The following is a 72,089-nucleotide window of genomic DNA, read 5'->3' as shown; positions in this document are numbered from 1 at the left end:
TGCTTTCTCTCTTTATGGATTGACATATTCTGGATATTTCATATAATTGGAATCATACAGTATACGACCTTTTGTTTCTGGCTTCTTTTATTTAGCATAATGTTATTTAGGTTATTCCATAATGTAGCATACATAAGTATTGCATTCTTTTTATGGCTGAATAATATTCCATTATATGCACATGTCACAATTTGTTTATACATTCATCCACTGATAGACACTTGGGTTGTTTTTACCTTTTGGCTATTATGAATAGTGCTTTTTATGAACATTCATGTATAAGTATTTATTTGAGCTTTCTGTGTTCAATGCTTTGGGGCCATTTTTTTCTTTCTTTCTTTTTTTTTATTTGAAAGAGACAGAGAGAGAGAAAGAGAGCAGAGGAGAGGGGCTGGGGGATAGAAAGAATTCCAAGCAGGCTCCACACTCAGTGTGGGACTCTATGCCATAACTCTGGGATCATAACTTAAGGTGAAGTCAGGAGTCAGACGCTCAACTGACTGAGCCACCTAGGAGCCACAGGTCATGTTTTTGTTGACACTTTTTAGTTTGGAAAAATTTTGATTTAAAGAATAGTTACAAAGGCAGTACAGAGAGTTCCCATTATCTACCTTCCCCAACAGTAACATCTTAAATACCCAAGGTACATTTGCTAAAACAAGCAAACCAACATTAGTACAGTATCATTTACAAACTGCAGACTTTGTTTGGATTTCACTAACTTTTCTGCTAATATCCCTTTTTCATTCTAGGATCCCTTCTGGATTCCACATTGTGAAACAGTTTCTCAGTCTTTCCTTGTTTTTCAATCTGGAGAGTTTTGAGGAGTACTGGTTAAGTATTTTGTAGAATGGCCTTGAATTTGGGTTTGTCTGATGATACTATCATGATTAAACAGGAGTTTGGAGACAGGATGTCATAGAGGAAAAATTTCCATCACATCACAGCAGAAGGTACATGACTTATCACTAGGGATGTTAACCTCAATCACTCGGTTGAGGTGGTATTGGCTAGGCCTCTCCACTGTAAAGTCTCTTCCTGACCCTTTCTACACTCTGTTCTTTGGAAAAAAGTCACTGAGTCCAGCTCACACTTGTAGGGAGGAATATCTACCTAAATTATTTGGAACTGTTCTGTAAGGAAATTTATCTCTCCCATGTACTTATATATTCAATCATTTATTTATGTTGATATGGACTCATAGGCATTTCTTTTATAGTTCATATCCTTTTGAGGTCTTGTCACCAATACCTATACAAAAAGTGGTAAATGCAAGATGAGTGCAGTTTAGAGTGCTTTGAAGGCAAGCAGATATTGGGCTTGATATGGAATATTGCATTCGTGGAACAAGATATACAATTCTCACAGCCTTGGAGGTTTGAAGATGATATTTACTGAGTAGAAATAGAGTACATTTTGCTGTTAGCTTTTTATTGGAGGCTATATTTTTAGAGGGCTTGTTTGATCAGGGCCTAGGTTTTCCGATTCCTTGTTCTGTGCTCTTATTTACTGCCATCAAATCTTTGCATGTGGTAATATTTATAGCTATTAATATACTTGTTGATAAATAAAGTGGTTCCACATAAAATATCCCCAGTCAACTTACACTGACATTCTTGAAAAAAAAAAAAAAAAGAAGAAGACTTGTATTTTTAATAGGATTTAGAACCATGGGGTTTAAATATGGAGATACATTGACCAGGTAGTACCACTTACTCCTACTGTTGATGATGACATGGAGCCCTGTAGCCTTAGAGGCTCTCCCTAGATCCCAGATAATTATTTGTAAAGCTACAAGTTACAGGTGAAGAGATGGCCATGAAAAAAAATGAAAACGTGTCTTGGGTTATGCAATAAGCTAATGGTGAAACTGAGGGAAATAACCGTATTGGCTAATTCTCTGCCCTATATCAAAACTGAAGTGTGTAATTAGTGTTTTTGTTTCTGATTCCTTTTTCTGTGCTACTTTCATTGAAGAATTAGACTACTGTTATAGTTTTCAAAACTTAAGATGCCTAGTATAACATGAAGTTACTCATTTCTAAGATATCAGTAACAACATAAGAGGAAAAGTCATTTTTGAAGTTTCATTTTCACTTACCAGAGAACATTTGCAAACAGTGTCTAAACAAAGATATATAATTGTTTAGCTTATAGACTCATCTCATTATTTATAACAGCCACACTTTGCATATGAACACTGTTAGCAAAACATTGTTATTCACATTTTCATATATTTTTTAAAGTTTATGTATTTATTTTGAGAGGCAGAGAGTGCATGAGCAGGGAGAGGCAGAGAGCGAATCTCAAACAGGCTCCGTGCTGTCAGCACAGAGCCTATTGAGGGGCTTTAACTCACAAATTGTGAGATCATGACCTAAGCTGAAATCAAGAGTTGGAAGCCTAACCAATTGAGCCACCCAGGCACCCCTTCACCTTTTAATATTGAGCATCATTAAGTATATTTGAAAGTCTGTGGTGAGGTAAATTGCTGTTTAGCCATTATATCTGTATAACACTGCATACAGATAACATTTAGGGTATTTTTATTTCCATCAATATTTCAGGCTAGATGAGCTGAAAGCCTTATTGCCACAAACTTAAAGAAATTCTGGATTAAATATATTTTAAAAATCCTTTTGAAATAATAGATGATATCACAAGAAAGAAAGGGAAATACCTAAGGACCCAAAACAAAATAATACAACAGAGTGGTGACCTTATGAGCTGATGCTAGAGCTGCCCTAGGATCCACTTGGCATTCTAGTTTCTTTAGTATTAACACCACAGAGACGGGGGAAAGGTCTCCTCTATGAGGCAGGTGTTAGAACTGAGATAGCTGCATAAATCAAGGATCCTCAGAAAACAAATGCATTAGAAAAAGAAAATCTGGGGCACCTGAGTGGCTCAGTAGGTTAAGTGTCCTATTTGGGTTCAGGTCATGACCTTACAGTTTGTGAGTTCAAGCCCTGAACTGGGCTTTCTGTCAGCGCAAAGCCTGCTTTGGATCTTCTGTACTCCCTCCAACCCCCCCACCCCCACCCCTGCTCTCCACCCCTTTCCTCATCACTCTCTCTCTCTCAAAAATAAACATTGAAAAAAGAAAAGAAAAAGGAGAACGTGTATGGCTCAGTCAGTTAAGTGTCTAACTTTGGCTCAGGTCATGATCTCAAGCCCAGCATCCGGCTCTATGCTGACAGCTCAGAACCTGGAGCCTGCTTTGGATTCTGTCTTCCTCTCTCTCTGCCCCTCCCCCACTTACCCTCTGTCTCTGTTTGTTTCTCTCAAAAATAAACATTTTTAAAAATGTAAAAAATTAAATTAAATTAAAAGAAGAAAAAGAAAATCTGTCCATCAACACAGATTGAAAACGTGTATATCTCTGCTTGTGCTCTAGATAAGAAAAAAAGTTCTTTTCCCCCTAGGATGAATCTGCTCCTTGTGCAGGCTTAGGGCTTAATTTACATGAATTGCAGTAAAGGGGCCCCTAAAGTCAGGAATTAACATAAAAGTATCCTGGACAAACGAAGAAACAGATTCTTAACTATAGAGAATAAACTTAGGGTTACCAGAGAGGAGGTGGGAGGGAGGAAGGGGGAAATAGTGGATGGGGATTAAGAAGGGCACTTGTTGTGATGAGTACTGGATGATTAAAAAAAAACTTTTAAAAAGTCTGGTGTTGGTAATATTGGTGGGCCAACTGGCGAAAGCAAAAGCTAAAATCTCTTTGGAAGGACCATTCCTCCACCATTCAAAACTTAGAGAAAGCCTACTGAAGATGACCTCACAATACAAAATTATAAAATACACATGTGAAAATCGACACACAAACACTGGGTGCTCTATGGAAACCAACATGACAAACTATTTAAGAAAAAAAAAAGGAAATCGACACACAGAACAACGGCAGGATTAGATGTTCAAGAGTTCAGGTGATAAAAAAAAAAAAAAAAACCTGTTAAAAACTATCAAATAAGTTTGTTTAAAATGTTGAAGACATAATAAAACCTTGATGAAAGGAATTGAAGATGACACAAACAAATGGAAAACTATTCCATGCTCATATATTGGGAGAACAAATATTATTAAAATGTCCATAGTATCCGAAGCAATCTACAGATTTAATGCAGTCTCTATCAAAATACCAATAGCATTTTCACAGAACTAGAACAAACAATCATAAAATTTATATGGAACTACAAAAGACACCAAATAGCCAAAGCAATCTTGAAAAAGAACAAAACTGGAGGATCACAATCCCAGATTTCAAGATATACTGCAAAGCTATAGTAATCAAAACAGTAGGGTACTAGCACAAAAATAGATACACACATAAATAGGACAGAATCAAGAGCCCAGAAATAAACCCACGACTATATGGTCAATTAATCTTCAACAAAGGAATCAAGATTATGCAATAGGAAGAAGACAGTATATTCAGCAAATGGTGTTGGGAAAACTGGACAGCTACATGCAAAAATAAAACTGAACCACTTTCTTACACCATATACAGAAATAAACCCAAAATAGATTAAGAGCCTAAATGTGAGACCTGAAACCATAAAAATCATAGAAGAGAAGAGAGGCAGTGATTTCCCTGCCCTCAGCCATAGCAACACTTTTCTATATATGTCTCCTGAGGTAAGGGAAACAAAGGGAAAATAAACTATTGGGATTACATCAAAATAAAAAGCTTCCTCATAGTAAAGGAAATAATCAACAAAACTAAAAGAAAACCTGCCAAATGGGAGAATATATTTGCAAAATGACATATCTGACAAGGGTTAGTGTCCACAATATGTAAAGAACTTATACAACTCAACACACACCCAAACAGTCCAATTTAAAAATGGGCAGAAGAGGGGCACCTGGGTGGCTCAGTTGTCAAGTGTGTGACTCTTGATTTTGGCTCAGGTCATGATCTCACAGTTCATGAGTTCGAGCCCCACATCAGGCTCTGCACTGACAGTTCAGAGCCTGCTTGAGATTCTCTCTCTCTCTCTCTCTCTCTGCCCCTTCCCTGCTCATTCCCTCCCTCTTTCTCTCTCTCTCTCTCTCAAAAATAAATAAATGAATATTAAAATGGATAGAAGACATGAACAGACATTTCTCCAAAGAAGACATCCAGATGGCCAACACACATGAAAAGATGTTCAACATCACTCATCATCAGGAAAATACACATCAAAACCACAAAGAGATATCAGCTCATATCTATCAGAGGGCTAAAATAAAAAAAAACACAAGAAACAACAAGTGTTGGCAAGTATGTGGGGAAAAAAGCAACCCTTGGTGCACTGTTGGTGGGAATGCACACTGGTGCAGCCAATGTGAAAAATAGTATGGAGGTTTCTCAAGAAATTAAAAATAGAACTACCATATCATCCACTAATTTCACTATGGGGTATTCACCAAAAAATACAAAAACACTAAATCGAAAATATATGCACCCCTATGATTACTGCAACATTATTTACAATAGCCAAGATATGGAAGCAACCCAGGTGTCCATTGATAAATGAGTGGATAAAGAAGAGAGAGTGTGTGTGTGCGTATGTGTGTGTGTCTCATATCTATATGTAATGGAATGTTACTCAGCCATAAAAAGAGAGAAATCTCACCATTTGCAACAACATGAATGGATCTAGAGAGTATAATGCTAAGTGAAATAATTCAGTCAGAGAAAGAAAAATACCATGTGATTTCACTCATATGTAGAATTTAAGAAACAAAACCAACAAAGAAGAAAGAGGCAAACCAAGAAAAAAAAAAACCAAAAATCACTCCTAACTATAGAGAACAAATTGATGGTTACCAGAGGAGGAGGTGGTTGGAGGGATGGGCGAAATAGGTGGGGATTAAGAGTACACCTATTGTGATGAACACTGAGTAATGTGTAGAATTGTTGAATCACTATATTATACGCCTGAAATTAATATAACACTATATGTTAAGTATACTGGAATTTTGAAAATATTGAAGACAAAAGGAAGCAATACAAATAAGAAAAGAGCAAGACAGCATGGAAATGAAAAAGAACATTTGAAAAAATTTGAACTCTTTAGTAATGAAAAATGTAACTTTCAAAATTATATATTCAATGAACAGGCTATATAGCAGATTAGTTAGGCTGAAAGGATATTATCTGGGATGCAGCATGAAGAGATAAAAAAGATGGATAATATTTTTAAAGACTTAAAGACATAGAGTTTAGAATAAGAAAGTAAAAAATATGTCTAATAGGATTTTCCTAAGGAGACAATAAAGCAACTGGGGAAGGGACAGTATTTGAAGGGATAATGGTAATCATTATACAGAATTAATAAAAGAAATCTCTATATTAAAGATGTACAATACATCTCAAACAGGAGGTGTAAAAAGAAAATTTACATCTAGGCACATTTTAATAAAACTGCAAAATACCAAGTCAAAAAGAAAAATCTTGAATGCATTCAAAGGAAAAAAGATAGGTAATCTAAAAAGGAACTACATTTTGACTGTCACTGACTTCTTTACAACAATAATAAAACCCATGAGACAATGAATAATCTTCAAAGTGTTAAGAGCAAACAACTATCAATAACGAGCTGTTTATACAGTTCAATTATCATAGAGGAGTGAAGGGAAAATGAAAATGTGTTCAAATGAACACAGAGAATTTTCCACTAGCAGATCTTCAGCGAAAAATGAAATTGAATTCAGAAAGAATTGAGAGGAAGGACAGAATGGGAAGTAAAATGAGTGAGTCTAAAAAACAGTTGACATAAAATAACAACAACAGTAATTTATTGGGTGTATAAAAATATGATGAATCTAAAATATTAGAAATAAGTATATGAAAGGCAGGAAGGGATTATTCAGAGTGAAAATGTTCTAAGTTCCTTGATTTGTCAAGAAGGCAGAATAGATGTTAATTATCTTTAGATTCTGTTAAGTATGCATGTCAGTTTTTTTTAACTTTTTAAAAAATTTATTCATCTAATGGAAACCAACTTGAAAATAAACTATTTGTAAAAAAAAAATTATCTATTTTGAGAGAGAGAGAGAGAGAGAGAGAATCCCAAGCAGTCTCCACAGAGCCTGACTTGGGGCTCTCACTCACAAATTGAGGGATCATGACCTGAGCTAAAACCAAGGGCCGGTTGCTTGGCCGACTGAGCTACCTAGGTAACCCTGCATGTCAGTTTTTCAAAAATAACAACTAAAGTGGATTGTTTATATTTTGTTAACTGAATACAAAACCTCTCAAGATTGACTGCTGAAGCTGGCACAACTTCCAGATCCAGGGATGTGTAGGAGTGGAGGCAAGAAGGAAGGAAGGTAATAAAGAATATTCAATCGGTCTAATAGAATTTAGGAAAGGAAAGAAAAATGAAAGGAAGGGGAAAAAAAACAAGATAAGAGAAAATCACAGAATAACACGGTAGAAATAATTCCAAGTGTCAGTAATTACAATAAATTCATGTAATTTGACTAAATTTGCCAGTTCAAATAATTATGAACTGAATTTTTAAAAAATTGACTTATGTGTTTCTTATAAGGGACAAATGTAATTATTATACATGAAAATTATTACAGGTCAAGTGATAAAATAAAGGAAAAAGGGAGTTGGTAGCTTCATTATCACTGGACAAAACAGACTTCAAGCCAAAAGTATGATTAGGAAGAAGACATGGATGGACACAATGATTGGAGATGGACATTTGAAGATCTGTTGCATGCTACGGAAGAGAGAGTCTACATCTGAAGCACACTCAGATTATTCTGTGGGTTCGGAAGGACAAAACCCATAGGTGTAAATTATGGGGAGGTAGGTATTGACTGGGTGCCTTGGAAGGGATTTTCTGACTGTTAGGTCTCTGAAATGAAATGTACTTATCCCTGAAGGTGTTTGGGCCAAGGTGATGGGGAAGCTGTGGAGGGGATGCAGGGGCTGAGCCCGACAGATTGTTTCCAAACCTGACTATGCCTTAGAATCACATGGAGAGCTTTTTAAAATACGTCTTCCATGGCTTCTTCCCAGATTTAATGGGCTGATTTTATACCCCAGGAATGTGCCTTTATGAAATGCTCCCCAGATGACTCTAATGTAGCCAACTCAGAACCAGTCCATGGAAGAGCATTTAGGAACCACTAGCCAGGTGACCTCTAAAGTTCCCACTGACTGTTGCATTTGATAATTTACTAATGTCTTCATAGACATTTACCTATGAACTGGGGAGATTACAAAAAAGGTAGAGAAGTAGAATTCCTATTTTCAATGTACAGAGGAATAATGGAGGCTAGAAATATCCGTGAAGTCAGGTATAATTGGGAAAGAAGATTAGGTATGATTCCATGAACAGCTCACATGCCTTCTCCACTGTTCACAAGCTTTTCAGTAAATGTTGATGAAGATGATGAAAATGAATATATTTTCTGTTCAGAACAAATGGCCCAACAGGCCCAACTTAACTAATTGTTCGCATCTCTAGCAGCTGCATATTTCAGGCACGTGGAGGCTCTGTTACAAGTCCGGAACCCCAGGGCAGTGGGTCTAAATGTTTCATAGGCTCACAAATTGCCTGGGAATCTTGGTGAAATGCAGATTCTGAAAAAGTTGCTCTGTGGTGGAGCCCAAGATAATACATTTCTAACAAAGCTCTCTATCTACTCAACGTACTACAAGGCGTTCAGGAACCTTCTCTTTCTTTAGACGATATAAATAGAGAAGCTCTTCTGGTTTTCCTAAGACCCCATTCTTTAGGCCAGATTATCATTTTTGTCTTAGGGTATCTGTGAACTAATGAGAAGAGGTGGCTGAAAGCAGCACTATGTGTTCTGGACGAGGCAACAGGGCATGGGAGTCATGCAAACGCTCAGAGTGGAGAATGGTTACCTCTCAAAAGCTTCACCTTCTCTTTCCACACCCATAGCATGATGGCAGTGATGGAAAAAGACCTCCCTGGCCCATCAGGAGACCAGAATTTTTTTTTTTGCAGAGTTGATTTCTTTGTTTTATTTTTTCTTTGTTTTATTTTGCCTCAATTTGCTTCTTTTTGGCTTTTAACTTTTTGGCCTTTTTAAGTTCCTTAATCTTCCTGAGACTGTTTTGTCTGTGGGATATATGAACTAAGGACTTTGGTATGCCTAAGAATTTGTTTTCTTAACGTAGGTAAAATTCATATGTATACAAGATTTTAAAGTGATCGATTCAGTGGTATTTGGTACATGAGCAATGTTGTGCAATCACCAACTTTATGGAGTTCCAAACCATTTTTATCACCCCAAAAGAAAACCCATCCCTGGGGCGCCTGGGTGGCTTAGTCGGTTAAGCGTCCGACTTTCGCTTGGGTCATGATCTCGCGGTTCGTGGGTTCGAGCCCCGCGTCGGGCTCTGTGCTGACTGCCAGCTCAGAGCTTGGAGTCTGTTTCAGAGTCTGTATCTCCCTCTCTCTCTGACCCTCCCCTGCTCATGCTCTCTCTCTCTCCTAGAAATAAATAAAAATAAAAAATAAAAGAAAACCCATCCCTATTAAACAGCCACTCTCTATTCCCACCTCCCCTTAGCTCCTTGCAGTCACAAATCTGTTTTTTGTTTAGATGGTTTGACCTACTCTGGATATTTCATACAAAAGGAATCATTGCCATATGTGACCTTTTATGTGTGGCTTCTTTTACTTAGCATAATGATTTCTAAGTTCATCCATGATGTGGCATGTATCAGCACTTCATCCCTTTTTATGGTGGAGTAATATTCCATTCTATGCATATATCACATTTTATCCTTTCATCTACTGATAGTCATTAGGATTGTTTCCACCTTTCAGCCATCATGAACAGCGCTACCATAAGCAAATATTTGAGAACTTGTTCTCATAATTCATTATTTTTAAATGTACCATCTCATTTGGTTTTCTTATTGGATTGCAAAAAGTTAAGTATTTTACTGAAAAGAAGCTCAGACTGGCTTGCTCAAGATTCACAGGTAGTAAGGTGCCCCAAAACTCAAAACTTCTGAGAGGAAGTCCAGGGCTCTTTCCAGTTTCACCACCACAGGTTCAGCTGTCTTGAATTAAAAAGAAGAATGTGTGTAAAAATTATTACAGGGCTGTAAAACACTCCACGTGTAAGTTGGTGCTGGTAGTTGGTATTCAATATGCCAACTGATGTTACAGGAACAGTTTCCCACTCACGAGGTCAGTGCATGCTGTCTCTATTATGACCAGAAGAGATATTTTAGAATTGCAAAAGGTATAACAGAGTGGTTGGACACCAGCAAAGGAGTTTGACAAGGCTGTCACATCTGTTCAATATTTCTCCCGAAATAATCATGGGTATTGCTGTTGATGGTTACCATAGTGGTATTAAGGTTGGCAGAAGGAGATGATGTAATCTTGAGCATGCTGATGACATCCTAGCTGCTGAGTCCGTGGTTTCTGCACTAAGAAAGCTTGTGCCTTAGATGAGGGATGATTTAGATGCTCATAATGGCAGCTGAAAAGCAGAATATTTTAGCAGCAGTGCAAACTGGGAGTGAATAAGAAAAGCAAGTGAAGGGTTATGCTACCAGTAGTTTATGATAGGTAGTGAGAGCCATGGCCCCCTGGCTTGTAAAGGAGAATGCCTTGTCAGCATTCATGAAGATGAGGTCCAGAGCATAAAATGTCTGCCCGGGAGGCAGTCAGCTTCACATTATCTCACCCCAGGTCCTTTCTTGGTTCTAATTTTGTCCTGGTGTCTGATTAGTATGAAATAGCTGTGAGCGAAGCCTCAATTTACAGACTTTTACCAAAAGAGGAGATGAAGATCAACACAGAAATGCGGCTACTGTCAAGCTGAGTTAAACCCAGAGTGATGACGACAATATCTTAGTGAAGGAGAAGAATGACAGCAGGCTGAAAGAAAGCATCATCTGTTTCCAGAATCCCGGAACATTTCCTTCTGAAATAACTCATTCTGTGTGTCTTGATTTCCTGACAAGTAAATCTTGAAGAACAGAACTGGCATTTATCAGGACAAACACTAGGATGTGGGTCTCTGGGAGGATTTGTGACAGGGTTTGTAAAAACTGTGTTTTTGAAGAATTCATTGCTATATGAGGGTCCTTAGAGTCTTCTTTGAAAATCCAAATCAAAATATATCTGTAGGCCATATATGTTTTCATGATTATGAAAATAACACATGTTCATTGTGGAAAACTGATTGAAATATGGAAAAGAGGAAAAAGTCATGCATATTTTCACAACTCATTTTGCCATTTCTGGAAGCAGAACTATCTATCTATATTTATTTTTTATATAATTGGGACCCTACTTTACGTTTAATTGGTTTCCTGTTTTTCGAAAATTACTTATCTGCACATATATTTTTGTCTGCTTCTCTGGATCTAAGGTTATACTAAGGGTTAGGTTTCCCATAGAATAGCTAAATATTTTCAGTTAGAGCAGAGGAAAATCAAGGCCTAGAATTATCTATACTTTCTAAACAGAAAATGATTGAGATTCGAGCTACCCACTCTCAGAGACATAGCTCAAACCTCCCAAATTTCTCTGAGTACTTAGCATGGAGGTGAGCCTGTGGCAAATTTCAGATTTCTCTGGAAACTCTAATCTGAAAAGCTGTTTCTGCTTTGCAAATTATACGCAAGGTTGCTGTGGGAAACAACAATATGGATATTATTCTAGGGTGTTGGAAACCTAAGGCCCAGGATAGGGTGAAGTGAGCCAAAACGCAAACTAGCTTTAGGCTATGGTAGATCTAGAAGTTTCTCTGGAATGCCCTTTCCCTTTCTCTCTGCTTATCCAGCCCCTACTCTCATCTCCTCCTATAAAGCCTTTTCTTGGTAATCTCCCTTTTTCTTTTTAAAATTTTAATTCCAATATAGTTAACATGTGATATTATGTTAGTTTTAGGTGTATAGTATGATGATTCAACAATTCTACACATCCATTACTCAGTACTCATCATGACAAGTGTACTCTTAATTCCCTTCACCTGTTTCACCCATCTCCCCAACCACCTCCCCTCTAGTAACCACCAGTTTGTTCTCTATAGTTAAGAGTCTGGTTTTTTTTCGTTTGTCCCTTTTTCTTCACTGGTTTTGTTTCTTGAATTGTGCATATAATTGAAATCATATGGTATTTTCTTTCTCTGACTATATTATTTCACTTAGCATTATACCTTCTAGATCCTTTCATGTTGTTGCAAATGGCAAGATTTCATTCTTTTTATGACTAAGTTATATATATAGTTATATATATAGTTATATATATAACTTAGTCATAAATATATATATATTTATATATATATAGTCATACACACACACACACACACACACACAGACACACACACACACATAGTGTTGTTGATTGTTTTCTTCACTGTGAGGAAGCTTTTCATTTTGATGTTATTCCAGTAGTTTATTTTTCTTTTGTTTCCTTTGCCTCAAGAGACATATTTAGAAAAATGTCACTATGGCTGAGGGCAGAGAAATTACTGCCTGTGTATTCTTCTAGGATTTTTGTGGTTTCAGGTCTCACACTTAGACCCTTATTCCATTTTGGGTTTATTTCTGTGTATGGTGTAAGAAAGTAGTCCAGTTTTATTCTTTTGCATGTAGTTGTCGCGTTTCCCCCACACCATTCACTGAAGACACTTTTTCCCTCCATTGCATCATCTTGTCTCCTTTTGTTAAAGATTAATTAGCCATATAATTGTGGGCTTATTTCTGGGTTTCTGATTCTGTTCTATTGGTCTGTGTATCTATTTTTGTGCCAGTATTCTACTGTCTTGATTACTAGAGCTTTGTAGTATATCTTGAAATCTGGGATTGTGATACCTCCAGTTTTGTTCTTTTTCGAGATTGCTCTGGGTATTGAAGGTCTTTTGTGGTTCCATACCCCATCTTCAGATGTTTAAGGCTCCCAGCTGTGGTTGCAGTCCTCATGGAACAGGACAAATCACCCAGGTGAGTCCTGACCTATAAAATCACCACATAGAATAATATTGTTTTTGTATATCATAGGATTTTGTGGTAGTTTATTATGCAGTAATAGATCGACCACAACAGGTTTCTCAGAGCCAGGAGCCTGCTCTTTTATCAATGCTTCTCAAATTTTGCTGTGCATTTCATATCAGCTAAGAATCTTGTTGAAACACAGGTTTTGACTTATTATTAGGTCTGGAGTAGTGCCTGAGATGGTGCTTTTCTAACAAGCTTCCAGGTGAGGACAATTCTGCTGCTCCACAGCAGTACTTTGAGTAGAAAAGTGAACTGAGGAACAAAGCGTTCCAGGTGGGGCAGTATATGAGATGCATTTGTACAACTCTTCAAAGGGCTTTTATTTCTGGATTGATTAGTTGAATAGCTTAATAGATTGAAAATCATCTGCCATAAGACACATGACTTATGGCAGAATTTTTCAGTGTGGTCTCTGGGCCCACTTGTATTCACATTACCTAATTTGTTAAATCCTGAAGAGCCAGAATGGGAGGAGCAGGAATCACCATATGAGCAAGATCTCTAGAAGATTCATAAACACTTCCAAATTTGAGAACAGATAAACTGGAAAACGGACTGAATTAAGAAAAGAACTGGGCTTTACTTCTGATATTGGGTCGTAACAAATGGCAAGCAAAAGCACTTCATGTCTCCGGGTTTTGATTTCTCCATCTATAACATGGGAGACATTGCTGAACTAGAATGTTTTCTGTGTCTGATGTAGTGTATCTCTGACAATTCCTATGCCAGGTGAACCTGACTTCTCCCTCCTTTTGTCCTCTCTGTACACTGAAGCCTGGAAAGCACACGCTCTTCCTCAAAGAGTATAGCTGTCTACAGTATTGTCATCTTTACTATTGTCTTCCGTGGGGTACAGAGCAATAAGAATGATTAGGAAACACAGAATGTGAGAAGTGCCATTTCCTTTTTAAATATTTTAAAACAAATATTAGTGTCAAGGCCAATGTCGACTCAGAATAAGGCATATCTACTTTGAATATTGTAATTAAACTGAAATCATTTCTTAAATTATGTGTTTTAAATGGCAATTGCGCAGCCTTTAAGCTTTCCTCTTGCCTTGAGCACCATTGGGTAAACGTGTTCATGATTGAATTAGCAGACCTTTGATTTTAAAAGGACTTTTCAGTGATCTTTTATGGTAGATTAAAAAGCAATTTACTAATTTACAGTTCATAGGAATTCCGTGCCCTCTTTGAGTTTTGTAAATCAATTCTGTGCTAATAAATGTGACTATAGCTCCAAATGTTTCATTTTGAGACAGCTGGTCTGCAAGACAACTCTAAACTCACAATTACATAATCAGTAAGAGTGTATTTTGTGAGCTTCTTCCTTGTGCCCAGCCTAAGTTTCTCCTAGGAATTCTTTAATTTATAGCTGTCAACTTAGAGTCTTTAGTTGAGGTGGGGGAGTTTTACCCAACAGGTATGGGTAAAACCTTAATTGTTTGCTCATCTTTTCTTCAATCTGTTCTCTTTATTATAGTGAGTAAACTCAGTTGCAAGACAATTGGAATATGGGGGTTATTTAACCCCAGGCTCTTTCTCCTGGGCATGGCTCTCTTGGCAACCAAGATCCTGCTACATGTTCCAAGAAGATATATCATCATCCTAATAGTTGAAATACATACACTGCTGTGTGCTTGCCGTTAGCTTACTTAATCAGCACACAACTCTATGAAATTCACACCGTTAATAACACTCAGATTTTACAGTTGAAGAAATGGAGACATAGATTAAATAACTTTCCTAAAGTTCCAGAAGTAGTAAATGGTGGAGGTGAGATCTGAACGCAAGAAGTCTGGCTCCATGCTTCGCGCTTTAACCAATATACCACACTGTTGTTATCCCATGTGGCAAATGGACTCTTTCTACATCTACTGTTTCAGCTGGTGACTAGTTTTTCAGAAGGAAGTATCTATTATTTGTGCAAGTATAAGAAATCAGCAGAGGGGCTGATATAAGAAATCTGGGTGGGGCGCCTGGGTGGCTTAGTCGGTTAAGCGTCCGACTTTCGCTTGGGTCATGATCTCGCGGTTCGTGGGTTCGAGCCCCGTTTCGGGCTCTGTGCTGACTGCCAGCTCTGAGCCTGGAGCTTTTTTCAGAGTCTGTGACTCCCTCTTTCTCTGACCCTCCCCTGCTCATGCTGTCTCTCTCTCTCTCTCTCTCTCTCCTAGAAATAAATAAAACATTTAAAAATATTTAAAAAAAAAAAAAAGAAATCTGGGTGGCTCATTCAGCTAAGCATCCCACTTTGATCTTGGCTCAGCTCATGATCTCACTTTGTGAGATTAAGCCCTGTGGCAGTCTCTGTGCTTACAGTGTGAATCCTGCTTAATCGTCTCTCTCTCACTCTCTCTCTACTCCTCCCCATCTTATCCACATGCACACATGCACTCTCTCTCTCTCAAAATAAACTAAAAAAATCAGCAGAAAAAGAAACTCAACACACATAAAGGAAATATCCAACAACTTGTATTTTCCCCTTTTTTCTTTTCAAATTCAACTGCCCACTCTGTCTCAGCCTTTGACAAGTCAACTCAAATCTGTCTCAAGTGGAACTGAAAGGTTCAAACCATTGATGGAGAGCTGAGCATTTTTCTTGGGAGGTTTCTGGGAATGAAAGTGGCTTGTTTTGAGCTGGTGAAGGGCACTTTGCTCTCTGACAGTCTTTCTGCTGGAGAGAGATAGCTAATGAAAAGGTGGTGCTGGATTTGCCTTCCTCTGGAGGAAGAGCTGGGGATTGGGCTAAAGACCAGGTTTTTTCCTGGCTTTCTTGGGGTTTTGCCAATGTGGAGGGGATTTGAGTCATGATAGGGAAGAAGGAGAAGGGGCTAGCCTGTAATAGTTCAAAGAAAAGGCATTGGGAGGGTGGAAGAATGCAGCCACACAGCCCAAATGTGGACACCCACCCAAAGGTGGACAAATAAACCTCACACTATCCAAAATATTCATTCAGAACCTTCTGCAAAAATTATGATTCTTTTAAGTTGGAAAGAATATGGAAATAGATGTGCTTACTTAAACTTTAATGTTTCCCTGTTCTAGTTCTTCTTGAACTGGAAATATTTATTGAAAGAAGAATTGTTTGTTCTGAAGTAATTTGCTTCTTATTTGCTGCGTCAGATCCAGTAGGAGAAGTATCTAGAAACTGAGGTTCAGATTTCATAGCTTGTTGTCATCTCTGGGTTTTCTAGTCCATTTTCCCCTCTAGGTTTGCATTTTTCTTTTATCCTTCTCCTACCATGGTATGGCACATTGGGAGGCAATGGCTGTCTCCTTCTTCTATGACAGTTGAACATCTCCTGGGTTAGAGGAGGCTGTTAGGGCTTTGGACACAGAGGTAGGAACTTCAGGCAGTGAGGGAGTCCAGCAGGCAGGAGGCCTTATTCTTAGAGATGTCAGGGCCCCACAGCATGAGAGTTCCACCAACATGTCACCTAAACCCCTAGTACTGCCCTTACTGTCACCCTCTCTACCTAGGTCCCTGCTGATCCCAAGTGCCCAAACCCTGTGACGAGGTTAGAATTTAGGGTTGGGGAGTTGGAGTCTGGCCTTCTTTGAACTGTTCCTAGACTAAAAGATGTTGGCAACCAGAAGTAGGACTGGGTGGGGTGGAGCTGGGCGCAAGGCAGGGAGATGACTGCCTGAAAACGGATACAAATAGTGTTGTTTTCAATTTCCCGGAATCCAAAATGGGAGTCAAGTCTCAAATTTGCCTCCTTCATTAGTTTTGAGGTTATTACTGTATTTCTCTGCCACCATCCATGTACCATTGCCAGAGAGAGAGAAAATGGAAATGACTCTTCTTTTTCATGTGTATAACTTCTTTTCTCCCCGTTTTCATTTAAAGGTCGGCTCTACTTCCACCCAAACTGTGCATTGCTCTGTCCTCTGCCCCTTCTTCCCTTCTTTCCCATTTTCTTATCCCCTTCTCTCTGGCTTCTCCTCCTCCCTGGCCAGTCTGGTCCTCCCCTGCCTGCCCTAGCGTTGCCCAAGCCCTCCTCTCCTTTTCCTCCGCTTAGTCCTTATTTCCACAAATTAACATATTATAAGCATTAACTGGCAACCACCCTGAAAGGAGATGAGGCAGTGAGAGGAAAGGAAGTATTACTGCCAAGTTTTAACTAATTCCTGCTGCCAATTCTGTGGCATTTGCCACAGCTGTGAAATTGCAATAAACAAGGGGCTGCGCTTATGTTTCTAACCTTTCCACTACTGGTGCCGAAGGCACGAACCGAATGTTGAACACCAAGCTGTCACCTTCTAAATGTACTACGTATTCTTTTGAAAGAGAATTGAGGGAGGCTCCGGATTGGGCTGAGGTTGGGGGCACGACTGGGAGGGGAGTCTCTAAAACTGTGGCTAAAAATAGTAATTCCTTTCATTAAAAGAAATGTGTCATCCTAGTAATCCAGTAATGAGCTGGCCTAAAATGAGGTATTAATTTTCTAAGAATTAACCTGAAGCATGTATATATATTATTTGTATATATATGTATATAATATATATATGTCACATCCCTCATAGTATAAAATTAAATGTTTTTTAAAGACATCCTTCATTGTTTTAAGAAAGATGAAGAGTGGGAATGATAAGAAAGATTGTCAAATGAAGACTACAACAGCCTGATACAACAGGCATCATTCCCACCTGCTCTAGCAGCTGCAAGTTCTCTGTTTCCATTCATAGGTCAACAGTATTCATTAAGCAGGTATTCTCTTCAGAGTCAGAGGGTACTCACCTGAAGGAAAAGACTGTCTATATGCATATATCCCATAGCATCTACCCAGGTGACACACAATAAATGTAGCCTGTGGGCTCTTGCTCTGTTCTGATGTTTATACATATTCTCTTACTCCATCCTCAGGCCAACACTACAAGGGACATAAAATAATCACCCCAGTCTAGAAATGGGGACATACAAGCTTAGAGAGGTTAGGTAAAATGCCAGAGTCACAGAGGTGGCCACGTTCTGTGGCCCACCCACAGGTACCCAGGTTTTCAATAAATTCCTTTAAATTTTTGAACCTTTCAGTTCTCTTTAAGTTCTTACAAAGCTATTCCATGCCTGGTTCAGCAGAGAGCCATCCGGAGCCATCTTTAAGGGCTGGTGCACAGGTTGGCTCTGCTGCCTTTCACATGTGGCTTCCAAGTCCAGGTCCACAGCACATGCGCATGTTTGCATTTTTCCAGCCCTCAGGAAGGAGAATAGAGGATCTAAGGCATGTGTGTTTTTCTTTAAAAACCAGAAGTTGAACTTGGGCCATGCTTATAGCACTCATATCCCATTTGCCCAAACTTGATTACATGCCCACACCTAGCTTCAAAGGGGGCTGGGGAATATAGTTTCTAGTTGAGAAGCTGTGAGCCTAGCTAGCTGTGAGCCTAGCACTGTGTGTTGTGCTGGGAGCTGTTGGGGTATTCTCTGGTGCTAAATGAAGGAGAATGTGGAGAGAGGGAGCGGGCAGGCAGGTAGCAGGCAATTAACAGACTATCAGAGTGTTAGCCTGAAATTTTGCCTTAAAATAATAAAACAGAGCTTTCAAATAGTATAAGGAAGCTCACAGAAGAACTCCTTAAGGGACTTAGTCAATTTTCAAGCTATATATAAATGTCCATGAAATAATATTCAAGCAGGTCAAGGACCTCTACTTGGGCCTGATTCTAGCACTAACTAGCTCTGTGACCTTGGACACATTGCCAGTAATTAGTTTCTCTCAGCCTATTTTCTCATCTGTAATTTTATCCTTATAATATCAGCCCAACTGTTGATAAGGTTAAGGATTAAATGTAATGTCCATAGACAGATCTTGGGACAGAGTAGTTGCTGAAAATGATAGCTCTTTATTACTGTTCAGTCAATAAGCTTTCAATACTCTTTGATACATAGGAGGAGAAAGGAGGCAGAGTAGCTTTTGGCAAGTTAAGAGTTTGTATACAGATGAGAGCTAGCCTAAGTAACTGGAGTAGCGGAATAGTTGGGATTTCCAAAAGAGCAGAATATATTTGTATCCTAAATTAACAGTGACTATTAATAAGTTCAATTAGAATTAGAAAGGTGTTATATCTTTTCTTGGTATTCTGTTTTTTATCCAAGAGCATCTTTATTTGGTCTTCATTCTTGAAGAATATTTTTGCTGGGTATAGAATTTGAGGTCAGCAGTGGTATTTTTCTTTCAGCACTTTAAAGATTTCTCTTTTCCTCCTTTGTTTCTGAGAGATCAGCCTTAATTCTTATTGTTGTTTCGCAGTGTGTAAGGTGTTATTTTTCTCTAGTGGCTTTTAACATTATCTTTTGTTCTCAGAAGTTTGTCTATGATGTACATAGTATAGATTGTTTTTTCATCTTGTGGTTTGTTGAGTTTCTTGAATCTGTAGATCTGTGTTTTCACACAATTTTTGGCAATTTTGGTAATTTGTTCAAATATTTTTCTCTGCCCCATGCCCTCTCTCCTCAACTTTTGGGAATCTAGTTTCACATGTGCTACACTTTCTGATATTGTCCCACAGATCCCTAAGTATCTGTCATGCTTTTCATTTTTTCTTCTCTGTTCTTCAGAATGTATAATTTCTATTGGTTGGTCTTCATGTTCACTGACTCTTTCCTTTTTTCATGTCTATTCTTCTACTAACCCCAACCAGTGAATTATTATTTTTGGTATTTTATTTTTCATTTCTAGAACTTCTGTTTGAATCATTTTTTTTATAGTTTCTTTTTCTCTAGTGAAATTTCTTATTTGGTGATGCATTAAAAGCTTTTTTCCCTTTATGTTCCTAGGTAGTTATGACAGCTGCTTTAAATTCTTTGCTAATTTCACAATGTGGGTCATCTTTGGTTTGATTTTCATTGCTTTCACCTTCTCCCTCTCTCTCTCTCTCTTTTTAATTTTAGAAAGAGAGAGCATGTGTGAGCAGGAGAGAGGAGCAGTGGGATAGAGACAATCTTAAGCAACCCTGGGATCATGACCTGAGCTGAAACCAAGTCGACACTCAACTGACTGAGCCACCCAGGTAACACATTTTCATCTTCTCTTGAGTCTCAGTCACATTTTCTAACATATTTAGACATTTGGATAGTGTCCTGGACATTGAATGATATATATAAATGCCCTAGATTGTTTTGTCTTTCTGAAAGTTACTGACTTTATTTTATTTTGTTTTTTTAATAAAACAGGCCACTAACTTGCTTGGACAGCAGCTGAAACCTCATTTAGCACTTTCAGCCTCACCTGGGCTGCTTGGAGTCTGCCCTAGATGCAAGTAGTTTAGTGGTCATCTGGAGACTTGGCAGAGTTTATACACAAAATTTGGAGCTCTTTCTCTGGCTCTCTCTTTTCTGGGGGCATCTCCCACTTTACTTTCAGGCTGCTATGGTAGCTCTGAACTCTTTCCTCTTTTTCTTCAAGCTGGAAGGACTTCAGACCTTCTATCCTAGTGTTAGCTCCTGTGCTCAGTATGGACTAGGTCCTGTCCTTAGGTGAAAAGCTAGGAAAAATGAAAAAGTCATCCAGTATCATTCCTTCCCCCATTTGTTGGCTTCCTTCTAATGTCTTCTTTTGATTGCTCTCCACTGTCTCACTTATTGTTTATTAACATTTTGTGCAGTATTTATAGTTGTTATCTGTGGTCCAAAGATCCAATAGGGGCCTCTCTTCCATTACCAGGAGCTAAAATGCTTGCTACATTGTAAAGCATAGTAGGATACAAATAAGTGTGGTGGATTAAAGATGGTTCAGATTCTTAAAAACCCTTCTTATTGAGACTTGAAATCTACGTTCCTTTCCCGGGAATCTGTGTGGACTCTTCTGTCACCAATGGAATAATACAGAAGCAGCATTGTGTCAGTTTGGGCTAACATTTTAAGAGAACTTGTATCTTCTTGCTTCTGTTCAACTTCCCTAGAGCCCTCAATTTCCATGTAAGAAATGTGACTGTCTTGAGGCTTCCATATTGTGAGCAAGCCCAGACTAACTATATAGAGAGGGTATGTGGAGAAACAAATTCAGTTATATATCTTAAAGGAGAGGAGATAAGGAGAAAGAGACAGAGACCCAGACAGCCACCAGCTTGCCAGCTCCTAGTCTCCTCAGTTATCTTGGCTGAGGTCTTAGGCATCATAAAGTAAAGGTGAGCCACCCTCATTGTCCTGTCTGAATTCTTTACAGCAAAATCATGACATATAATCCTAGTAATAAATTGTCATATTGAGCCACTAAGTTTTAGAGTAGTTTATTACACAGCACTAGTTAACCAGAATATTAGCAAGTCCATATTGGTCTCAATAATGAATAAACTTTTTGTATGGCAAAGACTCAACTACCTATATTATATCTAAGACATTAGTGTTTACAGTCAGAGTGAATCTACATGCTAAATCTGTACTACCCTAATTTTTCCCCTCTTAGCTGCTTTCTGGAATTATAAGCACAGAGTCTCAGGAGTAAATACCTAGGCATTAGGGGTTATATTTTGCAAATCAACTTATTTTTATTACAGCAAAAGCAGCAGTACCATATTGACAGATGAAGAAACTGAGAAGCAGTTTAACTAAGGATAAGTGGCTGGAGTGGGGTCACCATGGCAGTGCTAGGATTTGCACTGAGTGTTCCCGAATTCACTGCTTTGTTCAGAGAACATATTGATTGATTATTGATTGATTTCTGACAAGTTAGATCAATGAGTGTAGATGAATTCAAAATAGCTACTATTATTCAATTGTGAGTTTTAAAAGGAAAATCAAGTACAAGGCTTTCGGTCTCCTTTTTTGCACTGATCCTGTTAACATCAATTAGACTGTGTCCTACAGTGATATTCTAATTTTTAGCACAAGGAGAAAATGAATTGATTTCAGGGTTGATATCTCTTAACATTTAAAAGGAAATACTTCTATTGAAAATATGGGCACCTTAACCATACAATAAATGGCTTGACATTTGTGAGAGCAAAATAGTCAATATAAGCAGAATTTTCATATTGAAAAATAAATCATTAACCTAGATATTTCTAAGTTCAATTTCAAAAAACTTGAGTATGTCATTAATATGTTTTTCCTTCTACTTTCTCTTGATTAAGGCAGCCTCTACCACAGAGGAGTTGGCTACTTTCCCTAATACCACTGAGTCCTAGATAGACTAACAGTCTCCATTCTTCCCTCCTCACTGTCTTGGTACCAGGGTAGGAATGTTCCCCATAATGAGCAGGATAAATCTGGAGACAGAGATTCAGTCATGTATCTTGATGTGGTGAGTAAACTTTAGACCCTTAACAGAAGCATTCTGTGAAAGACTATGTTCTCTCTTTTGAGTATCTTGACAATAGAAATATACCAGGCTGGGAATTAATTGATAAGGCCCTCTCCCAAATTACCATGTTACTATGTCAAAACAGTTTTTAATTTATTTAAATTTATTTTTTAGAGAAAGAGCAAGTAGGGGAGATGCAGAGAGAGAGCGAGGGGAGACAGAGGATCTGAAGTGGGCTCTGCACTGACAGCAGCAAGCCTGATGTGGGGCTAGAACTCCCAAAACATGAGATCATGACCTGAGCTGAAGTCAGACGCTCAACCGATGGAGCCACCCACGTGCCCTTATGTCAATTTTTTTTGACACTTCTCCATTAACAGGTAAAATTTCATTTCCTTCCTTTTAAATATGAGCTGGAATTGTCCTTCATTTTAAATGAATAGAACATAACAGAAATGATGCTGTGTGACTTTTGAGGCCAGCTTGGAAAAGACAACACATATGATTCACACTGCCTTGAATGCTCAGCCCACCGGTACCTCCAAGCCAGTTAGATAACTCCTACCCAGATTGAAGATCTGGGATATAGAAGGTGAGCATATGTGTGTGTGTGTGTGTGTGTATACAGATGTGCATGTTTGAGATGAGACGAAAAACTATTTGAAGCACTGTATTCTTTAAGTCCTAGTGATCTTATCAAAGACTTGAATTTACCAAATTTTCTACTCAGAAATGTACATCCTTGAGTAGCCTCTGCTATTTCTTCTCCACTCAGCCTCATCTTCAGCTTTAAACCCAACTCTTCCTGTAAAGGAGGTACTAGGGAAGAGTAAGAGATCAGATCTGTGCAAAACAAACTCAATGTTAATCTTCCAAAGAATGAATCCCCTTTTAGTCATTGGCTTCCTGAAAAAAGAGTCTCTAGCCCCTGCTCTCTGAAATGAACCTGACTAAAGGACACATATACTTTCTTTATGCCCCTGAAGCACTGAAAAATAGTGCATATTTAATTGCCAAAGTGGTCCAAAATTCCCTGGTGTGTTTGGAAACTAGAAGTTTGGATGGATAAAAGGGAAATAGAAAAAAACCTCAAGGTTTCAAACTTTCAGAGTTTATTGACCATAAAAACAATGTAAGAGCTCTCATTTGGGGATGCTTAAGAAGAAGAATTGAATATAAATCCAGGGAATTATCCAGATTCTTTGGGAGGATTGGCATGGTCACATTTGGAATACCATGCACAATTCCAGTCACCTTATTATAAAAGGATATTACAGAAATAGAGAAGGTACAACAGAGGGCAAAGAGAACCACATGGGGATTTAAGGATCTTAGCTAATCAGAGTGGTATTCTTTGGTAAAGGAGAGATTAAGTGGGAACTCATTAAAGTATAGACAATTCTGAAGGGAATAGAGAGGATAATTGTTTCAAGGCTATTTGAGTTAGTGTCAAATACAAGAACAAGGGGTTAGTAACTTAAGCTAAGAAAGTGAATTTAGACAGGCATTTTCTGAATTGTGTGTAAATGATATACAACAAAGGACTGAGGAAGATAAAAATAAGAGACATAGATTTTTCAGAGGAGGAAACCTAATTTTTCCAATTTGGTTCATTTGCATTAAATAATGAAGAGTGATTTTTTTTTCTTTTCCACTTTGAACAATTATATCTTATCAGCAGTGTTAAAATTAAAAGGGTTGGAGTGGCAATTTATAATTTTAAAGAATCTAGAGGGGAAGTTGCTAACTCCAGAGAAACGACACATAAGGTTAAGAGCTTCTTGGCTTTTCTCTGCCTCAAAATGCCATAGGTTTCTGACCTGAGCCTGCCACATTACTGTTCAGAGTTTTGCACCACTGCCAGTCCTGGTGAAATTCTGCATTTATTCATGCTATCATATCCCCAAAACAATGATTTCCAGTATGATAGATATGATTTTACTTAGGCAAGAATTTGGGGGGAGGGAGGAAATTATTATATAGTGTATTTTAAAAATAATGACTTTAAGTATTGGTTTGTTTTGTCCTGATCTTACGAAGTGTGGTGTAGTTCAGATGACAGTTATGAAGCACCAGCTTTGTGCCAGGTGCCACAGAAGATTCAGTGCCTGCGTGTAAAGCGACCAGTAGGTATTTACTGAACCGACAGCACCCCTATTCTCAAGGAACTTGGGTGACACAATGACAGTGGTACCAAAAGTAAGGGAATAATCATTGTAGTGGGGAACCGGGGAGGGATCATTTGAGCTGTAGCTAACAGGGTAGTGATTAAGAGACAGGCTGTGGGGTTAGTTTGAAACCTGCTCCATTTTTGGCCGTGTCATCTTGGGCATTTTACTTCTCTGCCTTTCAGTTCCTTCATGTATAGAACGAGGGTGATAGGACTCCCTTCTTGGAGCTTGAGTGACAATTATAGTGAATTGATGCATGTAAATTACAGATTACTAGAACATAGTGGGTGCTCAAAAATGACAGCAGCAATTATGAGGCGGAAGGAACAGAATGTACAAAGGCCACACAGAGTAGGAAGCAGAATGATCTAATGTGATTAGTGGGTTCATGGGTGGAAGAGGGGTGTTACTTTAATTTTCTAAACCTCTATTTCTTCATCTGCAGAATGGAGAAAATAATACCTATCTCATAGCGTATGCAATATAAAATGCTTAGCACAGTGACTTGTAGTTAGGAAGTACTCAATAAGTATCAACTGTTCTTGTTCCAATCTGCTTCACTGAGAATTGTCAAGCAGGTGCTGTGTTAGCTTTGTCCCTCTTTTTTGCTGTTTTGCCAATCTTTTAAAAGGAAAAAGTGAGTGATTCAGCCAGCAAAATCGAGTTTATTCATGAATAGCAGAGACTGTAATTGGGACAAGCAAACTACGGAGAACCACAGGCAAGTCTGGAGAACTTGTAAAAAGCCTGTAAAAAGACACGCTGTCTTTTTACAGAGGAAAGGTGAATTGGGAATGGTTGTTTTGAACAAAAGTTCACAGGAAGAAAATGAAAGTTCGAAGTGATGGTGACTTCTTCTTGGCTGCAGGTGTAGTTTGCTTTTGCTGGACCAAGAGGAAATCTTCCTTCTTCCCGCTGGACTATGCAAGCTGCAATCAGTGGCACAGGCACATAAGAGCCCTCCTTTCATGGCTTTCTGACCCCAATTTTGAGTTAGATCTCCTTAACACATTTTCAAAATGTTTACAAAGTGACTGGAAAAGAAACTAGCTTTTTTGCCCTCCCCTTCCCTCCCTGCTATTCTTCTTTTATGTTACTAAATAAACAATGAAGTCTTCCTGCACAGAGTCTCAGAGTCTCTCAGTTGTGAGGTACTCTAAAATTAAGTAGCACAGACTAACATGTCACTATATACCCAGTAACAATTCATGAGAGGCAAGTTGTTTATTTTATTTGTTTTATTCCCATAGATTATAATCTATAGCACAGATATTCTGGCAGGAAAGCATAATACTGAAAACCTTAGGGCAGCAAGGGTTTTACTTTTATTATGGAAAATTCCAAATATACACCAAAGTGGAGAGACCAGTATAAACCACTATGTCTTTGCAGCTTGCAGCTTCAATAATTATCAGCACCTGACCAGTTGTGTTTATCTAAGCATCTCCCCCTCCCCTCTTCAACTGGTTTTTTTTTTTTTAAACAGAAATTAGATATTTTCTTTTGTGAGTACAGCAGAACCTTGGTTTGCAAGCATAATTTGTTCTGGAAACATGCTTACAATCCAAAGCACTTGTATATCAAAGCAAATTTCAAGAACCATTAGCTCAGTTGTGATCATGTCACATTTGGTGTCACGTACTACTCATATTGCAAGACATTGCTCATTTATCAAGTTAAAATTTATTAGAAATGTTTGCTCATCCTCATAGAACAAGTTACTCGCAATCCAAGGTCTTACTGTACTTCAATTTGTACCTCTAAAGACGAGAACTCTTTTTAAAAATATATTGTTCTGTTAATTTTTTTGAGAGTGTGCACTTGTATGCACACATGAGTGGGGATGGGGCAGAGAGAGAGGGAGAGAGAGAATCCTAAGCAGGATCTGCACCATCAGCTCAGAGCTGGACGAGGGGCTTGAACTCACAAACCGTGAGCCAAAATCAAGAGTCAGATGCTTAACCAACTGAGCCACCCAGGCACTCCTAAAAGGTAAGAACGCTTTAAAAAATAACCACAATTCTATTATCACACCTAAAAAAAAATTCATTAATATCATCAAATATCTAATTGGTATTTAGATTTTTTCCAATTGTCTTATAGCATCCTTTTTGAGTTCGTTTATTGTTTTCACAGTCCAAGCAAGTTGTATACTCTACATTCTGTTTATATGCCTCTAAAGCAGTTTTTAAATCTCTTGGTCCTCTCCTTTTCATTTTATTTATTCATTGAAGAAGCCAGATTATTTTTTCCCATAAAATGTATCATATTCTGGCTCTTGCTAAATGCATTCCCATAGTTTAACACATTCTTCTGTTCTCTGAATGCCCTATAGTAAAATCTATAGACTTAATCAGGTATAAGCTCTATTTTTTTTTTTTTTTTGGTCAAGACTACTTCATAGAACATAATGAATGTGTGCTTCATGTTGCATTACATCAAGAGACACATATTATCTTGTTGTCTCTCTTTTTGTGATTTTAAAATTGGTCTGTAGGTTGAGGGGTTGTTAGCCTGATGCATCATACAAAGTTACCCATTGGCCTTTCACCTAATGGTCTGAACAGCCATTAGGGATGGTTATTTAGATCCATTATTTCATCAAGAAGCTGCAAAACAGTGACATAATTCTATCATTCCTTCTGGATTTGTTACTGTAATTATTCTATGAAGAACTCAGGCTTAACAACTATTTGGTTACCTTGAGGTATTGTTGGAACAGAAAAGGCATGATAAATGTTGATTCTTTCCTTTTATATACCAATTGCCAAACTATGACTTGTTTTCAGGGCATCACCCAAAGTTATCAATTATTATTATTATTATTATTATTATTTGCACTAAGTCTTGGTAGAACAGGAGCCAGCAAAGGGTCCTACACAGAAAAGTGAACCCAGGAGAGGGCCCCAAAGGGAAAAGAAGGTTGGGGACAAATAACCACTTTGAATGTCTTCCTCCAAACCCCCCAGTTCAATTCTGCTTAAAAGCATTTATTGGTGTGCTCGCTTCGGCAGCACATATACTAAAAAGCATTTATTGGAAACCTAAGAGCCTGAGAAACCTAAGCACTAGGGATTCAAAATGAATGTGACACAGTTCCTGCCCCTGAGGAAGTCACATATCTGCAATAAGAGTCTATGATTAAGTCAGGGAATGCCAGCATGCTTAGGACAGGGCAGGACCTTCTTCCCCTCGGCCTACCTATCTGCAGCCCATTCCACACGCCTCTTCTCCCTTCCATCCACTCCACCAGCCCCACCCCAGAGAGAAAAGAGTTGTATTAATTTGGGCGTAAAACTTGTAAAACGACCAAACAAAACAAACACAGCTTTGCTATGTACCTTCCACGTTATCCTAGTGACTATATTCTTAGATGGGGGCCAATTAGGCACTGGGATTACATAGTTCTGGTCTGTATCCTTCTGGGGCTCACAGATTGCTGGTGGGATTGACACTGGAAAGACAAACACAAGACTCAAAAGGAGATGTGCCGCAGTATGAAATGGGATCAGGGCCAGATGAGTGGTAGAAGGGTGGGCGCCGAGTCAGTCAGCTTGGAACATGGAAATTTTGTCTCAGAGAAGCTCAGTCTCCCGCTGCGTAAAGTTTTCTTCACTCTCCTCGAGCCTTTGACCTTGCCACCTGCTCCACCTCAACAGAGAGCCCCACCCGGCCGGAAGTAGCGGCACCCACCCCCAGCACGAACCTCCCCACACCAACCTCCCACTTTACGGCCCTTCCCGGCATTCTCGCGGAGGCGCGGCTCCCGCCTTGCACATGCGCTCTGCGTGCTTACCGCCCAGCGTCTCAGCTTTGCGGACGCCCGCGCCTTTTCTGGAAAGAGCGGCCTCACCTACCACACCGGACACGCAGGTGCGTACTCACAGCCCTCAGACTTTTCAGTGTTTCCTGGTGTCTGGCAGCAGGTAGGGGCTGCTCCCCTTCTTCCCCCGCCCCACTCATTCCTTTGTGGGACAGGACAGTTCTGGGACAAGCGTTGGCATCACCTTGCAGAGGTCCAGAGGGATTCATCTCTGGTTGATACCCGGCACCTTTTATTGTTGCCTTCCCTTTTCCCGTATCTTTCCTCACGCCCCGGCCACCATACCCCCTCTATCCTCAAAGAAACACTTGCGCGTGAATCTTTATTTCAGGGGAATCCAAACTGAGATGACTCCCAGGATCGCATGTTTGTCTTGCCAAAGCCACTGAATGCCGCCCCCCCCCCCCCACTTTCTAGCTTCAGCGGCCACTTCTCAGTACTTGATTTTGATTTTGTTTTTGTTTTTTACTAGGTCATATGGTAATTCTTTTTTTTTCCATAAGTAGTTTATTGTCAAGTTGATTTCCATATGACACCCAGTGCTCATCCCAACAAGTGCCCTCCTCCATGCCCATCACCCCCCTTCCCCTCTCCTCCACCCCCATGAGCCCTCAGTTTGTTCTCAGCATTCGAGAGTCTCATGGTTTGCCTCCCTCCCTCTCTCCAACTGTTTTCCCCCTTCTGCTCCCCCATGGTCGTCCGTTAAGTTCCTCCTAATCCACCTATAAGTGAAAACCTATGGTATCTGTCCTTCTCTGCCTCTCAGTACTTGTTTTACCTGATCAGTGGCAGAAGTGGCCACTCATAACCATCTTCTTCGTGAAACACCCTGATACCCTGTGCTCCTGGTGTTGCTCATAATCCCTGTCATTCCTTTTCATTCTGTTTTATGGACTTTTTTTTTTTTTTTTGGAAAATCACTTTTGCTGAGCTGTAATCATACACCATACAATTCACCCATTTAAAATGGACTATACACGTGTTTTTAGTATATTCACTGAGTTGTTTAACTATTTACATAATCAATTTTATGACCTTCTCATCACTGAAGAAGTACAAAAACTTGGTATCCATTAACAGTCACTCCTTATTCTTTGCTTGTCCAAGCCCAAGGCAAGTACTAATATACTCTGTCTCTGTAGATTGGTCTATTCTGGATATTTCATATAAATGAAATGTACATAATGTGGTCTTTGTTGACTGGCTTTTTCCACTTAGCATCATGTTTTCAAGGTTTATTTATGTTGTAGTATGTGTCAGTACCTCATTCCTTTTTATGGCTGAATAATAGTCCATTATATGGACATACTACATTTTTTTTATCCATTCATCAGTTGATGGACTTGGAGCTGTTTCCACTTTATGGCTGTTATGAAAAATGCTGTTATGAACATTTGTGTACAGGTTTTTGCACAGACATATGATTTCATATCTCTAGGGTACATATTTCAGAGTGGAATTAGTGGGTCATATGGTAACTATGTTTAACATTTTGAGGATCTACCAATCTATTTTCCTCAGAGGCTGTACCGTTTTTCCATTCCCACCAGCCATGTATAGGAGTTCACTTTCTTCATATCCTTGCCAACATTTGTTGTTATCTGTCTTTTTGATTCTAACCATCCTAGTATGTATATAGAGATATCTCATTGTGATTTTGATTTGCATTTTTCTAATGGATAAGGATGAACATCTTTTTATGTGCTTATTGGCCATTTGAATATCTTCTTTCAGAATGCCCTTTGTCTGTGAGCTTATTTTATAAATGTTGATATGGCTCCGGGTTCATTCAGTGTTGATCCCTTTTTCTCTTATGCATATGCACATACATATTAATACCCACTTCTTATTTATTCCCTATTCATTTATTAAATCATGTTATCATTCAACAAACATTTGTTAAGTTCCTAAAATGTACCAGGCACTCTGCTTAGTGTTGAGGCCAAACAGTGATGAATAAACACATGAGGTCTTTGCTAATGAGAATCTTACATTCTTATAGGGAATGAAGGTATTATATAAAGAAGCAAATAAGTTAGATAATGTAAGATAGTGGAAGAACTATGACATCAATATGATAGAGTGGTGAAAAGAGTAAAAGTGGAGTAAAGTGATGGCAGGTGGCCATCACTTTAGACCAGGTGATTGAGGAAGTCCTCTCTTAGGAGATGATATTTGAGCTGAGGCCTACATGTTAAGAAAAAGTCATAAGAAAAACAAAAATGAGCATCCCAGGCAAAGGGAAGCAAGTAGAGGGATGAACTTTGTTAAGGAACAGTGAAAAGGCCATTGTGGTTGGAGTGCATTGAGCAAAGGAGAGAATGGTAGGAGGTGAGGTTGAAGGCAGGCAAGACCTTCTTTGCAAAGGACAGTCAAGAAAAAGCTGACTAGACCGGGGACTCTTGAGATTATCCCTAATATGATTTTGGAGGGAACAGTCAATAAACCACCAGCATATAGGTGGCCTTCAAACCAGCAATTAAGACTTCTCTTTGCCTCCTCCATTTCCTAATTATCACGCTTCTTGCATAGAAGTAAAAAAGATACTATACCTGAGAATAGCTAATAAATAAAAAACTGGCATGAACCATTACTTTGTTTAAAATAGAAAAATAAAACCCAAACCAGCACTACAGTGTGACAATTTATGGTGTTGGAAATGTCTTCAGAAGTCTTTTTAGAGTTTTGTGTTGAATGTTTATGGAAGGTGTAAAATTCTTATAATGGCAGCGTTTTATGAACATTGCAGTTGGCAACTCCTTTTAGCTTGATCCCCGCTTTCAGGAAATGTGGATTTTCCTTCATTTATTCATATTGTTTCCAGTCCATCAAAAATAGACAAGATATAACAGGACAGTCCATTTGTACCACTCTTTTTGGAAATAATTGCCAGAAGCACTTTATGCTTGTCAAACCCCTCCGATGTGACTCCTGAGCGGTCCTCTGTGTTAAAAAGCACACGCTTCCCACTCATCTTTGTATTCCTCTCCCATTTCCAGCACAGGGAGGATAATCAGAATGGGAGAAGCAGCCCTTTAAAATTCAGTGCTGTGCAAAGGGCAAGAAGAGGGGTGAAAAAGGATGTATGGAAGAAAAGGGAGGCATGGACTCCCTCTGTTTACAAATGAGCTTTATGAAAGAGGAAAAACTCGGGTTTACCAGATATGCAGAACCATATGCATACATTAATTAAAGGAATGTGAAAGAGGAGGAGGGGATCTGAGAAAATAACAAAGCTGCAGTGTATGCGTGCAATGATTTTTCATTCTGTTTCGCTTCAGCTCTGCCCCTGCAACAGAGGATCTAATCAATCTGCCGGCTATTAAGTTTGTTAATTGATAATGCATACTAATTAGGCTGTGCGCAGTTACTTAAGAGACTTTGCTAAGGTGATTGTAGGCACAAGTCCAAATGGAGTTTAAAGTATTCTGTGTGAGGTTAAAACCCATCAACCAGAATAGATGGATTTTATATTATAACAGAAGGCACAACATACCCATAAGTATTTAATGTATTGCACAGTTATCCATTATTACATGTTTTAACTCTACAAAATAATTAAAAATGTAAAAACAGCTACTAAAAACTATAACTAAATCACATTGGTGAGGGTGTGAGGAAGTGTCAGTGAGAGAGCGCTATTTTCTCATCAAGCTAAATGTTTCATTTTCTCATTTTTATTTGGGAACAGTTAGGGTTAGCAGGGAGGAGGCTTTGGGAGAGCAAGATTTATCGAACTGTGTGGACACCAGAGTTGCTAAAAAGCCTCAGATGTCTGATTGTGATACCCATGTTTCAAAGGTCAGCACTGCAGAGGCTGCCCAGTTGACCCATAGAAACACATCGTCTGGGAGCTCAGGGTAGAGACATGTTTATCAACCATAAAATCAACTGCTGGTTCCATGGTTTGTATTCTTCCTTTGGAATGCTATTACTTTGAGAATGGACTGACAAGGACCTCAAGCATTCTCCAAGTGTCCCTTGAGAAAGAAAATGTTCTCAAAGAGGATGGGTCATCCCTCCCTATGTTTTGGAGAATAAATCAGTTCCAGTTTAAGCCCAAGAGATATGTCTAAGTGGATCCAAAAAGATTTCTCCGGATCAGAGTGACATCTCACTCTATTCCAGTGAATTTCTCAGGTTCAGATGGATCAAGGACCAGCAAGAGCTCCAAAGTCAAATCACAAGGCTAACCTAGAGGAGATCAAAATTCCTTATGAGGGGGCACCTGGGTGGCTCAGTCAGTTAATCATCCAACCTCAGCTCAGGTCATGATCTCACAGTTCATGGGTTCGAGCCCCACGTCGGGCTCTGTGCTGACAGCTAGCTCAGAGTCTGGAGCCTGTCTTCAGATTCTGTATCTCCTTCACTGACCCTCCCCTGCTCATGCTGTCTCTCTCTCTCTCTCTCAAAAATAAATAAAATATTTTTAAAAAATTTTTAATTAAAAAAATCCTTATGAGGCCTTGTTTTTCTGAAGGATTCGGAGACTAACTTCATGGGCTTTTTATTCATTCATTCAGCAATTAAGTAGATCATATGTTCCAGGCACTGTGCTCTGTACTTGGATGGTCAAGTTACACAAAGTCCCTTTCCTTCACATAGCCTAGAGTCCAATGTATCCAGCATATCTTGCCAGAGAGAGCTTTCTAAAAATGAAGGTGTATTCATGTAACTCCCCTGCCTAAAATTACTGGTTCTTCCTGGATGAAGTCCAAATTACTTAGTATGGCATATGAAGTACTCCAGCCTTATCTCTTGAAACCTCCTCCTTTCAGTAAAATACTTTTTTGAGAAACATCTATGTTCTAAGCACTGTACCAGGTGCTGCATAGATTCAGAAAGCCAAACAGTTACAGTCCCTCCCTTCAGGGAGCTCAGTATTGAGCAGACTCAAGTCATATATGCAGGGCAAAATCTGTCTACAAGTTTGGGTCCAAATTAGTTTCGTCTCTGGGGCTTCTAGGCAGAACTGTAAAATAGCAGTTGGTTGTTTCCAAAAGTTGTGTTACTATCTAATTATTGGTATAATGTCCATAATTTGGAGGCAGTGGGCAGAAACAAGCAGCTGAGTTGATATAAAAATTCTAAGCTAATCTACAAACTAACATTTTAAAAATAGGAGAAGGAGAAAAACTTCCGAGGAAGACTATTTAGCAAAGCAGAGGGTGCTTCTGTTTTATTTTCATTCCTCAGGCAAATGGAGAATTCTCACAGAAATTTGAAGCTCAGGAGGCAGTAGTGTAGATAGTATGCATTTAATTAACAAATGAATTGTGTTCCTACAGTGTGACCATTGAACCTGGAGCTGATCTATACTGCTTTGTTTTAGCTATTTTGAGATGACGGAGTTCAATGACTCTGTGTAGGGAAAACTAATCTCTGAATAGTCGATTGAAAGCATCTAAGAGAAAAAATAACTGGAGGCTCATCATGCTTATGAGTCAGACATTAATTTGGTCAAATAGGATAATATAAGATTGGAGTGAGTAAAGACTTTGAGAGAATAAGCCATTTCCAAGAACAATTTGTGCAAGCTAGAGTTTATCTGAATATAATGAGCATATATTAAATATAAGATAACCTCTGGCAGTAGCATGAATGTACTAATTAGTGTTTAATAATCATAAAACTATTTCTTGTGAGCCTGTGCCACTGGCACAAGCATTTACTCTTATTGTACCAAAAGCTATGATTGGATAAAAAATGTTGAAACATTTAAAAACTATATATGCAATTATTTTTCTTCCCTGTTAAGAAGGGATGACAGAGTCTTGTATTCTGACTTGTTGATAGTATAGTTTGAGTAGTACTTAAAATGAATAATTTTCTGAAGACTGACTGGGTTTTAAAAATAGATTCTAGGTGAAGGAAACGGGAATGAAAGTCCTCAGTTTTGAGGTATCTGTTCACCAAAAATGAGGTCTGATGCTCATCAAGACTATAGAACTATATGCCAAATCTGTTAAAGTCATTTGGAACAGTCTTATTTCTTATTTAAACTTTTTCTTAAGTTTATTTATTTTGAGAGAGAGAGAGAGAGAGAGAAAGAGCAGGCAGGGGAGAGGCAGAGAGAGAGAAAGATAATCGCAACCGGGCTCTGCACTGATGCAGATGGTGCAGAGCCCGACGCACAGTTCAAACTCACCAACCAGGAGATCATGACCTGAGCCGAAACTAAGTCAGATGCTTAACCAACTGAGCCACCCAGGCGCCCTGGGAACAAATATTTTCTGAACTTTCACTGGAATAATCAGTAAGTCTCATATGTACTTATTTTTATTTATATATGAATTGAGAAGATAATAGTATTCTTTTCATACACAGATCTTGAGAATTAATAGTCGGGGTAGGTTAATCGCTATAACATATAGTCCTAAAATCTCAGTGGTGTAACATTAAAAGTGTTTTATTGTTGTTGTTTGTTTTTCCTATTTATGTCAATCCAGTAAGGTTGCCAGGAAGACTGCCCACACAGGCTTTCAGGGACCTACACTGCTTTCAGTTAATGGCTCTGTTGTTCTCTAAGGCCTTAACAGGATCCTATGCATTTAGCTGACATAAGGGAAAGAGAAAAGAGGCTTGTTACAGGCCACGCCTAAAGGTAGGTATATGTCACTTCTGTCCACATTCTGTTGGGAAGAGGGAGCCTGGGAAATATAGTCTACCAGGTTTCCCAGGAGTAAAAAAAAAGAACATCTAGCCCCTTTTTACTAGGTAAGATTAACCAAAGCACTATCTTTAACAAAAAGGGTGGTGGGCAAAAGTAATAAGCCTTTTTCATACTTGATTCTATTAAGGCAGACAACCAAAACTCCCTTGTTTGCTATGTATCCTCCAGAGATGTTTGATTAAGTGAAATCTGATCTGGGGTGCAAGGTTACACAAAATAATGCAGTACAAATTCCAAAGAAAAGTTTCATGTTCTTGAACCACAGTATGTTTAGTGAAGCTAGTTTATCCATGTCTGAGCCCAGGGGAAGTTGGTGTATATAGACATTCCATCCCTCTGCATCCCCTGTGGATGCTCTGGCATATAGAGATCCTGCCCTTGACCCACCACTCTAAGTTCTGTCACCAACCTCACTGATACAGCAGTTTTCTGAACGTCAGCATCCCACAGTTTGGGGTTTGAGGATGCACTTAGAATAGACCGCTGGTGACTGTGAGACTGAGGGATCTAACTGGTCTATTAAAAGGTATAAAATCTTTAACAGGCTACTGACTAAGAACTCAGATTGGTCGCAGATCATAGGTTTATCATATACAGTTTTGCCCCAATTCATAAGAGGCAAATTTCATAAAACAGTTACATTAGAATATAGTTATTTTCTTTACCATAAAATCCACTGGTTGAATTCCTTTAACTGTCAGACTTCTTTACTGTAGTCAGAATATTAATTGATGTTCAAACATTATAGATGCTACTAGAAAGTAGTATTCCTCTTTAATAATATCTAATGCATTTAATAATATCTGATGCATCACATGTAGCTATGTGGATAAGTAGATACAAGCTTAATCTTTTATCTTTTTTGTTTATTCAGCTATGACATGACTTTCATTTTATCTTTCTGAGAGAATTTACTTAAACATAAGAGTAATTATGGTATCATTCTATTTCTTGCTATATTTTCTTTTTTTTTTATTTCTTGCTATATTTTCATAATTATTTTCTAGGTAAAAAGTCTTCATACAATTTGGTGCACTAGAAATCAAATATTTTTTAACTTAAAAACTGGACATTTTAAGTAGAAGTGCTAAACAAGTTTTACAAATTTGATACCTTATTTGCTTCCAAACAGAGCTATCTTAAATGAGCTAAAAATAAATAAATAAAAAGTTTAGGCTATCTATTAATTAATATGCAGATAATAGAAAATTGCTGACTTCAGCTTATTTCTGCTGTCAATTAAAAATTGTTAATTTTTAATTTTAGAAAGGAAGATGAATGCTTTATGAAGTATCAAACATTAACTCCAGTCATTCCTAAATGATGCTTTGGTGTAGAACATTGAAGAGAACAGAAACTTAACCATTCAGCATATCTGATTGGAGACTTTAGCAAGGTATCTGAATTAGTCAGTATTGCATCTGACTGCATTTGGAAACCTGACATTAAGCAACAAAAAGATTCGTTTGGTTTTTATCATGTAGTGTCTCTGGGGATAGGTGTTTTAGGGAAGCTATGGAACCAGGCTCTCACCGATTTACCATTCTTAGCATGTGTTTGGATCTTCCTTGGCCAAAATATGATGAACCTCGTGATCATGAGCTGAGCCAAGGTTAGATGCTTAACCGATTGGACCACCCAGGCCCCCCAACATAACTTGTATTTCTAAGATCCATCCATGTTCTTGCATTATTACTGCTTTGTGATATTTCATTAGTTATTTATTCTTGTGTTGTGAGCATTTGAGTCTTTTCTAGGTTTTTTTTTTGCTATTTACAAGTAGTGCTATAATGAACTTTTTGCACACATCTTCTGATGCATGCATGTAGGAGTTTCTCTTGGCTGTATCACCAGGAATAGAACTGGTAAATCTTGAAGTGTATTAATGTTCATTTCTACAAAATAAAGTGATATTTTTATATATATGTTTATATATAAAAAATGTTTATAATAAACATTTTTTTAATGTTTATTTATTTACATTGAGAGAGAAAGAGAGCACATGTGCGTGTACAAGCAGTGGGGGAGGGGTAGAGAGAGAGAGGAGAGAGAGAATCCCAAGCAGGCCCTGCACTGTCAGCACAGAGCCTGATATGGGGCTTAATCTCACAAACTGTGCGATCAGGACCTGAGCTGAAATCAATAGTCAGACGCTTAACTGACTGAGCCACCCAGGTTCCCCCCCCGCCCCCCGCACACACACATTATTTTTCAATGTGGTTATATAGTCCTACTTCTAATACATAAGAAAACTTCCCAATCCATATACTTTCACACTTGATATTGTCAGACTTGTTGATTTTTGCAGATTAAATAAATGAGAAATGGCATCTCTTTGTGGTCTTGGTTTATGTTTTCTAATGACTAATTAGGTTAAACATCCTCTTGGATGCATATTGGCTATAAATACTTTCTAGGCTGTGTAACATCTATCCAGGTCTTTTGCCCATTTAAAAATTGAGTTGTTTTTACTTTTCTTTCTCAGATTTGGTAAGTTAGGTAGACATAAAATCGTTGAAGACTTAGAAGATTTGAACACAATAACTTTCATTTAATGGGCACATAAAGAATTCTCCTACCAGTAATTGGAGAGTGGACATTCTTCTCAAGCACAGGTGGAACATTTCCAAAAATGAGTCATTTGGTAGGTTATATATTTCGACACATTTTAAGGAACAGTCACCATAACATAGTTAGAAGTTAGTAACTGAAAGTAAGTTAAAAGAAATACTGAGGGGCTTGTGGGTGGCTCAATCAGTTAAGCATCTGATTTTTCGGCTCAAGTCGTGATCTCACAGTTCACGAATTCGAGCCCCACATCGCTCTCTGCTGTCAGCTCAGAGCCTGCTTTGGATCCTCTGTGCCTCTCTCTCTGCTCGCTCTCTCAAAAATAAACACTTAAAAAAAAAGAAATCTTGATATATTAGGAAATCTAAAAATATTTCCAGGTGACTCATAAAAAAAAAAAAAGTTATTTCTTCCTCACCAGGATCCATATACCTCCTCTTCCCTCCATCACATACGCCCTACCCAACTAAGGGACTTGGCCCTTTTGTCTTATCGCGGCCGACCCATAGCATCTTATGTACGATTTCCCTCAGACTGCTGCACCAGAACACGCATTCCCACCTAACTCTCAAAGCCTTCACCTCCCATAAACTTAGAAAGAGGGACAGATGTTATTTTCTTAGACCAAGTAAAAATAGACCTTCAGAAATAACATCACAACTAAACTTTCTGAGTGATAATGGTAATGATAATGTCAGTTCCATTCCCATCTTTGGCTTTGTGTGGCACAGTAAGGGGGTAAGCCATTAACTATACAATTAAAAGCCTGCTTCCCTTCCCATGCCATCTCAGAGTACACAAGGGTTTACAGTGTATAGTTGATTTGAAAGAGTTTTCTAGGTATAAATACCAGCTATCCCCATTTTTAAGCTTGATAAAAGAAGCACAAAGTCTACCCTTTTTACATATGGCCACACAGCTCAAATTTCAAGAGTTGCCCTTTATTATTTTTTTAAGTTTATTTATTTATTTTGAGAGAGAGAGTAGTGGGAGAGGGCAGAGAGAGAGATGGAAAGAGAGAATCCAAGCAGGCTCTGTGCTGTCAGCATGGAGCCCAACACAGGTTTCTATCCCATGAACTATGAGTTCATGACCTGAGCTGATTAGGAGTCAGGTGCTCAACAGGCTAAGCCATCCAAGTGCCCCAGGAGTGGCCCTTTAATCATATCTCTTATTAAGACAGAAAATCCCATTTTCTCTTGCTACATAAACCTCCTGTATTTTGCCTAACTTGCAAACCTTCCTTTAAGGTAGGTGCAACAGCACAGGAAGAAAACCTACAAGAAGGAGAACAGGTCCCAGCTTGGTGGCTGCTACACAAAGAGAGAGCACACACAGAGCTTCCCCGACCCCACTGAAGCTTCAGCTTCAGGCCCTTCACTCTCTGAAAGCCCTGGTGGGGACCCTAGCATTTTCAAATTTATGATTTTGTATTCTTTTTCTTAAAGAGAGACTGCATAAGCTTAAGGCCCCACAGAAGCTGGATCTGCCTCTGAACATGGACATTATCAAAATACATATAAAGCTCAAGTTCATTTCATAATAGGCAAACTCCTATTTGGTGCCGGCCAAGTTCTGGAAGATACCCTAGGCCATCCTCAGTCTGAGGTTGGAAGAGGCTGGGTGACTTGGGTTTGGAAATCAAAATAAGTGATTTCAACTGGGAAAATACCCCACCACGTTAGACTTCTTCCTTTCTTTCACTCTCACAAGCCTTTGCTGGTCAGTATAAAAAATATACAACATTGAAATAAAAACAATTACTTTTAATTGTTTGTTTACTTATTTAGGTTTTATATATTTTGAGAGAGAGAGCACATGCAAGCAGCAGAGGAGGAGTGAGACAGATAGAATCCCAGGCTTCACAATCCCAGTGTGGAGCCCAGTATGGGATGGGGCTCAGTCTCACGAAGCGTCAGATCATGAGCCGAAATCGAGAGATGGATGCTTAACTGACTGAACCACCCAGGTACCCCCACAATAACAAATTATTTTTGCAGACTTCTTGAAAAGTGCTAAACTAATAGCTTATAAAGATTAAATTCTAGGTTTATCTGCAAAATAGGTTAGTGCTGGGTACACTCATTATTCGGTTTTGTCTTAGAATCAGAGTGTGGTAGCTTTTCTGTATAGGTCTGTCTCAATCTCCGCTCCAATTCAGTTCTGAACTCTGAGCCAAAAAGCCCAAGAAGGACCTTAATCAGACCACACATCAGCTTAGAATAGTGATTTTAGTGATTTGGACATCTGGCCACTTGGAACTGGATAAAGGCCACCAACTCACTTGACAAAAGCCACTGAACATCTGTCAGTATGCAAATAGCTCTCCTAGCTGACCTGAATCAGATTTCAATAGCCAACCTCACAATGAAAGGGCATCTCTTCTCCTTCTATTATACAGATAAGTTGGTGCCATTTAGAAATACTCTACCAATAGTCTACCAGTAACGCTCTCTTAAATAGATATATTTTACATAAGTGTGAACGGTGTTAATCCATTGTCCCTTTCACCTGTACTTTCGCCTTGCTGTAAGACATGTTCAAAGGTGATGTTAGAAATATTGAGCAATGCATGTGGCTCAGGCAGTGAAGCAGGGTCCTGGAGAGATTCTGTTTGGAGATCTTGGGAAGAGGGTCCCAGGGAAGGGAGGAGGGGGATGTGAGGGTGGAGGCATATATGGGGTTCAAGGAAACTATTGTTTAACAAGTGATATGAGGACATTTCAATACTTTAACAAGCCAAATGGCAATCCTGAGGTGAACCAAGTAAACCAGCCTTGGATATAAAAAAAACTCTAATGATGGCCACTCCCCCAAAGCATACCATATATAGATGGGGTAAGATTTAAGCTATAGTCTGGCTCAAATAAGGAAGCACGTAGGGGAATATTTCAGAGTCTATGAGGCAGTGTTGTTAGTTGGTGTGAAAGCAACATTTATAAAAATTTTTTGGTGTGTGTGTACCACATGCTGTGCTGCACTTAGAGCAGGGCAAGAGAAGACCATGTTCAGTGACCCGCATTCTAGAGGAGCCTACAATCACACACAAACACACACACACACACACACAGAGTTTATTAAGGAACACCTATACCTTGGTCACCTAGGATCCTGTACTCATTGCTGACACAGGAATTCCAAATCCCTAAACATCAACTTATGTGCCTAACACCTTTCAGGCCCCAAGAAACACTTTTTCATGTGGCCTACCCTGTGTCCTCAAAACAAAAAACAGATGCATCTAAATGCTGGGAAATTATGGGTTGTGCCACTGCCAACTTCAGAGTTGGACACTGCTTTTGAGCGCAGGGGGATTTAAGTGGCTAAAGCGCTTAGGTAAGAGAAAAGACAAATTAATTAACCTGTCAAATCCTTCCTGTCAGCATGAATGCAATAGACCCTTATACTGTGAAGTATTGTTTCCCAGTAGTGCTAAGCACCCATTTTTTTTCACTTCTCTTCCACGTTCCAGTTGAGTTCCAATTCTTGGTTGACAAGTTAGTGCAGTATTTGCAATGGTTGTACTTGGTGGATTTGGAACATTTTACAATATTAAATAATTCATATTCCTCTTAAATATCTATATATATAAATATAGATAAAGAGATATATTCGTCTAGACATACATGTGAAAGTGTGGTGCTAGTTCTGTACATTGGCAACAAGATGAACATTGAATGCTGTAACTGCAAGTAGTTTTATCTTTACAAAATTCTTAGTAAGATTTCATTTAAAATGCAAAATATTGGGGTGCCTGGGTGGCTCCGTTGGTTAAGCATCTGACTCTTGATCTTGACTCAGGTCATGATCTCATGGTTTGTGAGATCAGACTCCACAGACCATGCCTAGGATTCTCTCTCTCTCTCTCTCTCTCTCTCTCTCTCTCTCACTCTCTCACTCTTTCTGCCTCTCTCTCACTCATGCACACTCTCTTTCAAAATAAATAAAATTTTAAAAATAATTAAATACAAAATATTAGAATTTTCAGCATTACTTAAATAAATGGATATGTTTTTATATTTATTAATTATAATTTTAATTCTGTTCTAATTTTGAATATTTAGAAGAGAAATTGTTGGAAAAATAATGTTAATTTTTAAAATTTAATATATAGGTTATGAAAATTATTAGAAGTTCTATCCTTAATACAGTTGTATTGTATTTTTAAATCATTTAGGTCACGACTGTCAATAGAACACAGCTTAGTGTTTAGCATCTTTAGTAATTTCACTGAGATAAAAGCAGGAAGAACACATTTTATGCAGTGAATTTTAATTTTTTATGAACTATGTGTGTTTTTATTTTATTATTCATCCAAGCCCAACAATGTAACAACAAAAACCATGCCTTTTTGCATATTTTTCCATTTTGGTAACATGACAGAATATGTGTCAATAGGAAAAATCATGTTTTATTTAATGGTTTGTTAGAACTTTCCAGTACGTAAACATATGGTACGTGAGCCTCTACTTGAATTCTTCCCTCAGGCCTCACAAGTGATAATAATGACCCCAATCCGAAGGTTTTGGAAGCTATCAAGTTACTTTAAAAATTCTTGAAATGTGATGAAATTTTGAGGGTTTGTCAATAAAGAGCATTTGGCTTCTGCTTCCCTGTATTTTTCAGCACTTGGGCTGGGACAAATCTTTTTTCTGTCTTGTTTCCCCGTCCTGGCATATCAAATGGCACCTCAGCCATGGAGGAGCAAGATGGCAAACATCTAACAATGTGAGGGCTTCAAGGAACAGTTGCAATCAATGTGAGACCATAAGGCAGTCAAAGTTTTGCACTTAAAAAAAAAAATGATAACTTGGAGAGTCATTTTGAAATACATCATAACCAAGCTGTTTTCAAAGATTAATTCAATATTTTATGTAGTATCACATATGTTTTTGAAATCATAGTAAAGACACCTGGAATCATAATATTCTTTCAGTGGCAAATGTCATATTACGTTTTTAGGGCATTACGTCAATTTAGTATTTCACATATTATTAATAATGCTTCATTACATAAAATTATTACTAAACTGGCAATTAAGTGGATGTGAAGGATCCATATGCTAAACTGCTCATAACATTTCAATTACGAATTTCACATCAGATGTCTTCTAGTGTACATTAACAACATTGACGAACAATCTCTTTGCCAGAACCACCCAAATGAACTCTGCTTTGTAGCCTGTATTATTGGCATAAAGTCATTTTGTATATTTTCCTGGATTTAAGGAAATTAGAAATGGAAGCAGCAGATGAAACTGCTAGTTTTCCCTCTTGATAGTAGTAAAGCATTTGTTAATGCTGTAATTAGCTCTCTCTTGAATGTGTAAAGCCTTGGAGGTGCCATTTATGCCTCTTGATTGACGAAAGTGTTGTTTTCTTGTTCTTTAATTTATATTTTCCCCATAAAGAAACAAGCAAACAAACAACAGCGATTCCATTGTTTCTAGCTAACTGTTTATGTTTTTGGTTATTTATAAATCTAGGTGGTATCACAGGGTATTTCTCCTTGGGAACTCACCTTGACTACAAAACCAACCCATGAAGGGGCTGGTACTTATCACCTCAAATTGAGACTGCATTCACCAAGGAAAGTATAGATGATTTTAAATATAACAGGGCAGAAGGTCATGTGAACTCCAAATACAGCTATTCATGGATTCAGGCCCTCCCTTTGTTCTCCTCTAATAGTGGATAGTAGAGAGTCATCAATCACATCTGAATTTTAGGGCCTCTTCCAAGAATTCAGAAGTGAATGATTCTAGCTATTAACATAGTGTAAAGGGATTTGCCCTCTTATTTCCTTCATACAGCCTCCTGATGTGCCTTTCCTGAGGCACATATACCTCAGGTCTCTTCCATCTTCAAATTGTACTGCATAGTAACATAACGAATAAGGTCAGATGGCTCTCAGGCCACACTTCCCTTGGGTATATGGCATCTTATTGGTGGTACCATGATTTCAAGGTTGAGAGCCCTGGTGCAGCTCTTTTGAAAATGATCAAGCTCTAAGCTAAATAAATGTTTTTCTAGGATATCAATGTATTAATTTGTAACTGGAGTTTCACTTCCCATGAAAACCAGATATATGTGGTATCCTTTGTCAGAGTATGTCTTACTTAGTTTCTAGGAACTAGGGAAGTTTAACCAATAACAAAAGATTGTATTCATTCAACAAACATTTATTGAGCCCCAGTAAAATGCTGAGCAATGAAGATGCAAATCCCTGTCCTCAAAAAATTCTTAGTCCGGTAACAGTAATCCTGGGTTTCCATATTATATGCTCAAGATAAGTGAAGATAGAGGGGGTGTGGGCCATTCTGCTGGGATGAAGGTAGGAAATGAAAATTGCTCTGCTTGGGAAAAGATTGGTCAAGAAGATGTGAGTTGAGGGGCACCTGGGTGACACAGTCAGTTAAGCATCTGACTTCAGCTCAGATCATGATCTCACAATTTGTGAGTTTGAGCCCTGAATTGGGCTCTCTGCTGTCAGCACAAAGCCCACTTTGGATCCTCTGTCCCCCTCTCTTTCTGCCCTTCCTCCACTGGTTGACTCTCCCTCTCGATAGATAAATAGATGATAGATAGATAGATAGATAGATAGATAGATAGATAGATAGATCGATCTGAGTTAAGGCAATGAAGAATAAGTGTGTATTTACCTAATGAAGATAAAAAGAGTAACATGCAAAAGCAAAGAGAGAAGAAATAGTAGGACCATCAAAGAATATGCATATAGTTCAGAATAGTCTAAACAAAGGGTAGAGCAACAGGTAATGAGGCTAGGAAGATGGCTTAGGATGCCCAATAGAGTACTTTCTCTGCCTCACTAAAGAAGTTATCCTTAAATGCTGGATTCTTTGAAGGATGCTGATTGGCCCCAAATCTTCACCCCTCTTTGTAGCTACATTCTTTGTTATTTGACTTTTCATTTCTTACCAAAAAATGAAAAGTATGTTTCTTTACCTCTTGACTTTGGGTGTGGCCAGGTGACTGGCTTTGGCCAGTAAAATCAGGTGTAGGTGATGGTGTACCTGCTTCAAGCTAAGGCCTGCTGTGTTTCCATTGCCCTACTTGTATCTCTGTTATCACCATGAGAAGGACATACCCAAGCTAGCAAGGTGAGAGCCATATGGACCAGAGCAAACTCATCCTAGCAAAGCCTAGCCTAGGCCATGTAACCCCTAAGCTGACCTCTATAATTCATACACCAAATAAAAGCTTGTTGTTGAATGCATCTGAGATTTTTGTGATCGTTATTAAGCATTTTATGGCATTTCTAACTGATATAAACCCATTAAAGGGCCATAGCAGAGGTATAACATGCACCAGTTTTTATTTTAGAATATTTGTTTTGTCTGAATGTGACTGATAATGTTAAAGAGGAGCAAAAATGGGGGCTGGGAGATCAGTGAGAACATTGTAATAATCTACAGAGAAATGCCAGGAGCTTGAACTAAGCTGTTTAGCCATGGGCAGGGGACGTAAGGAAAGGAATTAAAATTTTTTTACTTAAAAAGTTTTAAATTATGAAATATTTTAAACACAGAGAAAAATTCACATAGTAATAAACTGACAATCATGTGACCACTACCCAACTTTAGCAAAAGTCAACATTTTGCCACTTTTTAAAAAGAAATGTAGCCTTGTCTCTAATTCTTCCTCCTTCCTTCCACAGAGATAATCACTGTCCTGAGGTTGGGTATGTTATTTCTATGCATGACTTGTAGTTTTTAGGTGAATATATGTGTCTGTAAACAATATACACTATTTTATGGACTTAGAATTTTACATATTATACTATTTTTTTATAACTCGCTTTTCTTACATTTTTGAGATTTACCTACATTGGTATATGAAGGTCTAATACATGGAGGAGTTTAGACATAATGAAAAAGTAAAAGTTAACAATGTGAAATGCAAGAGAAAAGAAAAAAATCTCAGATGACCATCATATTTCTGGCTAGGGTGATCATGTGAATTACAGACAAGGATGAGGAATACAGTAAAAAGAGTAGGTTTAAAATGAGGAGGGCTGGAAAATATTGAGCTCAATTTGAGTGGGGCTGGTGTGCTTATATATTGGGGCCATATTGGACTAATGTTCTGTGGGCAGCTAAATTTGAAGATTGCTCAGGAGCATGTGGTTGGCCTAGAGTCTTACCATTTTACCATAGTGACAGCAGTTATAACTATGGGAGTTGATTTCTCACACAAGAAATGCATGCTAAGTGAGAAGAAAGGAAGACCAAAAGCAGAAATTTAGGCCACACATACCAACAGTTGAGGGCAAACAGAGGACCAACAAACAGGGCTCTTCTTACATCTTTCTGAGGAATATTCCTTCATACATTCCTATCGGGAACATTTTTGAGCTTGCATGTACATATTCACATTTACTTGAGTGTAAATGATATACTGGTACTATGAAACTAACTTATGCATTATAAAAGATTCTCCAAAATCGAAATTTTAGATGAATTATGTATGCAATAAATAGAAACAGGTGTTCTAATATTTTTCTCTTACTCCTCAATAGATCATGTTATGTACCCCCTAAAGTGTCTTCCTTACTTTTGAAGTCCCTAATTAATAAAGATCATCTGACTCCTCTTTCAAATGGGAAAACATACCTTGCATTATCATTATTCTGAAAGTGGCATTGACTACTCCTATTCAAAATATTTAGCACACACAAAAGCAGAGTTAGAAATATTTAAGAATTTAGGGGCACCTGAGTGGCTTAGTCAGTTCAATGTCCAACTCTTGGTTTCAGTGCAGGTCATGATGTCACAGTCATATGATTGAGCCCCAGGTCAGGCTCCACACTGACAGCACAGGGCATGCTTGGGGTCCTCCCTCTCCCTCTTTCTCTGTGCCTCCCCCTCTCATGCACACGTGCTCTCTGACTCTCTCAAAATAAACTTTTAAAAAAATATTTAAGAATTAAAAATTAATTTTGCCATGTGAAATAGAAATTAAGAAAAAACTTTTTTCACTAATGCCCCCATCCCCACTGCTGACAACCCCTAATTCCTGGCAACCATGAGTCTCTTCTTAATCTCTATAATTTTGTCATTTGGGGAATGCTATATAAATGGAATCCTATAGTGTATAACCTTTTGAGATTTTTTTTTTGCACTCAGCAGATGTCCTTGAGGTCCATCCAAGTTGTTGCATGTATCAATAGTTGGTTTCTTTCTTTCTTTCTTTCTTTTTTTTAAGTAGGCTTCATGTCCAGCATGGAGCCCAACATGGGGCTTGAACTCACAACCCTGAGATCAAAACTTGAGGGGAGATCAAGAGTTGGATACGTAATTGACTAAGCCTTAAAGGCATCAAAATAATTGGTTCCTTTTTTACCGAGTAATATTCCATGGTATAGATGTACTATTCTTTGTTTAATTATTCATCTATTACAGGACATTTTGGTTGTTTCTAGCTTTTGGCTCTTACAAATAAAGCTGATAATGCACAGTTGTGTATGGGTTTTTATGTGAGTGTGAGTTTTCATTTCTTTGGAATAAATGCCCCATGTGCCAATTAATGACTTATATGGTAAGTGTTTGATTTTTGTAGAAACTGCCAGATTTACATTCCCACCAGCAATGTAAGAGATAAGTAGAAACTCATTTTTAACTGGGCTACCTATCTGCTTATTTGCAGGAGTATACCTTGCTTTGTAACTTCTTATCAACAAACACAAAATGAATATCAATGAGTTTGAGTAAAGCAAAATTTTCTTCTTAATGATTTTTATGAGCAGATGATTTCCTTAGCTGAACCTTGTCTACATTGCCTGTTAACAAGTCTGATCCCTTCAAATTAAATTAGTATATTTTTTCTCCCCAAGAAAACAGCCCTATCTACTTGAATTACAGGTGTTTTTTTTTTAAACTTAACATTGATCGAAGTGCTTAATGTCCTATTTGTCCTATTAATGCTAATTAGATCCCCTAAAGCCTATTGTCTTGATGCTAGTATATTGTCATGAGAATGCTAGTACTATTTTCTATTTCTTCTTCTAAAAGATAAATAAATACGAGGCATTATTTTTACTTTTTATCAAATTTATTTTTAAACAACTGAAATTCTGGAAATTAAAGTTGACATTCTTTAGGAAGCAAAGACTTCAAGTGACAGAAACTCACTGCAATTAAAACAAGAGCCTACAGACATCATTCTTTTAAATTTGATTTAGAGTGAAAAGTTTAAGTGAAATGCATGCATACTTCTTCTCAGCTCAATTCACACAAAAGGTCAGGGCTTAACATCTCTCTTACCTCGAGTGGGCTTGACTCATAGCTGAGTCACAAATGAGTCAGCTGAGTGAGAACCAGAAAGGCCTTTACTTCTTTTTTTTTTCATTTATTTATTTTTCATTTATTTATTAATGAAATAATAATTTCATTAAATTTTTTCATTTATTTATTTTTGAGAGACAGAGTAAGACAGAGTGTGAGGTGGGGAGGGTCAGAAAGAGGAGAGAGAATCCGAAACAGGCTCCAGGCTCTGAGCAAGCATTCATCACAGAGCCTGACGCCGGGCTTGAACCCATGAACTGTGAGATCATGACTTGACCCAAAGTCGGATACTCAACCGATTGAGCCACTCAGGCTCCCTGAAAGGCCTGTACTTCTGAGTGGAGAAGACCCTGAGAGCCTGATCCACCATTAGTACAGAGAACATAGGGCTCACATATAGGAAAAGATGGATGTAGACAGAGAGTTCAGGGAGCTTCTGAAGCTCAGGTTTGCAAGATTCTGGTTGAGCTTTGGAGTCCTGACCACCTTGACCTCTCTTTCCTCTCTCCTGACCTGTGGCCAGAGAAGATCAACAGTCCACAGGCAGAGCCCTCCAGAATATCAAGAAGCTAATGAGTTTTTAGCCTTTATGGTTAGGCCAGATTAGGTTATGGTAACAGAAAAGCCCAAACATGTAATTGCTAAGCACAAAGGAAATTTCTTTCTTTCTTTTTTTTTTTAAAATGTTTTATTTATTTCTAGGAGAGAGAGAGAGAGACAGCGTGAGCAGGGGAGGGTCAGAGAGAGAGGGAGTCACAGACTGAAACAGGCTCCAGGCTCCGAGCTGGCAGTCAGCACAGAGCCCGACGCGGGGCTCGAACCCACTAACCGCGAGATCATGACCTAAGCGAAAGTCGGACGCTTAACCGACTAAGCCACCCAGGCGCCCCAATTTATTTCTTTTTCACCTAACAATACAATAGGGTTGGAAAAAACAAGGTTGAAAAAGACAAAGGGGATATGTTGCTGTGCTTTGTGTAGTCCTTGGAGATCCAGGCTGATGATGACACTCCCATCTTTAAAACTTGACTTTCAGGGGCACCTGGGTGGCTCCATTGATTCAACGTCTGACATTTGATTTCAGCTCAGGTGATAATCTCATGACCGAGCTCCGTGTTGGGCTCCATACCAGGGGTGGAGCCTGCTTAAGATTCCCTCTCCCTCTCCTTTTGCCCCTCTCCAGCTTGTATGTGCTTGCTAGCTTGCTTGCTCTCAAAAAAAAAAAAAAAAAAGGGTGCATGTGTGCTTCAGTCAGCTAAGCATCCAACTTTGGCTCAGGTCATGATGTCATAGTTCCTGAGTTTGAGCCCTGCATCAGGCTCTCTGCTATCAGTGCAGAGCCCACTTTTGATGCTTTGTCTCCCTCTCTCTCTCTCTCTCTGCCCCACTTGGAACCCTTCATGCTCTGTCTCCCTCTCTGTCTCTGTCTCTCTCTCAAAAATAATTAATAAACATTTTATTTATTTTTCTTTCATAGTTTATTGTCAGGTTGGATTCCATATAAAACCCAGTGCTCATCCCAACAGGTGCCATCCTGCATGCCGATCACCCCCCTTCCCCTCTCCCCACCCCCATCAGTCCTCAGTTTGTTCTCAGCATTCAAGAGTCTCTCATGGTTTGCCTCCCTCCCTCTCCCCCACTATTTCCCCCCCTTCTGCTCCCCTGCGGTCCTCCGTTAAGTTCCTCCTAATCCACTTATACCTGCAAACATATATTTGTCCCTCTCTGCCCGACTTATTTCGCTAAACATAACACCCTCTACTTCCATCCATGTTGCTACAAATAGCCAGATTTCATTCTTTCTCATTGCCATGTAGTATTCCATCGTATAGATAAACCACATCTTCTTGATCCATTTGTCCGTTGATGGACACTTAGGTTCTTTCCATGTTTTGGCTATTGTTGAGAGTGCTGCTATGAACATTGGGTTATATGTGCCCCTATGCATCAGCACTCCTGTATCCCTTGGGTAAATTCCTAGCAGTGCTATTGCTGGGTCATTGAGGAGTTCTATTAATTTTTTGAGGAGCCTCCACACTGTTTTCCAGAGGGGCTGCACCAGTTTACATTCCTACCAACAGTGGAGGAGGGTGCCCATTTCTCCACATCCTCGCCAGCATCTATAGTCTCCTAATTTGTTCCATTTTAGCCACTCTGACCGACGTGAGGTGGTATCTCAGTGTGGTTTTGATTTGTATTTCCCTGATGATGAGGGATGCTGAGCATCGTTTCATGTGTCTGTTGGCCATGTGGATGTCCTTTTTGGAGAAGTGTCTGTTCATATCTTCTGCCCATTTCTTCACTGGGTTGTTTGATTTTTGGGTGTGGAGCTTGGTGAGTTCCTTATAGATTTTGCATACTAGCCTTTACCTGATATGTCATTTGCAACTATCTTTTCCCATTCGGTTGATTGCCTATTAGTTTTATGGATTGTTTCCTTTGCCATGCAGAAGTTCTTGATGAGGTTCAAGTAGTTTATTTTTGCTCTTGATTCCCTTTCCTTTGGGGATGTGTCAAGTAAGAAATTGCTGCGGTGGAGGTCAAGGAGGTTGTTTCCTGCTTTCTCCTCTAGGGTTTTAATGGTTTCCTGTCTCATATTCAGGTCCTAATTCCATTTTGAGTTTATTTTTGTGTATGGTGAAAGAAAGTGGTCTACTTTCATTCTTCTCCATGTTGCTGTCCAGTTCTCCCAGCACCATCTGTTAAAGAGGCTGTCTTTTTTCCATTGGATACTCTTTCCTGCTTTGTCAAAGATTAATTGGCCATACATTTGTGGGTCCAATTCTGAGTTCTCTATTCTCTTCCATTGGTCTATGTGTCTGTTTTTGTGCCAATACCATACTGTCTTGATTACAGCTTTGTAGTAGAGGCTAAAGTCTAGGATGGTGATGCCACCCATTTTGGTTTTCTTCTTCAATGTTACTTTGGCTATTCAGGGTCTTTGGTGGTTCCATACAAATTTTAGGATAGTTTGTTCCAGCTTTGAGAATAATACTGGTACAATTTTGATTGGGATTGCATTGAAGGTGTAGATTGCTTTGGGTAGTAGTGACATTTTAACAATATTTATTCTTCCAATCCATGAGCATGTAATGTTTTTCCATTTCTTTGTGTCTTCTTCAATTTCCTTCAAAAGTTTTCTATAGTTTTCATCATGCAGACATTCTATATCTTTGGTTGGGTTTATTCCTAGGTATTTAATGGTTTTTTGTGCAATTGTGAATGGGATCTGTTTCTTGATTTCTCTTTCTGTTGCTTCATTATTGGTGTATAAAAATGCAACCGATTTCTGTACATTGATTTTGTACCCTGCGACTTAGCTAAATTCTTAGATCAGTTCCAGTAGGCTTCTGGTGGAGTCTGTCAGGTTTTCTATGTAGGGTATCATGTTGTCTGCAAAACGTGAAAGTTTGACTTCTTCTTTGCCAATTATGATACCTTTTATTTCCTTTTGTTGTCTGATGGCTGATGCTAGGACTTCCAGCACTATGTTAAACAACGGTGGTGAGAGTGGACATCCCTGTCGTGTTCCTGATCTCAGGGGGAAAGCTCTCAGTTTTTCCCCATTGAGGATGATGTCAGCTGTTGGCTTCTCATAGATGGCTTTGATGATGTTTAAGTAAGTTCCTTCTATCCCAACTTTCTCGAGGGTCTTTATTAAGAAGGGATGCTGCATTTTGTCAAATGCTTTTTCTGCATCTATCGACAGGATCATATGGTTTTTTTCTTTTCTTTTGCTGATGTGATGTATCACATTGATTGATTTGCGAATATTGAACCAGCCCTGTAACCCAGGAATGAATCCCACTTGATCTTGGTGGATAATTCCTTTTATGTGCTGTTGATTTTGATTTGCAAGTATCTTGTTGAGGATTTTTGCATCCCTATTCATCAAGGATATTGTCCTGTAGTTCTCTTTTTTTGCTGGATCTCTGTCTGACTTGGGAATCAAAGTGATGCTGGCTTCATAGAATGAACGTTTTCCTTCAATTTCTATTTTTTTGGAATAGCTTGAGAAGAATGGGTATTAACTCTGATTTAAATGTCTGGTAGAATTCCCCAGGGAGGCCTTCTGGGTCAGGGCTCTTGTTAGTTGGTAGATTTTTGTTAATTGATTCAATTTCTTCACTAGTTATGGGTCTGTTCAGATTTTCTATCTCTTCCCGTGTGAATTTTGGTTGTGTGTGTGTGTTTAGCAATTGGTCCATTTCTTCTAAGTTGTCCAGTTTGTTGGCATATAATTTTTCATAGTATCCTGATAATTGCCTGTATTTCTGTGGGATTCGTTGTAATAAGTCCATTTTCATTGATGATTTTGTCTATTTGGGTACTCTCTCTTTTCCTTTTGAGAAGCCTGGCTAGAGGTTTGTCAATTTTGTTTATTTTTTCAAAAAACCAATTCTTGGTTTCATTAATCTGTTCAGCTGTTTTTTTGGATTCTATATTGTTTATTTCTGCCCTCATTTTTATTATTTCTCTTCTTCTGCTGGGTTGAGGGTGCTCTTGTTGCTCTCCTTCTAGTTCCTTTAGGTGTGCTGTTAGATTTTGTGTTTGTGCTTTTTCTAGTTTCTTGAAATAGGCCTGGAGTGCAACGTACTTTCCTCTTAGGACTGCCTTTGCCACATCCCAAAGAGTTTGGATAGTTGTATTTTCATTTTCATTTGTTTCCATATATTTTTTAATTTCTTCTCTAATCTCCTAACTGGCCCATTCATACATTCTTTAGTAGTATGTTCTTTAACCTCCATGTTTTTGGAGGTTTTCCAGACTTCTTCCTGTGATTGATTTCAAGTTTCATAGCATTGTGATCTGAAAATGTGCATGGTATGATATCGATTCTTTTATATTCTTTGAGGGCTGCTTTATGACCCAATGTGTGATCTGTCTTAGAGAATGTGCCATGCACACTTGAGAAGAAAGTGAATTCTATAGTCGCAGGATATAGAGTTCTAAATATATTTGTTACATCTATCTGGTCCAATGTGTCATTCAAGTCCATTGTTCCTTTAATGATTTTCTGTCTAATTGTTCTGTCCATTGCTATAAGTGGAGTATTATTAGCACATTCTTATCCATAAGATTGTTTTTTTTTTTAATGTTTTATTTATTTCTAGGAGAGAGAGAGAGACAGCGTGAGCAGGGGAGGGTCAGAGAGAGAGGGAGATACAGACTGAAACAGGCTCCAGGCTCTGAGCTGGCAGCCAGCACAGAGCCCGACGTGGGGCTCGAACCCACAAACCGCGAGATCATGACCTAAGCGAAAGTCAGACGCTTAACTGACTAAGCCACCCAGGTGCCCCTCCATAAGATTGTTTCTGTTTGTAATTAACTGTTTTATGTATTTGGGTGCTCCTGTATTCAGTGCATAGACGTTTATAATTGTTAGCTCTTCCTGGTGGATGAACCCTGTAATTATTATATAGTGCCCTTCTTCATCTCTTGTTACTGCCTTTACTTTAAAGTCCAGTTTGTCTGATATGAGTATGGCTACTCCAGCTTTCTTTTGACTTCCAGTAGCATGATAAAAATTTCTCCATCCCCTTATTTTCAATCTGAAGGTGTCCTCAAGTCTAAAATGAGTCTCTTGTAGAGAGAAATAGATGGATTTCGTTTTTTTATCCATTCTGCTACCCTGTGTCTTTTGATTGGAGCATTTAGTCCATTTCCATTCACTGTTATTATTGAAAAATATGGATTTGGAGTAATTTTGTTCTCTGTAGGATTCGTGCTTGTGGTAGTGTCTCTGGTACCTTATGTTCCTTGCAACATTTCCCTCATAGAGCCCCCCTTAGGATTTCTTGTAGGACTGGTTTAGTGATGATAAATTCTTGCAATTTTTGTTTATTTTATCTCTCCTCTATTCTGAATGACAGGCTTACTGGATAGAGGATTCTTAGCTGCATATTTTTTTTTGTTCATTACATTGAAAATTTCCTGCCATTCCTTCCTGGCCTGCCAAGTTTCAGTAGATAGGTCTATAACTACTCTTATGGGTCTCCCTCTGTATGTTAGGGCCCTTTTACCCCTAGCTGCTTTCAGAATTCTCTCTTTGTCCTTATATTTTGCCAGTTTCACTATGATATGTCGTGCAGAAGATCAATTCAAATTACATCTGAGGGGAGTTCTCTGTGCCTCTTGTATTTCAGTGTCGTTTCCTTCCCCAAATTGGGGGAGTTCTCAGCTATAATTTGTTCAAGAACTCCTTCAGCGCCTTTCCCTCTCTCTTCCTCTTCTGGAATTCCTATGATGGATATTCGGTTTGATTGTATCACTCAGCACTCAAACTCTACTTTTGTGTTCCTGGATCAGTTTATTTCTCTTTTTCTTGGCTTCCTCTTTTCTATAATTGTGTCTTCTAATTCACCTACTCTCTGCCTCTTCAATCCGTGCGTTGGATGCCTTCATTTTATTATGCACCTCATTTATAGCAGTTTTTAATTCATCACAACTATTTTTAAGCTCCATAGTCTTTGTAGCAGTAACTATTCTGATGTCTTCCATGCTTTTTTCAAGCCCAGCGATTAATTTTATAACTATTGTTCTAAATTGTTGTTCACTTATGGTACTTATATCTGTTTTGAGCAGCTCTTTAGCTGTCTTTTCTTCCTGGAATTTCTTTAGAAATTCCATCTCATCATTTTGGCTAGCTTTCTGTCTCTTGTTAGTTTTAAAAGCTTGTAATGTGCTCTACACCTGCAAGTACTGCTATTTTAAGGTAGGCTCATTGACTGTCTAGTGCCTGTCTGTTCAGGTAGTGTTCTTTTAATGTTATCTCTTGTTCTCTCTTGTTGTTTGATTATTTTATTTCCCTACTTGTAGTGGTATTTGAGTCTCTCCACCATGTGTACTTTGGCTTGTTTCTTGAGGTAGCCCTGGAAGAGAAAACAGACAGACAAATATACAGGGAACAAAGGCATGCACACACATAGACAAACCCAACAAGTGAGTAAACCGAAAGGGAAAAAGAAAAAGAAAATAAGAAAAAGAAAACAAAGAAGGAAAAAAAAACCCAAAAGACAAGGGACAATCTAAAAGTATAAAACCAGAATTCCCAGCTACAAATAGAGAGCAGGGTGTATGCAGTGCTGATGGAAGAGCATATACACAGAGAGAAATGTCAGGGCGGGGAGAGAGTGAAATTGGACAATGACTAGGCAGAGAGACTAGGAGGCTTAATTCAGAGAGAGAAAGAGGAGACTATGGTAGGAGGTGAGAAAGAAATGAGGATAGTGTTACTCAGAGAAACTATACAGTCCACTCCAGAGAGAGAGATAGAAAGGTAGTGGAGATGTAGAATATATATCTAGAGAATGGATTAAATGTGACTGTTTAAGCAAACCAATGACCAGAGTGCCCAGTTCAGCAGGCAGAAGAGATATGAGTGAGACAAGGGGAAAATATATCTGAATAGAAAGAATTGATCTAGGATTAATCACTGTGCATCCATGTTGGTCTTGCCTCAGGCTCCAGTAATAAAAAAATAAATAAAAATTTAAGAAAAGCTCTCTAGCGGGGATGGGCATGGTTTGGTGTAGGCAGGTCTTAGCCTCCACTGTGTTCCCACTGGCTGCTCCCTGGGGCTCTGCCTTGGTGGTTGCGGGGTGCAAAATGGCAGCACCCTAGGCCCCTCTGGAACTAAGCGTGGCAAACTGCTCCCTTGGGTCTGATCTCCCTGTGCTGTGGGTGCATCCAAGTTGGGCTGTGTTGTGTGTCCCAAGCCCTGCCTGGTTTCTAGGCTCCAGTCCAAGCGCTTTATTGATACCGCCTGAAACACAGTCCTGTAGGTCAGCCACTTCCCCACTGCCAGGGGATGAGCTGGAAGGGCAGCGGAGCAGTTTCTCCTGGAGCCGCCTGGGGCTGGAGGCACCCAGCTCAAAGTCAGCACCCCAGCTAGAACTAAGAACAGTCTCTGTCCAAGCAGAGGTTTTTCTCTTTTCCAGGGACAGTTCTATGAGCAGTTTCAGCCGCTCTTTCTTTTACCCTCGACTCAATGCGGCTCCCAGCAAGGGGGTCTCCCTCTCCTCCCTCCGTGTCTCCAGTCCTGGCCTGCTTTTATCTTCCCCAGTTCACACTCATTGCCTTCCTGGTGTACTCTGTCTCTTTCTCTTCCCAAACTCCTGTGGCTCAGTGTCCTAGGGCTTCAGGCCTTCTCTGTTTGAGAGATGGGGGCAGCGAAATGCATGGAGCTCCCACTTCTCCGCCATCTTGCCAAGAATCAATAAACATTTTTAAAAAAGAAAAAACTTCAGGGTATATGGGAGTGTGTGTGTGTGTGTGTGTTTAGGTATATTTCCATCTTAGCCAGAAAGAGGGAAAGAACACAGAATAATATGTAGGAGGTTTTTGTAGGCCAAGGCAAGAAGGATCCACATCACTTCTGCTCATGTTCTACTGGAGAGATTACAGTCATATGTCATCTTTCTTCCCCCCAGCTACAAGGAAGTCTGGAGACAAGATCCTACTAGTATGTTTGAAGAAGAGAGGGAGGGAGGCTTTTGGTGGCCAGTCAGCCAGCATTCTCGGTCACAGAGCTCTTTCCAGTCAGCTGGTGTCTGGGCCAGCTTCTGATAAAGTGGGAAGTAGGCCTGAGGACCTGAGCACAATGAACCTGTAGCAAAGGTGAGGACTTGTCTGCAGAGAGCAAGTAGAGTTTCCTTTCCACAAGAAGTAAGACAGGTAAGCAGTGCCCTATTAGACTGATTTCTGTCTGTCCGCAGAATGGCTGCTTTCTGGAGGGAAATTTCGTATCTCTGGGAAGCTAGTCAACTTTTCATCCAGAACAGAGCATCACTTGACAAAAGTGAGTTGTAGAGTGTTCCCTCTGTGTCACTACAGGAGTTGGTGATGGGGATTCAGTTGTATAAACAAAGGAGAATGAAACAGAGTCATGTCTGTCTTAAAGGAGCCCAAGCATTTAACTCTCTGTAAGTGTAGGGTGTCCTTGAAGTAAGTTCTTGCTGACAAGATCGCAGAAGCTGGGCAGGGGAGGGCGCTAATTGATACAACGTAAGAACAAGAACACTTGCATAGGTGCACTCCTTTATTACAGACCCACCCTCTGTAAAGGTAAAGAGCTGATGCGGAACCAACATGTGCAAATTCTCTTCCCCTCTGCCCTTGGCCCAAGGACAACTGAACAAAATGGGATTAATTGGGATTATGGGGGCTTTGGCTGCTTGGCTGCTACTCAAGGATGAATGCTTAATTTATGTCTCAGTGATCTTGACTCCTGCCTGATTAAACTGGCTCACTCAGGCCATTGTTTGCCAAGGACTTTTCTTTCAAAGGAGAAGCTACAGGTGGTGCTTTTCTGTGAGACTCTGAGCTTTGATACAGCATGTGGCTTTAATGGTTTGCTGTAGTCCCACCTTTCTCTCAGAAATATCTAAAAGCACAAATAAATTCAATGGATTCTCCTCTCATCTTTCACGGCTTTTCTTATGATATCAAAATGTCAACAGGTGTGATTGTTCAAGAATACAGAGAATGGATGTGGAATTATTACTGCACAGGAGAAAAGAGCATTTGTTTGGAAAATATCCACCAAGCAGAGATGTTAAGATTCAGAGTGCCTTACCTCCTCTTTGCAGCTCACTTCTGTGAATCAAAATGTGCTCCTTGACAGGCCCCCTGCCTAATTATGGCTGTGAGCTGGCTGAGATGGGACCATGCTCCCATTTCCCTGTGCTGTTTCTGCTATAATGTTTAAAGATTGGATTTTGTGTTAAATGAGAAACTCGCACTTGGGTCTGTTATAGGTGGGCCCAACTCTTGTTATTTGAAGGAGTGGGAATGATGGGCAGTTTCTCTTTCACTGGGATTAAGTGAAGACTGTCCATAAACCTGAACTGGTTTGATGGTTTTAGCCCATTTGACTAGTGAAGTTGGTTTATAAAACATAAAGCACTTTTTTGACTGACTTGATGTTTTCTTATTGACTTGGCCCTTGTGGTCAGTCAAAAGAGCCAAATTGATTTGGACAAATCTGCACTGTGGCGTCTTCTCCAGAGGCCTCGGCAACATCTTCAGAAGCAAATAAGCTCTTTGAATGCATAACTAAGTGAAGTTTTCTGTCCAGAGGAGTGTGTTAAAAAAAACTGTAGCCTTGACTTTTGTTTGTAGTTAAAAATAAGGACTGTGGGGGGCGCCTGGGTGGCTTAGTCGGTTAAGCGTCCGGCTTTCGCTTGGGTCATGATCTCGCGGTTCTTGGGTTCGAGTCCCGCGTCGGGCTCTGTGCTGACTGCCAGCTCAGAGCTTGGAGCCTGTTTCAGTCTGTGACTCCCTCTCTCTCTGACCCTCCCCTGCTCACGCTTGCTCTCTCTCTCTCTCTCTCTCCTAGAAATTAAAAAAAAAAAAAAAGGACTGTGGTTTTAATATACTAAACTAACATGATAGGGACTTGTGCATTAGCCATGTGACATTTAATTAGTTAATTCTAGAAACTTGTTTTTTAATATCATACATTGTTATTACAGAGATTATGAGCATCCTCATTCTATATTTACATGGTATTATTTGGATTATATTTGGAAAATGTCAAATATATTAATATTTTTTTCTAGTGTCATGTAAAGAAAGCAGCTACAAAAATTAATTCATTAAGGTGAGAAGTCTACCCATATTATATTTTGGGATATATCCAGTGATAAGCTTTTGGGTTCAAACTCCACTTTCAACCAGGATTCCGTAAGTTTAAAGAAATGTATGGAAAATGCAATTATGAGCATATTATGATGTTAATTAAAAATTACCTTAAAATTTTTAACATATTATCTCCTAAAAATACTCTGATGATAAAATTTAGGATTTAATCAACTGGGGAGTGGTGATAGTAAAATTGATTGAGTAACTCAATCTGAATATGAGAGAGAAACAGAGATCCTAGGGAAATAGATAAATGAGAGCATATGACTTTAGAAAGAAAATCAGTCAACTCTATCTAACAACTTAAAAGTTAGAAAGAGGGTAAAGATGTTGCTAGGATTCAGAATTAGCAGAAGTGAGGGATGCCATCTGTCCTGAAGTTTGATGAAGCCCTTCAGAGAAGATTCACCAAGGTAAGAAAAGATTGCTCTGAGCACTATGAAGAAAATATCTCACGAACATCAGCTGGGAGATGTCCTCATCCCTTACCTCCCCCCGGGGATAGTCATTGTACACCCTCCCCTGTTTCACAGTTCATTCTAAAAGGTGGGAAGTTTGCAGATTTGTCTTATTGCTGTGCATGGAGACACAGTCATACCTTGGGATTTAGAGCTGGCAGAGACCCACAGAATTTTCCAGTTTAACCCCGTCTTTTATAGACAAGAAAACTGAGGCCCAGAACAGGGAATGAGCTCAAGTCACACAGGAAATTATTCCCATTGTCCTTACTTGATTTACTGAGAACTCTGTCACCCTGTAGATATCCTTTGCAAATTTAAGAAGTAAAATTATGCAGCTTTCTTGCCACTACATAGATATTTTATTTAGAGTAGTTCTAAAATTATGTATTACTACTCCTGACTTTAAGTAGCTTCTCTTGATTAAAGGGCTTCTCTAACACTGCATTTCCTAATAGAACCAAACACCCTAATTATTTGTATTGTTTGAAATTGTTCTCTAGCTATATATCATGACAGGTTACCTGGTTTTACCATCTCCTGGACCAGCTGCCTATAGGCAGGGACCAGGTACCTGTCTTTCTTTGACTCTCTCACCCATCAGAAACCAATATTAATACATATCATTGAAGGTTCTAGGTACCTCCACACATAATGATTCACTACCTGTACCTCTAGCTGTTGAAAGGCAGGGAATGTAGCAGAAAGCCTTATAAACTATTTTAAAAGATTGTTTGATAGATATCAGAAGAGGGTTTGAGAGGGTTTAAGAGAGTTTGACAGATATCAGAAGAAAATTTGGTTTTGAGTTCACAATAAAGCTGTGAATTTGCCTTATAGTGTCAGTAAAAAAAGGTGTGTTCTTAGAAGATAATAAAAGATCTGGCATAATTAATGACAATTCCATCCTAAGATACTTTACATAGAAGTAAATTTTGAAGAAATGAATAGATTTTCTTAGGTGAGACATTTTTGGGTTTTTTTGTTTTCTTTTGTCTTATGAGATTATACTAGAAAGTTGGATCAAATTTTATGCTTTGTATTCTAGCCTGGCTGAATTATAGTCCCTTCCAGGCTTCAGTTCCCTGCTGCAAAGCAGCCCTCAGCAATACATCTGACAGCAATCCTGGCTGTCTCTTCATTTCAGCAGCTAAATATTTGCTAAATGAAAATACCTATTTCTCGCCTAAACTCTTATGGCCAGAGTAGGAAGTGAGATGCTGGGTTATGTAAAATTTTACTAAGGTCTTCAAGATCTGCCTTAGGGACATGTGATGAGACCTGTGCATTGTTTCTGGATATACTAGGAACATAAGACTTCAGGTGGGAAGAGTTGGGGAATCTTATCTGCAAATCTGACTTTATACCAATTCCAAATATTAAACTCTTTGATCATTTATTTAATTAATTATATAATTTCAGTCTTCTCCATGCGTTAGCAGTAATTTCTCAGTTTTTATTCCTCAGCTACAGCCCAGATCCATCATGGAGGCAGTGTTCTAGTTAGTCAAGATGAGCCTAGGTTCTGCAGGCAATTTCATGCTATGACCTTGGACAACGTACTTACTCTCTCTGGACTTCAGTTTCCTCATCTAGGAGGTAGGAATATTACTACCTTACAGAATTAGCATGAAGATAGAACTAACCAATATGTTAAAGCTTTTAAAACAATGCCTGGCATAGTAAGCCCTCAACAAATATTAGAGAAGAATAAACATCATTATTTTGACATTTGAGAAGTGTTGTGTGAATGGATGGATATGTTGATTCCAAGTCATTGGAAGCGAGGCAGTCTAAAAAAATAAGATTTGATTTCCTTCGTATTAGCACTTAGACATTAATTTTATAAGCTGAAAACAGAATGGGCCTTGAACATTAACCTAGTATACCAAGAAATGAAACCACTAGTCAAAACGGCAGAAATAGCTTAAATGTCTTTTCAGTATTTGCAAAATGTGTAACAATCTTCAACATGAATGTTACTTCTAAGTTTGCATAGGAATAACTCACCATGGAGAAAAAGCAGTTTTTTTTATTTTTTCTTTTTTGGCCTAGTACTGACAAGTACGTGGCCCTAGACAAGCAGAGAAGATTCTGGCTCGTTATGCAACTCAAAAATCTAATGAGGTGATGGAGACAGAAGTGGAGTCCTCATATTGTGAGGTTCTATTAACTTTTTCTCAGCTTTGTCCTTTATCCTCATCTATAGTTTGTCAGAAGGCAGACTACTCATGAGCAGTTCCACAGTAGATAATTACATTCAGTTGTTATTTAGTCTGTGGCACCATTGTCTTGATTATATTATGTACTGTGACCAGTGCTGTACAGAGCAAATGAAAGATAAGGCCTCAGCACAAGAAAGTGTTATGTTATAAAGAGAGCATTTTGAAATGGCCTTATGGTCAGGCAAAAGCACAATGCCAGGTGTAGTTGAACAAGGAAGAAAGCCGCTTTAAGAAGAAGCACAGGCCCCTCTGGGAGGGATGCACGAGGGAGGTAAGGAAGGGAGCAGAGGAAGCACACAGTGCATAAGTGGCTTCTTGTCAACACTTGGAAAGATACTATGTTGAATAATGGGTTTTAAGACTCTGATGAATATTAGAAGAGGCATTCTGAAAGCAGTTGAACTTCTAGAGAATGAAGTCAGGTGGTGGCTCCTGCTATTAAAATTCAAATGCCTCCTCCCCCATCCAAAAGTTTCAGATATGCTTCCCAGCTCACTACCACTTGGAGGTTAGAAAATGCTCAGACCTTTGGACAGCAGACTTAAAGGCAGAAAGAAGTTGGATCTCTTTCTGGTCTACTAGTAAGTTTGGAAAAGTTGAGAAATATGTAAGGTAATAAGTGTATTAACCAGTGATAGTTGGTAATTTTTTTTAATATTCTAAAAACAATGACCCAGGATGCTAATCACAACAAAAAAGACATTTCATGGGCAAAAGACTAACTGAAAATTTAAGTGGGAGACTAAAGTATAATTGCTAGCTGCTTGTTTTATAAAGTAAGCTGGTGCTTCATTGAAGTGTAATATTTATTCCCAGAAATCAGGAACTTTTTTGTTCTTATGTCTTATAAGAAAGGCTTTGTTTCTATAGTGGAGGCAGCAGCATTAAGTGGCATGAAGTTAGCCTGTTGAATTCCTTACCTGTAGGGGCCTAACATTGTAGATGAATTGCAAAGGACGCTAGGTAATTTTGTGGCAAATATTAATGTTTTGTGTCATGCATGTTAAAAGACTGGTAATCAAATCTCATGCCTTAGAGAGTGCATGAATGGTGCCAGGGACAAGCCATCCCCTCCCCCCACCTCACTCCCATGCCTACAGGAAACACGACCAATTTGGTGGGAAAAGAAAATACTTTCTTTTGTGATAGCTCATTGAAATCGCACAGTCCTCTGTGTCTCAGGACCTAGGTGGAAGGGTGCCTAGGTGGTTCAGTCAGTTAAGAACCTGACTCTTAACCTTGACTCAGGTCATGATCTTGTGGTTTGTGAGATGGAGCTCTGTGTTGGGCTCTGTGCTGATAGCAAGCAGTGTGCTTGGGATTCTCTTGCTTCCTTTCTATTTGCCCCTCCCCCACTCATTCTCATTCTCTCTCTCTTCTCTCTCTCTCTCCCCCCCTCCCCTTCTCCCCCTCTCTCCCTCCCCCTCCCACCCTCCCTCCCTCACTCAAATAAATAAATTTAAAAAACAAAAAGACCTAGGTGTGGATTGGGAGGTAAAAGAGAAGAGTCAGATTTCTCAGCTCTGGGATAGTGGCTGCCACACTGGAAGTTTCTCTGGACTGACAAGACTGATTTCTGCATGGAAAGAAGACTTGGCAACTAACCTTCTGAGCCTGGTCAAGTGTTAACCTTCAGCTGGGAAAGACAGCCCTCTGAGGAGTCAGAGCCCCTTTCCATCACCTGGAGTTCACTTTCACTCCTGTACCAACAACTTGGAAGTGGGGGGAGGGGGAGAGCTGACCATTTCCATTTTCTGTTTTCTTTCTGTCTTCCACCTTCAGCCCTTTTTTATCTTTGTCTCCTTTCTTCCTCCACAGTAAGAAAGAGCCTCTGTTTCTCTCTACTGCTAGGTGAATGCTCCTTAGAAGCTACATAGGACCCCAGTGCCAAGAAGTCACTGGAGAAATCACCCCTTCCAGGCCTTAGACAGAAGATTTTAGAACCTGGGGCTGAACACTGACCAACTTGTGAAGACCCACACCAGAGTCTCTGTGCAGAGGACCCAGGCTCCAGCTGTGGCCACCACATAATTTTGTACAAGAAAAATGAAGTTAATTAAAGCTTGTTAAAAAAAAAGAAGAAGAAGAAGAAGAAGAGGAACCTGGGGCTGAAGATAGAGTGTGGTGTCTGTCAGCCTCAGGACATCCTTGTTCTCTTTACCTCAGCATCTTCCCTCTTGCACTCTTGCCCTTGGCATACAGATATGCTCTAACATTTCTCAAACAAAACAAAACTAGTAAGAGATCCCTCTACCCCCCATTTGTTCCTCAAGATATTCTCTCTCTGCTCTCCTTCAGAGCCACGCTTTTCATAGGAGGTATTCAGAGTGCTGTTTCTTCTCCTCACACCCCATTCTTGGTTCTGTAGCTCCTTTCCTGCTTCGTCTCCCATGCTCTGTGACTTGTCACTGCCACAGAGAACTTCTCTGTAGTCCAGTCCAGTTGGTGAGCACCTTCAGGCTCAATCCTACCTCACCTCTCACAATGCAACAGGCCACTCCCTCCTTCCCAAGCCTCAGTTTTTCTTTATTTTCTCACACTTCATTCTTCTAGTGTTTTCTCCAATTTCTTTATCACTTGAGAGATCTGGGCTCAGCTGTGTGTCTGCTCTTAGCATTTCAATACACTGTCTTCCTGGGTGATCCCACCATCTAACTGCTTTAATAGTACCTATGTGCCAAGGACTCCCAAATATGCATTTGAGCTCCAAACTCTTATACCAAATGACTTCTTCTTCTTGTCTCACGTCTCAAATGCAATATTGCATTTCCTATTCCCATTGCCTGTCTACTCCCCCTCCAAATCTTAGTAAATCAACCCAGACTCCAAGAAACATGAGAATCATTTTTCTCTGCATCTTGCTGTATATCAGATTCATCACTATGTCCCATTGATTCTATCCCTAAGTTATTTCAGTCTCATTCATGTCTCTCCGTTTCACTTTCCCACTAAGTGCAAGCCTCCCTCTTCTTCACCTGGACCACTACAGTGCTTCCCAACTGGTCTCCTCAATTCTACATCTCCCCCTTCAGATCGAATCCATTCTTAAATGGAACCTATTCTTCTTTTTTTAAAGTTGAGAGATCCTTTAGAACAGAAGTTCAATCATATGACTTCACTGCTTATAATTTTTCAGTTCTAACTTGCTGTGCCTACAAGAATTTGGTCCTGGCCCACCCTCCATCTCATTTATGCCTCTCTCTAGTTCGCTGTGCTGGAGCCCCTTAACCTCATTTCCATTCCAAGCTTTTCCCTGTCTCAGGACTCCACAGTGCTGATCCCTCTACTTGGAATTCTTTCTCTCACTTTTTGCCTAGCTGAATTTTATCAGTTTTTCTCAGGTCTCAGTGTAATTATCACCTCTTCATAGAGGCTTTCTTTCCTTAACCTCTTAATGCAGATTGTCCCCTCTTACGCTCTTTCTTTCTTAGTTATTCTTTCCCTTCATTTATAATTTATAATTCTACCTAATTTACAATGTATAATTATAAATATTTTGTGTATTTCCTTGTTGACAGCCTTATCTCGCCATAAGTTCCATGAGGTTAAGATTATGCCTGTTCATCATTATAACCTGGATTGTAGGAACACCTGGGTGGCTCAGTCGGCTGAACGTCCGCCTTCAACTCAGGTCATGATCTCACCATTCTGAGTTCAAGCCCTGTGTTGGGCTCTGTGCTGACAGTTCAAGGCCTGTAGCCTATCTTGGGTCCTGTGTTTCCCTCTCTCTCTGTCCCTCCTCCACTCATACTCTCTCTCTGAAAAATAAACATTAAAAAATTATTTAAAGAATTAATCTGGATTGTAGGTCTGTGCCTGCCATCTATGAGGTACTCATTCTGCATTTGTTAAAGAATGCAGACTAGCCAGGTCATAACTGACTATTGAGTGCCACACAGAAGGGAAAGGGAGGTTGTTGCCATCAATAAGAGCACTTAATCATCTCAGCATTTTAGGTAGTGTTATTATTTTCCTACTGTACCCTACAATAAATTATTATGCCCTTTATAATTTTCAGTCCTGAATGACAAAGTTCCTAAAAAACAATCCTCTTGTTAAATGTGCTACTGTGTTCTAGGTAGCGAGATGGATTTGCAAAAACTTGAAAATCAGCTAGTGGAAAAGCACTTACTGTGTACCCACTACTGAGACACATGCCTCATGAGCACAAGGCTCAAGGGCATGACTAGCCCAGGCAGAAAGAAAACACAAAGTCACATAAAAGAACATCTATAAGATCACACATGCCAGCCCCAAGTCACATGATATACACGTTCTGTACAAATATCCACCATGTAGTCGTTGCTGCTCGTGTGGGCTAGAAATGACTTGTGGGCTTCATGTGCTAGAAAGGGTGCTCAAAAGAGCAGGGTGCCTTTGAGGGTTCCAATCCAGTATGTGTGAGACTTTGGGCAAGCCACTTTATCACTCTGGGCCTCAGTTTTCTCATCTGTGAAATGAGCATAATGATACCTCCCCTTTCTGCTTCCCAGAAAAGGAAATCACTTTTCATTAAGCATCTTCTCCGTGTTAGGTCCTATATCAGACATGTTACCATGCAGTTCTTATTAACAGTCTTTCAACAGTCATTAGACTCTTATTTCACAAATGAGATGGGGGCTCCAAGAGGTGAGGTAATGTGTACAAGCTCATAGCTACTAAGAATCAAAACCACGTTCAGAATTTAAGTCTGACAGCAAAGTCTATGCTCTTTCTACTCTTGTCCAAGGTAAACATAAGGCTTTATAACTGAAAGGTGCTATACAAATGTAAGGTATCATTATTATTTTATGAAAATGCATGTCAGTCACAGATGAACAGTTGACTATCTTTGTACTTGGTGTACTGTGTCAGAAACTCAGGGTGTTATCAAGGAACATTTTACAGAAAACACAAAAATATTAATGATCTTTTCACTCTTTCTCAAAGACTTTTGTCATTGGATTTCTGTATCTAATATGTTTTGCCATAAACAGTGATTCTATATATTTTAAATGTAATTTACACACCACCTTTTTTTTTTTTAGGGAAGCATCTGTGGTATAAAAGGAGAAATACCTGTACATGGGGCCCATTTTTGAGTGAGCAGCAAGCTTCTGTCACATCAGTTAAAACTAAACTGCCTTTGCCAAAGTGACTTAACAAAATATATTTTGTGACTTGGAATCCTTGACACTTTCACCAAGCTTGTGTGGACTGTCTCAAAACCTTAAGTACTGGCCGACTCTAGCCAGCTTCCTTATGTGTGCACAAATGAGTCCATTTCTACAACACCCTGCAGGATCTTCCCTGAGCCATGTGCTCTAGTTGGAGATAATCCTACTGATCTGATCCCAAGGGCAAGGGCTCTGAGATCTAACAAAGTTAATAGATTTGTTCTGGTACAAAATCAGAGAGGTAACCACCTATCCCAAACCCTCACAGAGGAGGGCCAGTAGGGTTAAGAGCATGGACAAAGTCACAGAGCTTATCTAGTGGTAGAGCTAATACTAGAATAAAGGACCTGTGACTCAACCCAGTGCTCCCTGTTACCAAGAGTACTGCTGTAGACATGACTGAAGTTCACTAAAATTTCTGGTTCTCTTCTTTTTTTAGTCATATGGGAAGAATTGCCTGAACTTACAGCCATGTGACCTGCTTTGGCCAACAAAATGTTAATGGATTTTTGTCACTTCTGGTCAATAGCATTTAAGAGCTATGTTGTAGCTTTTCGTGTTCCCTTCCCTCGCTGTAGTGAATCCTGAAACATATATTAAGACGTTGACTTAATAAGATGATAGAGCACCTGTCCCGGGGTGCCTATGGGATGCAGAGCCTCCCGGCTAGTGGCTTTCAGATACGTGCTATGAACAAAACTTTGTTTCATAGCATAACTAACCTGTTCTGACTATTACAGGTACACCATGACAGATGGATCAAGGTTCACCTTAGTGCTTATGATCCTGGCAAAGCTGCATCTATCCTTTAAGAATAAGCCAGGACCTCATTTCTGTTCACTGAGGACAGTAGCAGAATGGACTTAAGGTCAGAGATATCTGGGTTCCCATCACAAGTATCTGAAGGCTGGTGGTGTGGCCCTGGATATAACATTGAATCCTCCCAAGCTTCAGTTTTTTATCTATAAAGCAGGGATGACAATTTCAGCCTCGTAGGATTGTTGTGAACATCACTTGTCTGAGGTAGATGATAGTAGAGCTCAAACATACTTGTTGGGAAAAAGAATGTTTCTTGATTAATTCCATGTGTAGAGTCCTGTCCATGGACTAACAAAACAAACAAAATAACCCTAAAACTCCTGTCCAGCCTTTTCCCAAGTCCTTGGGCTCCTTTTTTTTTTTTTTTTTTTTTAACGTTTGTTTATTTTTGAGAGAGACAAAAAGAGCAGGGGAGAGGAAGAGAGAAGGAGACAGAGAATCCCAAGCAGGCTCCATGCTGTCAGCACAGAGCACAATGTGGGGCTTGAAGTCATGAAGCATGAGATCATGACCTGAGCCAAAACCAAGAGTTATATGCTTAACTGATTGAGCCACCCAAGTGCCCCACCTCTTGGGCTTCTTTTTCTTTTTTAATTTTTTTAACTCATTATTTTTAAGAGAGAGAGAGAGCATGTGAGTGGAGAAAGGGCAGAGAAAGAGGGATAAGAGAATCCAAAGCAGGCTCTGGGCTGACAGCCGAGGACCCAATGCAGGACTTGAACTCCCAAATCATGAGATCATGACCTGCGCTGAAGCTGGTCGCTTAACCGACAGAGCCACCCAGGCATACCCCCTCCATGGGCTTCTTTAAAGGATTTACATTATACAGAATTTTGGAGCCTGAGGGCCTGAATAGTTAGGTTTCTTTAAAATTCTGGATCTCCTAAGAGTTTTAAGAAGGTGTTAGTGTAGACTTTCTCTACTTTCTCAATTCCTACTGGACACACAACTCTTAAAATAAGATGATGAAAAGGAGGAGGGTGGCTATGATTGAACAGAACAAATGCATTAAAATTTGTTCCCTGGGGGCGCCTGGGTGGCTCAGTCAGTTAAGCATACAACTTCAGCTCTGGTCATGATCTCACAGTTCGTGGGTTTGAGTCCAGCATCGGGCTCTGTGCTGGCAGCTAGCTCGGAGCCTGGAGCCTATCTTTGGATTCTGTATCTCCCTCTCTCTCTGACCCTCCCCTGCTCGTGCTGTCTCTGTCTGACTCTCAAAAATAAATAAAACACATTAAAAATAAAATAAAAAAAAATTCGTTCCCTGGTTAGGAAAATGGAAGTAACTAGAAGATTCTCTTTGTGAACCGGGCTCTTAAAAAGTGCTTCATTTGAAGTCTCAGAAGCAAGTTTTGGGAGTAGACTTCTTTTTTTTTAGAACATAGTTATTGATAAGCTGACCTATAAAACTCAGTTCTCTAGCAAGAATTCCTTGATTCACAGAGGAATCTGTATGAGGCTTTTTGTTTATGGTGAACCCCTGAAATGTAGTCAGTATTTATGGGAAATTCCCATCATGTTTAAGAAAGCCTATTAATCTCATTAAAAATATAGAAGTAAGTTTTCCTTTGGCATCTGAGTGCTCATTCATGCCATGCTTTAGAATGGGTATTTTCTTTCTTTCATAAAGTTCTTATCCATAAATATTCATTTCTTATTGACTATAGAGCTATATAATTAAAGCTAATAAGGGGCACCTGAGTGGCTCAGTCAGTTAAGCCTCTGACTTCGGCTCAGGTCATGATCTCATGATTCATGGGTTCGAGCCCCACATTGGGCTCTGTGCTGACAGCTAGCTCAGAGCCTGGAGCCTGTCTTCAGATTCTGTATCTCCCTCTCTCTCTGACCCTTCCCTGCTCATGCTGTTTCTATCTCTCTCTCAAAAATAAATAAAACATTAAAAAAATTTTTTAAAGCTAATAAGGGCCATTTAAACATTTAATAAATTTAATGTCTTTGAAGTAGAATTTTTAAGGTCAAAAGAAATGTGAACAACAGGAATCTAGTTGAAGTCTTGGTGGAATACATATAAAAATAAATACAAATATCACATTTTGCTTTAAAAATAACAGGCAAGGTTTGTGGGAGAGACCAGGATTCTGAGAATGGCATTTATAACTTCTACTTCAAATTTAAGCAGAGGAAAATGCCCCAAATTCTAAGCTTTTTTATTTTTAAGATTTTAAGTAATCTCTATACCCAACATCGGATTCAAACTCATAATCCCAAGATCAAGAGTCACATGCTCTACTGAATGAGCCAGCCAGGCACCCCTCACAATGCTAATCTTAACCTAATTCTATAGTTGGATGGATTTATAGGGAAAAATTGTTTAATTGTTGAAAATGTCATATATAGTTTTCTAAGCAAATTATTGTCTGACTCTATCCCACCCACATCTTTCTTACTTTCTCACCCCCTTCCTTTCTTCTAACTCTATACACTAAATAACAGGTAACAGCACAGTTTTCAAGAAAAAAAAAATCATTTCCAGAACTTTAAGATTCAAGATGTAAACTCCTTCACTGTTAGTTTAAGTGTTTGGTTCCTAGTTCTCTTTGTTTCCTGCTTCAGTAAAGACTTGACAGTAGGGCACCTGGGTTGCTCATCTGGTTGAGCGTCCAACTTTGATTCAGGTCATGATCTCACAGGTCACAAATTTGAGCCCTGTGCTGGGCTCTGTTCTGACAGCGCGGAGCCTGCTTGGGATTCTCCCTCTCTCTCTTCCCCTCCCCTGCTTGCACTTTGTCTCCCTCTTTCTCTCATAAATAAACATTAAAAGAAATTTTTTAGTTAAAAAAAGATTTGACAGAATTACAAGCCAGGATTTCAGTAGTATCTTGAGAAGTAGAGCTGAAGTCTTTTCTCATTCTGGGCCTCCAATTTTAGACACTGCATCAGTTACACAAGAGAAAAAAAATTTAATAAATTTTTAAAATATTTATTTATTTTTGAGAAAGAAAGGGGGGAGAGGCAGAGAAAGAGAATCCCAAGCAGGCTCCAAGCTGCCAACACAGAGCCTGATGCAGGGCTCAAACCCACACACCATGAGATCATGAGCTGAGCCAAAATCAAGATTCAGATGTCCAACCGACTGAGCCACCCAGGCATCCCTAGAAGAGAGAAAAAATCTTAATTCACACTAGGAGCCATTTAAATGTTTTTCTAACTTGGAAAGCCAGTGGCTTTTATACATGTTAGAAAACTTGAAGGTGGAGAAAACAGAAATCTGGCTTGGAGAAATCTTGAGCCTTTTAAACCACATTTTGGACCCAGTTCTTGGTAGGAGCCTCCTGGTGTGTTCGTGGCACATCACACAGCAACACCACTGTGCATTTTTACTGCTCTGTGTCGCCAGATAGAGGAGAACACACCAGCACTGCAGAGGTCACAACCAGGCAAGATGTGGGGATGCCAAGAAACTAGGGCAGAGGGGCCTGAGGATGTAGCAGAAGGTACTGTGGTTGTCCTGCTCACAGTCAAAGCATAAAACATGGATCAGAGGCATGATAGCTTTAGACAGCAGCTCCAAAGCTGACTGCTATGAGACAATGGGCAAATCTGTGATATGTGGTTGTGACAGCATCAGGATGGGTATTTAAATGTAATTCTTGTAAACAAGAGACAATTTTTTTTCTTAAAAAAATTTTTTTGACATTTATTTATTATTGAGAGAGCATGAACGGGGTAGGGGCAGGGAGAAGAGGAGACACAGAATCTGAAGCAGCTCCAGGCTTCGAGCAAGTTGTCAGCACAGAGCCTGACGTCAGGCCTGAACCCACGAACCGTGAGATCATGACCTGAGCCAAAGTCAGTCGCTCAACTGGCTGAGCCACCCAGGCGCCCCAACAAGAGACAATTTTGATGCATTCAGGGGAGAACCTGATCCAAAATACAGACTATCCTTTTATCCCACACAATATCCTTCAAATTTTAGTCAAATAAAGCTAAAGTGCCTTATTTTCCATCATAGAAACAAATCAAGGACTAGGCAAATATTGTTTCCCCCACACCCCTCTAAAATATCAACAAAATCAAGTCGATTGTCTTGTTTGAATGGTTTAGAAATACTTTTAGATACTGTCCACTAAGTCCTTTTATAGAGCAGATTAAGTTGGACTTGGTTGATCAAGCAAAATTGCTGATCCACCTTTAGCACTCAATTAGCCAGGGGTTATAGCTCCAAGAATACACAGACATATGGATCAGACATGGGGACTTAAACCTGAATTGGGAGTCCAAAAGGATTTAAAGCCAACTGTATCTTTTCCTCAAATGTCTAAGGAAGGGCATGGAGCCCAAAGGAGAAAGTCCCTAGAAGCATCGGGTATTTGTCCAGGCCCTTCTTGTGAGGTTGTGACTCAGTTTTCTGGAAACAGAGAAAAAAGATATAATGATTATTACTAAAGGAGACACCCAGAATCATGACTGGGAGGCCAGCTTTCAGAGTGTGCAGTTTGGTTTCCTGACATGGGTCTTCCTTAATTAAGTTGGATTTGGTTGATCAAGCATATTGCTGATCATCCTCCTTCCCCCGTGACAAAAGAGTAATGATAACTCTTGCATTTGTCTATGACTTGAATTATTTATTTTAATAAGTGCTTTCTAGTAATCACCTCTCTTGATTCCCACAACAATATCAGCTATGCAGGTAGTGATAATCCAGATCAAGCACATGGCTTACACAGAGAAGGAAGTGCGTCCTTGAGACTGAGTGTCCCAGCAAGGTTTTCAGACTTCAGAGCTGGTGGCTGTTCCTTTTCAAATCCACTTGACCGTCTCAAGTATTCATCAAACAATGTTCTCATTAAACAGTTCTAACCTAGAGGGTTCTGTGACAGAAACATTTCTATGTGCTTTAGAATTTATCTTTATTGACCAATTCTTTTGCCAACTTTTCACCATTATTTGCTTTTTTTAATGTTTATTTTTGAGAGAGAGAGAGAGCCAGAACATGAGTTGGGGAGGGGCAATTAGAAAGGGAAACAGAATCCAAAGCAGGCTC

The sequence above is a fragment of the Hyaena hyaena genome, unplaced genomic scaffold (assembly GCF_003009895.1).
Source record: "Hyaena hyaena isolate Hyena2069 unplaced genomic scaffold, ASM300989v1 scaffold_260, whole genome shotgun sequence".
Classification (NCBI taxonomy): Eukaryota; Metazoa; Chordata; class Mammalia; order Carnivora; family Hyaenidae; genus Hyaena; species Hyaena hyaena.
This window is presented reverse-complemented; position numbering follows the sequence as displayed.